The sequence below is a fragment of the Microtus oregoni genome, unplaced genomic scaffold (genome assembly GCF_018167655.1).
Source record: "Microtus oregoni isolate MIOR12 unplaced genomic scaffold, Mior012 000001F_ref0000356, whole genome shotgun sequence".
Classification (NCBI taxonomy): domain Eukaryota; kingdom Metazoa; phylum Chordata; class Mammalia; order Rodentia; family Cricetidae; genus Microtus; species Microtus oregoni.
The window spans coordinates 14,538,557-14,604,410 of record NW_024543060.1 but is presented as its reverse complement, the minus strand read 5'-3'; the positions used below and the strand labels follow the sequence as shown (position 1 = coordinate 14,604,410).

General features: G+C 47.2%; 1 protein-coding gene across 1 annotated transcript; it reads right to left on the bottom strand.

Moving 5' to 3' along the window:
• Nucleotides 1–5,878: 5,878 nt before the first annotated feature.
• On the bottom strand, nucleotides 5,879–37,214 carry Erich6b (glutamate rich 6B). Its single transcript, XM_041667863.1, has 13 exons — nucleotides 36,871–37,214; nucleotides 36,592–36,705; nucleotides 30,403–30,575; nucleotides 24,625–24,702; nucleotides 23,715–23,716; nucleotides 20,179–20,253; nucleotides 15,423–15,562; nucleotides 14,513–14,574; nucleotides 12,329–12,486; nucleotides 9,204–9,289; nucleotides 8,885–9,037; nucleotides 6,849–7,077; nucleotides 5,879–6,088 (listed from the first exon to the last, which is right to left on the bottom strand). Exons 1-13 carry the CDS (start codon nucleotides 37,212–37,214, stop codon nucleotides 5,879–5,881), a joined length of 1,824 nt encoding a protein of 607 aa, XP_041523797.1.
• Nucleotides 37,215–65,854: the final 28,640 nt, after the last annotated feature.

The window sequence follows — 65,854 nt, the reverse complement described above, 5'->3', positions numbered from 1 at the left end:
GTTTGGGGGGACTCTTTACATCAACACGCTGAGATGAGAGAGGGGGGCTTGCACAGCACACGATACTCTAGTCACCAATACAATGTATACTACAGTCCCCATTGTTTGGGGGCCCGTGGTGAGGCCGCATGTCATGGCAGGGGAGCATGGTACAGCAAAGCTGCCCTTGCAAGGCTGGGAATCAAAAAAAGAAGTCAAGGATGGGTTGGGGGGTTCCATAACCCCTTCAAGGGCCACCGTTGTATGAGACCCTCGTCCCTTATTCTCAAAGGAACAAGAAGGAACTTCCTAGCAGACTGTTTTAAAATCAAAAACCCTAGACAAGCTTCATGTTCCCAGAAAAGATAGTGCTTCCCCCCACCCCCACTCGGGAAATTCCAAAGCACAAGGACGCCCCGCCACCTGGTGGATACTGATGAAGTGTCCTGACTCAGGGACAGGGTGACCTTGCTCTGCAAACAAACAACAAGCTGACTTAATAGGCTGGGAAAGAGCAAAGACCTTGCACCCCTACCAAACCCCCCTGATGGCCCTGAAGGGCTTGTAGTTTTTACCTTTCAATAGCTAACCCCGCAGAGGGGCTCTAACTCCTCCCTACCTCGCTATGACTAGGGGGGCGAGTTTTGGTGATGAGTTCCTAGCTAGCTAGCTACCTCGTATTATGCTTACAGTAACAATAAACCTTGCTTGTTGCAGTCTGGACTTCTCTGGTTTCTGGTGGTTTCTCTGGGGGTCATAATCTGGGCACAAGTTCCACTACCTTTGGTAGCAAACAAGCCTTGAACACATGGCCACTGAGGGACATTCCAGATCCAAACTAGAGTGAGAGCGATTTTTTTGTTTTTGTTTTTTGTTTTTTTAATTGTAAAACTGCCAATTTCCCAAGTACTGTCGGCACAGATGGTTGCATTGAAATTAAGTAGTGTTGTAGTAACAATACAAACAAATTTGTATTTTCCCTTGGGGTTTAGCAACCCCAGATTTTTAAATTCTCTCCTGCTGGTACCTTATAAATAGGACATCCAGTCAACCTTTTAAAGGGGGCTGCTGGTTAATGCAGTGATTCTCAACTTTGGGGTTTCAATATCTTTGGCCAACCACTGTCCCCCAAAATATTTACATTATAGTTCATAACAGTGGCAGAATTACAGTTAGGAAGTAGCAGCAAAAATAATTTTATGGTTGGGAGTCACCACAACATGAACTGTATTAAACTGTAGTAAAGGGTGTAGCACAAATAATAAAAACCCAGAGACAGATACTGGGGTTCAACCTGACGGTCAGAAAAGCAAAGCTCTTATCTCTACCTGAGACTGAAAATGGGTGAGATCCTGTCTTCATGAATTCTCAAGACTCCACACCCCACACTTCACAGAGTTCCTGTCTCTTTCCCCTTATATTCCTCTCTCCGCCCAGCCATATCACTTGTCTCCGTCTCCCTAGTGCTGGGATTAAAGGCGTGGGATCCCAACTACTGCTGGGATCACCTTCTGTAATACAAGGGCCTGCTTGTTGGGGGTTTCTGTCTGCCCCGTTCCCCAGCTGTTTAGTCCCAGAGAAAATCACACAGAGGTCTCCATAAGTTATAAACTGATTGGCCCATTAGCTCAGGCTTTGTAGTAGCTCTTATAACTTATATAGCCCATTATTCTAGTATATGTTAGCCACATGGCTCGGTACCTTTTTCAGCAGAGCAGGTCACATCCTGCTTCTTGGGTGTCTGGACAGGACTGCGGAAAGAGCTTCCTTCTTCCCAGAATACTCCTGTTCTCATTATCCTGCTTCTATTTCCTGTCTGGTTACCCTGCCTATACTTCCTGCCTGGCTACTGGCCAATCAGCGTTTATTTAAAACATAATTGACAGAATACAGAATTGTCCCACTCCAACCTTCCTATGAGCTCTGTTTCTCTTTTAGACAGATTCAGTCTTGTGTAGCCCTGGGTGGCCTTGAACTCACCGAGATCCCTCAGACTCGGTCTCCTGGGGTCTGGGATTAAAGGTGTGTGCCACCACTCTGTGGCCTGTGTGATTGACAAGTATGGCTGCTTTGCCCTCTGATCTTCAGGCAAGCTTTATTTATTAAAACACAAATAATATACCGCTATGGGAAGGTTGGGGACCTGCAGATGTTGGTGATGGACCTACTCGGGACAGAGGGACTTTGATTTTTTTCCCCTCTGGGGTGCGTTCTGTTTTCTGTTTTGTCTTTGATTGAGACAGGGCTTCACTATGTCGCCGAGGCTGGCCTCCTGCTCAGCAGTCATCAGGCCTCGGCTTTCGTGGCGGTGGCGGTACAGGTGCATGCTATCACACATTGCTTCCGGGAACCCTTCTGCAAAGCTGAGGCCAGTAGAAACCAGTGCAGCGTTTATAAGTCACCTGACCAATGTCTCGTTTTCCCTCTAAAACAATACAAGGTAAAGAAAGAGACATTTTCCAGCTCCATAACTAACTAAAGCTCTCTACAGTCACTCGTGTGCTTCCGATACAGATCATAAAAGGCTCATAAATGAGCTCCCCTTTCCAGAGCAAACTGTTAAACTGTTAAGCATTTGGCATATAGCTTCCAGATTTTTTCTAAATATATTTTAAGACATTTTCTCTTGCCAGATTGATCCCTTTTACACAATTGAGGTTTAATTAGTGTGTTGAACCACACATTCATTTGCTGAAATGTTTTCAAATTGTACTTAAAACATTTTGCACTTGAATAGTTTAGCATCAATCTCTTAAATAAGAATATTCTTTTGTAAGTCCCGGTGTTATTATCACTCCTGAAAAACAGATTCAGTATCTAATATGTAGTCTATATGTCAACTTACTTACTGCCCCTCTGCACTCTTACAGATTTTTTCAAAATCTGTAGTTGGACATTTTACTTGGTTGTCACACCCCTCCAGCACCGTCTCCTCTTTTGTGCATGCCTGCGTGTGTGATATGCATGTATGTGTATGCACATGCTTGCATGTGTGCATGGAAGCCCAAACTTATCTCGGGAGCCTTCCTTGATCGCTCTTCATCTTAGGTGTTGAGGCAGGGTCTCCTACTTGAACCCAGGGCTCCCTGATTTGGGAATCCTCTCCCTGTCTCCTGAGTGCTGGGATTATAGTTGGGCCAGGACATCCGCTCAGTATTTCTGTGAGTGCTGGAGCTCTAAACTCTGCTTCTCATGCTTGCCTGGTAACCACTTGACCTATGGAACCATTTCCCATGCTCCTGTCTTTTTTCCTCCCTCCCTTCCTCCTTTCCTTCCTTCGACTTTTATTTTAAAGAGGCTAGCTATCTTATATAACCAACCAAAGCCTGGATTTTCCAAAGTTTTTCCAATAGTAAATTAGGTACCATACTATATGCGGTCTTCCCAAATACATGAAATGTTAGTCAAGGTGGACATGCACTTGGCCGTAACTAAACACTACCCCCCTCTCCAACACAACAGGTTGCCAGGATCTACAGCAGTAGCCTGAGCAGTGCTGACGGCTCCATACCATCACCCTCATCAGGGGACAGAGACCCTTAGGTTGTCCTGACTAGTGTGTGGGGTCCTGAGACAATGTAGAAGGAGGGATTATTTTGGGTCATGACTTCAGTCCATGCTTGCTTGGTTCCATCTCCTTGGGCCTGTGGTGGGCTGAGTGTCATGGTGGGAAAAGAATAGTGGACCCAAACTGTTTATTTCGTGCATCAAGGATGTAAGGTGAGGAGGGGCCAGGGTTCCAATATCTCTTTAGAGGACACATCCCAGTTACCCAGTTTTTTTGCACTGGGCTCCACCTCTGAAAAGTTCCTCTACCTCCCTATTGGGAGGTACTATTGGGATGCACTATTGTGCATCAGGCTGGGGACCAAGCCTTTGGTATAGTTAAGGGTGGGACGAGGGGACATACATTTAAGATCCAAAGCAGCGGTAAGTGAAAAGGGTTCTGCATGGGTGGAGCATGGACGGAGTGCCAAGAAGACCCTGAAGTGTTGGTGTTGGTGTGTAGGGGATGTTAACACAGTCCCGTGTCTGTCACAGTGCATCACCTTGCAACCGTGTCCTGTTCCTGCAGGGACATCACTCGTCAATAAGGTGCCCCCAAAAGTGTCTGTGTGGCTCCTCTGAGAGCCTTCTTTCTCTAGCCCCACGCCAGCTGCTCAGGTGATGGTCTGGGGTAGTGACGTTGGTGAAAGTGGGTGGCAGCCAGCGGGGAATCGTCAGGGGAGTGGGACACACAGGTGGCTGTCACTGCTCACACTAGAGAGTGGCTAATTGCCAGGCTGGGCCGAGAGGTGTTTGGTTTTCTTGGTTGCGGCTGGGGTTAAGGTCATTCCGGGAAGAATGGGTACCCTATGTCTATATAAAAGGCAATTTGTGGGGGGCCACCAAGCTCAGCTCCTACAAATTAGTCACCCCAAAGCTTAGGTGTCATGGAGCTTTGTTTACATTTCATAATTCCACCCTCCCTTGCCACACTGGATCGGGCCGAAGGTATCTCATGGAAGCAGGATGAACCAGAGGCCACTAGGGTCTTCAAGAGAAACCCGTGGACTGAGACATACAGAAAGCCTCTCTTGGACAAGCTGGACATCCCAGGACAGGACCATCTGGCCACTGATTTGGCGGAGGGTTTAGCTAGGTGCCGACGCATTTCCCGCTTCAGTCTAGCTACAGAGTGAATGACTTACCAGTGACCCGAAGAGCCCTAACTATCTGAGGAGTTGAACCTGTGGGTTCTGTGGGCCTGAGTTCAGCTTCTAGTTTCGGGAGCGAAGTGCAGGCTGGTATTGGGTTTCTGTCTAGGTTTTGTTTTGCTCTGATGGAGCTGGGTGGACAAGTGGCCCTCTGTGATGGGGTCAGTGTTGATGACAGCCTTCACTGGGGTCCTAGAGTGAGAGGATACTGCATCCTCAGCCTGGCGTGAATAACAGTGTTCCGCACTGCTCCCCCAATGTGCCAAAGCCAGGAGCGGCGTGGGACTTGCACAATGTCAGCGGCAACTTGATGTCTGGGACAGTCTTCCAGGGGGCCCCAGGATGGACTGGGATGGGTGTGGGTCCTGCCACGAAGTGGATGAAGGGTTGAAGTGTTCTGGGGTAACCTTGAGGTTAGGAGATACTCTCAGATGGGGAATCGTGCAAATAACCACGTAGTTACAAGGCTGACATCACTTAGTAGACAGGTAGCTTATAGGCTGTAAAGGGAGTCACTGTGCCCCTCTTGGCCTCCAAGTCTTCAAGAGAAATACCACCTGTGTCACAGAACCACATGGTCCAACCAGCTCATGGCACAGGCTTGGTCAATGGGAGTCAGAATCATGACATAAAAGACCCAGGACAGGGGATGGGGGCTGACCCTGTAAACCAAGGGAAATGCAGGCACTCGGCCTTAACTAAGAGACACCCACCGGTGGAGGGGCCAAGCTAACTAGTATCTGCAGTGATCCTGGGATGCTACCCGCATGAATGAATTCAATACTGTGCACTATGTCACAGCAGGAACCATTGCTGGGCCCATTGTACAGATGGAGAAACTAAGGAATAGAGCTGCTTGCCCAAAGACACACAGATAATGAAGGACAGAGCTCAGTAGTCTATGTCTTCATGCAAGCAAGTACTGATGGCCACAGAAGAATTTTCTGACCAGCGGGGACGGGAGCAAGGGGACAGGTGGTGACCAATGCCACTTACTGAGATGATGTGTCTCTGAGTAACGGTTAGGTGGGGGATGACCACTCAGTCTTCTCTGTGCCCAGCCACAGATTCTGTTTACCTTCTCCCCCCACCTTTTTTTTAACCCCCCCAACAAAGGAACTGGTACAGGTCCTTAACTACAAGCTTTCTCGCAAAGACGTAAACAGAATCTAGTGGAGGCCCTAGACAACTTGGTGGCTGCCCTAAAGCCAGATTCGAGATTTCCTTGCACTGAGGTTGCTGAGTGCATCCTGGACGACCTCTATTAAGTGTTCCAAGTCAGACAGGCTCAGGAAATTCAGACCCCTGCTTATTTTTCCCAGAAGGGCCTGGATCTTCCACGATGTTGGGCCGGGCTCTGTCTCCAGGACCGCCTTCTTCTTCATGGCTTGAAGCAGTTTCAGCTTTATAGACTGGGGGTACACAGAAGGCTGGGTGAGGGTCAGTGCTGCCCAGATGCCATGCCCCAACCCAGGACTTAGTCCAATGAACGTCTCTGGAGCTTTGCCTTCGAGGGCCGATCTCATTCCCCGGTCCTGCTGCCTTATTTCCCAACAGGGCTGCTGTGCACAAGTGAAGCAGTGTGTGTTGACGGCATGAGCCTGCTCCACAGGAAGCATTTGGGGTGCTGCTTTCTCTGGTGCGCAATGCTGAGGTGCTGGCATGCTATGTGAACGAGGCTGAGTGTGAGGAAGAGGAAGGTGATAGGTGGTTGCAGTAGTTTGAATGAAAATGGCCTCTGTGTCAGTTTCTGCCTCCAGCTTCGTGCCCTGCTTGAGTTCCTGCCCTGACCTCCCTCAGCGATGAGCAGTGATGTGGAAGTGTAGGTCAAACAAACCCTGTCCTCCCCGTGTGGCTTTGGTCATGGTGTTTTGTCACAGCAATAGAAACAGTAAGACAGGATTGTCATCTTGATTGGACTGAGAATCACCTTGGAGATTACTAAAGCACACTTCTGTGTGGGTGGCAGCGTCTTTAGATGGGGATTAATGCCTTGATGGATGTGGGATATGATGACATTATTGATGGGGTGATGAAGGGCAGGAGGTGCCGTCTAGCTGAAGGAGTAGGTCACCAGGAGCGCACTCTTGGGGAACGGTACATTTTCCCTCACCCTGATCCTTTCTCATGTTCCCCTTCTCTGAATTCTGGTCAGGGCTGTAAAGACTTTACCTTGAACCTGGTACCCATGTTTATGCAAATCCTCCTCCTTTTGGGGACAAAGAAGCAGAAGATGACCTTGTCCTGGCTCCTTATTTGTATATGGACATACTTGTTGAGTTTCAACGTGATGCACATCACAGGTGGTGCGTGCACGTGGAAGTTCAGGTCCCACCAGTTCCACACCTTCTGATGCCGACCTTCGGGGAAGTAGTAGCCCAGGAATTTGCTCAGGCTCAACCTGGGGGAAGGAGATGGGTCAGAAGTCATGTCTACTGCTGGATCCTGGGACCCATCCCTCCTGTATCAGGGTCCCTGGTCCCCTCTGATCCTTCCACTATCCCTTCTCTGCCTGGGTCCATAAGGTTTTGGTGAGTGTGTTGGCTAGTTTTATGTCACCTTGACACAAGCTATAGGTCATCTAAGAGGTTCCCTCAACTGAGAAAATATCTCCGTAAGATTTGATTGTAGGCAAGCCAGTAGGAAGTTTTCTTAATTAACAATTCATAGGGGAGGGCCTAGTCCCTTGCAGGTGGTGCCACCTGTGGATCGGTGGTCCTGGGTTCTATCAGAACACGGAGTGAGCAAGTCATGGGGAGCAAGCCAGTAAGCAGCACCCCTTCATGACTTCTGCATCACCTCCTGCCTTCAAGGTTCCTGCCCTGTTTCGGTTCCTGTCTTGATTTCCTTTGATGGACAGTGATGTATAAGTGAAATAAAGACTTCCAAACTTGCTTTTTAGTCATGGGGTTTCATTGCAGCAGTGGTAACCCTAACTAAGACAGAGGGATAGAGAGGTCCCAACAAGGATTGTGCAGCCAAGTCCAGGCTCTGTCTTTCAATCCAGACATGGCTTCCCATGATCCCTTGAGAGCTTTGCAGCACTGTTCTCCACCCTGTGGATCCCAGGCCCACGGTGTGGAATCTTGAGGATAGGGGTCAGCTCTCACTCCTCCCTTCGGGTGTTGGCAGACCTTGGGGTTATAGCTGCTATTTGATGCCTTTTAGACCCCCTTTTCATCAGGAAGCGTAAATGGCCTAAGATCTTGTGCCTCAATTTTATATACAACTCAGGGGAAATGACTGCCATCTTTTGGGTCCAAGTTTCTTCACCTACAGTGACCATATCCTGGATTCCTTCAAGTTACCTTCTGTCCTTAAAACTTTAGAGTTAAGAGACCCCGCTGCATGTCACCAGACAAGATTTGTGATAGTTAACTGTGTTTCTTGCCTCAAAGCCCCGAGCTTCCTGTATCCAGGACCTGACTTTGCAGACAGCATGTTCTACACATGTGACCATCAGAGGAGAGCAGATCATAAGGAAACCAACCAGGAGATGGCATTTTAAAGTCAAGGCCAGATCGATGAGAGTAGACTTTTAGAAATAAAAGGACACCTTGTTTTGATGAAAATAAGTTAACCCAAGATAATATGTTTCTCCCACATGGTAATCACTTCATCTGGAACAAGAAGCACTGAACACCCAAGAAAGGTTGAGAGGGATAATTTGAGGGGACCTTGTAACCTTGAACTGGAAAGGGAAAACTTCCACCATTACCAGAACTAGTGACTTAAGAAACAAGTTTATTCTGCGAGTTCGAGGCCTGCCTGGTCCACAGAGCTAGTTCTAGGACAGCAAGGACTGTTACACAGAGAAACCCTGTCTCAAAAAAATCAAAAAACCAAGTTTGATCTTAATGAAATATTTAGAATATGCCTTTTGACTCTGGATTCTGTATATGATGTGTGTGTCCCTAAGCCCCACTCCCAGATTCCTGAAATAGTGCACCCCAGGGCCTTCTGGGGGCAGTTCTCACAAGGTTGGGAGGTTTAGAGGTGAAGTCAGTGGCTTGTGGTCATAGAGGCCAGGATGGCTCTTTCACTCTGGGGGATGCTGTGGCATCTTCCCTGAGGGCAGGGTCTGTACTAGTTCTTCGTGACACCCCTTCTCAGGTTTCCAACGTGCACAAGTTAGGAGACAGGGAGCAGACTTCCACCATACAGCTTCCACATGGCCCAAGTGGTGGCGACTCAAGTCTCACACTTACCAGATCTCCCCGTCCTCATTGTAGAAGGTGGCATGGCCAGAGTTGGTGACTAAGCCTCGGATCTTCCTTTCTACACAGTCTTCCAGAACAATGTATGTGACCTTGGAGACTCCTTTGCAGGCGATCAGCAGAGCCAGATTCCCTGATGGGTAGCTGCGAGTTGGTTAAGGCACAAGCAGCCTCTTGGGACAAGCCCTCTCTCCCAAAGAAAGGTTAGGCACCAAAGAGGACACAGTTCTCAGTCAAAACATATATGCTAGGCCAGAATCACGAACATTTGAAGTGTCAACACGAGCATCCCTTCTTCCCCAGTGGATACTATATTTGGCCCGTGCCATTAGGAAAAAGAATATGGAAAATATTCCCACTGCGGTAGGTAATTATTTTTCCATCACCTTGGTGTACCTGGGAAGAAGAGACAAGGAAAGCAGGCAGGTGACAGCTGTCCTTCAGAGAGAGGTGGGGTCACTAGCAGGCTCAGCTTTTGCATCTTCTTGCTCTGAGCACTCATCTTCTATCTTGCTTGGAAAGGTGGCTTAGCCATCAAGAGCACTGGCTGCTCTTGCAGAGGGACCAGGTTCGAATGAAAACACACAAGGTGTTCACAACTAATTGTAGCTCTGGTTCCAGGGGATCCAACAGCCCCTTTTAACCCCCACAGGCACCAAACGTGTACCTGGCATACATACATGCAAGCAACATGTGTGAAATGAAGGTGAGGGTTAGGTCTCTCAAACCTTTGAGGAACCTCCTGAGTGTTTGGTGATCACACCATCTCTGGCACGCATCTCCCCAGTGCCCTTTCACGGTTCCTTGTAAGTGGGTAGGGACCTATCTACTCATTCCGTACTCCATTAGGCCTTCATTTTTATTTGACTGATTGCATCCCCAGGAATGCTCTGTTTCGGGTGAGGCCATCCTCTGGCACTGGAGGTCACGGCATTAGCATGTCCTTTTAAGGGAACATAGCTCAACCCGTAACATTGGTAAATTTTAGTTTTTAAAACCTTGCTCTTGAATTAGTTTTAGTAAATTATATTTTTCTAGGAAATTATCATTTTATGTAAAACTTTGCATTTATTGCCATACAAAGCTTGCTTGCTAAAAAAAAAAATCTCAACTTCCTCTGTCCTTATGTCTTCATTCTTTTTATACTTAAAAACATTTTTTTCCCTTGGATCAATCTTGCCAGAAAGCCTGCTTGCTTTACTAGGTTTGTTTTTCTCCACACCAGTTTATTTTTTATTTATTCTAGTTCTTTGTTTATGCCTTGTAAGTTTCTTTCTTATATCTGAATGCGATTTGGATTTTTACCCTTCTTCTTCATGATCCTCCCCACTTCTTCCTGAATTTTCTGAGCAGTTAAAATAATGAGGTCCAGATATTGTTTGGACCTGTTTCCCAGGAGTGAAACTATCTCATTTTTATCTTTATTTCATCTTAATATTTTCAAGGACCAATATGATTTCTTCTTTGACGTTGAAGTTATGTAAGTGTGCTTACATTTGGCAATGAATATGGCGTATCTGGTGAAACCGATGTTACTAATTAAAATACATTGGAGTACCTAGTTTATATGATGTTTGCTGAAGTTTGTTTAGTGGGCTATTGTGTGCCATGGGTCACTGCAGATATCCCATGGGTGTTTGGAAAGGCTATGTGAGTTGATTAAGCTAATTGGAGAATGTTTATTGAAGTGAGGCCCGGCGTGGGGGAGTGAAGGAGCCAAAATCTGGTGGGACTTCTAACCTTACCATGGTCTATGTAAGCTGAAGAGCCCTCTCCCCTGTTTACAGAAGTTGGGTTGGGTTGTCTGCATGTCCCTTCTGTGCGGAGGACCAGGAGTTGGAGGTTGTGGGCATGTATGGAGGTTGGAAGATACACCATGGTGGACAGTGCTGCCTTCCCACTTCCTCCCACTTCACCAAAAACAAAGCCATTAGGATCATGTGAACATCGCTAGTTGATTTTACTCTGAGTGCAAACTCATGGCATTCCATTCTGGATACCCAGCTGGAGTCTCCTGCCCAGTTCTCTTGCAGCTAAGTAGGGTTTATGTAACTCACATAAGTTACAACTCGTCCTCCTCGATGGAATTTAAATGTGGCTTCTAGCTTTGGGAATTCTGTCAAGGCAAGTAGTCACCAGAACTCTGGTATGATAAAGACTGCTGATAGAAGGGCCAAGATCTCTGAGACCCACCTCCTCAGAAAAAACACCCAAAGAGCTTCAAAATGGAATGGATGTAACATGAGCAAGAAACGTATGTCTGTTTGTTAAGCAGCTTGCTTGCAGTGTTGAATGAGTCCTGACTTCAGTGCCTCAGTAACCTGGAGAGAGTGGCTCTATGCGACCAGCAGCTACTATGGTTCAGATCTTACTCTAAAGCTTGCACACTGAAGCTGGGCTGTGGTGGTGCATGTCTTTAATCCCAGCACTCGGGAGGCAGGGGCAGGCAGATATCTATGAGTTTGAGGCCAGCCTGGTCTACAAGAGCTAGTTCCAGGACAGGATCCAAAGCTACAGAGAAGAAACCCTGTCTCGAAAAAAAAACAAAAACAAAACAAAAACAAAGAAAAGAAAGAAGGAAAGAAAGACCCCAAAAGAAAAGAAAAGAAAAAAAAAGAATAGAAAAGAAAGAAGCTTGTGCATTGAAGGTGTGGTCCCCAGCAGATGGTACTACTGGGAGGTGGTGTGGACTTCGCTGGAAGAAGCAGTTCTGGGACTCATGACCTTGGAGGTCAAATTGAGACCCTGGCCCTTTCCTTGACTTTTAGCTTCCTGCACACAGGCACTAGAAGCTTTCTCAGCCTACGCCTTCCCCTGTGGCATTACATCTCACCACAGGCCTGAAGGCACAGAGCCGAGCCACTGGGGACGGAGCTTGACAACTCATGTTTCTATTTTTTTAATCTATTTTCTTTTCCTCCTTCTTTCTCTCTTTTCCTCCTTTCTTCCTCCATCTCTTCCTTCCTTCTTTCCTTCCTTCCTTCCTTTTACCTCTCCCTCCCTCTTTTCTTCCTTTCTTTCTTTCTGTCAGGTCTTGATATATAACCCAGACTGACTTCTAACTCATGATCCTCCTGCCTCAGCCTTCTAGCTCCATTCTATGCATGTACTACACTTGATGTATCTGTTCCCTGCATAACTGATTTTTAAAGTATTGATTCTAATTTATCACCGAGAAACTGCCTATTATATTACATAGTTTATTATTAAAGGTTATTTCCTTACAATCTCATTGTCTTATAGGGAGAAGACGCTCAACAGCCTACACGGGCAGCTGGGTCTTGACATATTGAGAGCTGTTTTTTTGTTCTTGTTTGTGTACACTTTAGATATTGGCCCTGACAGCTCTCTGATGATGCACGTGCCTCACCAGACCTGGGAACAAAACAAAAAAACCTGTTCACAGTGAACACACCTATTCGTCGCCATGCTTACCTTCATCTTTGCCTGTATCCATTCTGCGTCTAGCTTTAACGTCTTCTTGATAGTAGAAACACTCCTTCTGACTTCTTCTGCCTCTGGCTTCTGGGGCTGTTGCAGAGCTGATACGAGGTACGTGATGGTAGTGGTGCTCTCCTCGTCCATCTTCTGATCTCCTGTTCAGAGAGGGCATGACTGGGGCTTACGGTCGGGTGACGGCATCAGGCACGGTGTTAGTGGGGGACGAGGAACCGAGCTATGAACCAGCTATCAAGGTGCTGCGGGCAGAGGTGGAGCAGCCAGCACGGCCTTGAGGCTGCAGGGGTGAAGCTGTGTGCTTGCTATACAACAGTGGGTGCTGCACTTCTCATGGCTGCTGGATAAATACATGGGCTGCCTCGAGGGTTCACTTTACCAAAAGAAGGAAATGTACTTTGAACATGTTATTTTGATGTGAATGTCTGTTAACGTGTTGTTTAAGATATAGGAGGAAGCTCTTCTTTTGCAGTCTGATGACTGGGACTCTGTGATTATCTTCACTTCAATTGCATCTAGTTTTAAATTATTTATTCATTTACTGAAATAGGAGCTCATGCAGCTCAGACTGGCATTGACCTCCTGATCCCCCCCCCCCCACCTCTGGAGGGCTAGAATTACAGATACAAGCTTCATTTAGTTCCCAGTTTGTGCAGTGCTAAGGTTTGAACCCAGGACCTACTTACTACACGTAAGCCCCAGTGACACATGAAAACCAAGAGTTTTGCATTTTGATGGTTTATAATTTAAGTTGTAAAGCTGTATCATATTCTCATGTGCCGCCTCCTTCCTATTTTTGTTTTTGTTCTTATTCTTCTCCTTCCTTCTCCTTTTTGTTTTGTTTTTGAGACAGGGTTTCTCCATGTGGCACTGGCTGGCCTGGAACTCACTCTACAGACAACACTGGCCTCGAACTCAGAGATCCACCCGCCCCTGCCTCCTGAGTGCTGGGATTAAAGGTGTGCACCACCACCACCTGGCTACCGCCTGACTTTTCATTGGAATGGATCGTTCTATGCAAAATAAAAACCCAAAGACCCTTGTTCTGAAATGACTAAGAATTTCAAGACAATGCCAGCAGGGCTTTATAACAAGCACACAGCTCTTCTTGAAGTGGCTCCCTGTGTGATGGTGTGTTAACTCAACCTTAGCTTGGAAATTAGAGCATTCAGAAACGTGGGGTAATGTATCAGTAAGACGGGACAATAGGGCAGGCAGAGGAAGCAAGTGGACAGCATCTCCAAGGTGCCTGGAGGTTTCCTTGTGACTGGCTAGATCAGGACCATGAAGGGGAAGCCACTCTCCCATTAAAACCATTGCTTCTCTGTGTAGGCTGCTCAGACATTTTAGGCTTCAGGTGTCCAGAGCAGCAGGGTGTAGGCACAATGGTGGCACATTACGGTGAGTCCAACCTCATTGTTTTCTTTTCAGATTAGGAGTTGTGCTGGTTGGTTCTAACTGTCAACTCGACACAACCCAGGACTACACAGGAAAGAGAGTTTTAATTAGGAATTATCTAGATCAGGTTGGCCTGTGGCAGGTCTGTGGGTCAGTCCTGGTTGTGGGAAATGTCTTAATTGTTAATTGATCTAGGCAGAAACAAGCCATTAGGGGTGGCATCATTCCCGGTGGGGGGGGGGGCGTGGCGTGGCAGTCCTGAATAGTCTTACAGTGGAGAGACCTAGCAGAGGGCAAGCAAGTATGATGGGGAAGCTCAGCCAATCACATTTGGCTAGGGTGTGGCTGCCTGGGGCAAAGGAAGAAGGAAGAAGCACCTGGGGATTAAGTGCCCTACACTGCTTCCCCCCCCCCCCCCCAAGCAGGGTTTCTCCGTAGCTTTTGGTTCCTGTCCTGGAACTAGCTCTTGTAGACCAGGCTGGCCTCGAACTCACAGAGATCCGCCTGCCTCTGCCTCCCGAGTGCTGGGATTAAAGGCGTGCGCCACCACCGCCCGGCTCCGACGCTTGTTTTGTCTTTTTCTCCACTGCGCGTGATTCTCGCTGGACCCTGGTCATGTGAGTTTCCCTTTATCCCAATTATTAAAAATTATATTCCTTGTTTTTGAGCTGGTCTGGTTAATTCTGACTACCGGTTAACCACGCCCCTTCACAAGTAAGCAAACAAAGACCAAACATGGGTGGAGGCCGGTAGAACGGTGCTTACCTTCACTGTTGTTTATAATCCACATAATTGATTCTCTGTGTTTTTCAAAATTTTTCTTCAGCCTGAAAGGAATGGAAACAATCTTCAAAAGTCAAGTTTGATCCGTGTTGGCGTATCACAGAACACGGTGCTTCGGGCCTAGAGGCTGTGGAGTCTTACATCAGGGAACGCTAGACGGAGGCCTGGGCTGTCTGATTCCCTTCTGGTCAGTGATCTCAAATATTAAGGGATGTCCAGCTGGAATCTACTCAGTTCTTTCCCCATGGCTTGAGACTTCAATTGATCTTTCAAAAATGAATCCCGTGGGGTACATGTTGGGGCCAGAGGCAGGCATAGAGGTTCGGATGCCAGGGTAGCTATGAGTTAAGTTCCTGCAGCCTGCTTTCCTTTGGCTTACATCTGGACATGGCTTGGATAAACAGCCCGTCCACAAACTGACCAGAGCCATTCAAAAGCCCTTGAAACACAAAAAACCACATACAACCATTCAGGTGGCTAGATCCAACCAAATAGAAATGACACCCACATCCATCCAAACAGACTGCAGAACAGTCCTGGTAGGACGATTTCAGTGTGTGACTTATCTTTAAAGACAGACCAGGCACCACCTTCCACATCGATCAAGGCCTTTTACCTGTGCTCGTGTCAACGTACAAATCAAAGACACTGCTTGCCTTTGTTTCTATTTTGTGCCCCTCATCCTTATGATTTCCTTCCTTGTGAACTTTGAGTCTGGCAACCAGATCTTGTGCGCGTCTGACTCCTGGGTGTTACCCATGTCCTTGTGCCTGGCTTGGGCTTGCTTCCTGACTCTGGCCTCCAGCCTGACCCTAGTTCAGGTCTCTTCCCCCTGTTTGCCACATCTGGTTTCCTGGAACCCACTGACCAGCTACCCTCATCAGTTACTTACAAGAGTCCCAGCTTCTTCCTGTTTTCACCCTCCAGCAGTTTGCTCAGGGGCACATCCTCGTCCTCCAGTTCCAGCTCGTGCTGAGACGCCAGCTCCCTGAGGATCTCTCTGAACACAGACTGATAGGTGCTGGGAAGAGACTACAAAAGGATCACCAGATGACGTAGCCCGGACGTGGAGATTGATGCTTTGTCAGCTAATAATTTTCCTGACTCTTGCGCCAGGTGACATTTTAATACATTGCTAAGAAATACCAATTGTGTGTGTAAGGTTGCCGAAGGGCTAGGAGGCTTCTCTTAAAGAAATCGTCCAGGGCCAGGATGGTGGCCACCCAAGCCTGACAGCCCTAGTCTGATTCTTGAAACCCATGTTAAGAACCAGATGTAGTGGCCTGCATCTGTAATCCCAGCATTCCTATGGTAAGAGAGTAAAATTACTCAGAAGCTTGGGATAACTATCATATAGTTTGCAGAATGATAGCAGAAAAAGCAAGACAAACTCTTTCAATAAGAGAAAGGCAAGAACCAACTCCTAAGACTTGTCCTCCAACCTCTACACACATGTTGTGGTACACATACACACACACACACACACACACACACACACACACACACACAATCACTACATCAAAATTCAAAAGGATAAAGAAATCTCCCACTACTATTAGACCCTCTTCCTGTCCGCCACCCAACCCCTGAAGAAGCGTGTTTAGTATCTGCATGCTAAGAAATCTTTTGGGAACACAGAATCATGGTTTGACTGTGGAGATGGTTATGGATCCACTTCCATGTTTGAAGCATGCAGCAGGCTTTCTGCATCCTACACGTGACCGAGCTCCCAGGGATGGCTGATTTACTCAAGGCCAAGGCTTTGCAACACCCAGTGTATGGCGTAGTGTGACATTCGAAGGGGCTTCCATTGTGGTCTTACTCTGTGTGTGTTCATAGAAGGGACCGTTCTGTCCCAGGGCTGTGCCGCTGACTGTGGCTGACCCACAGATGACTCCTCACAATGTTTCTTTCTCACACTGTTTTGGTAGGGATGAAGGTGGACTTTTTGGAGAGCAGGTAGGGACTGGGCATACCTGTGCCCAGAGCATCTCCAAGCCGAGGTTGTTATGGACGTTATTGGTCAATGTGTGATAATAGAGTGTGTACTGCTAATGTGCTAGCCTCCTACAGTGAGTGACTAACCTGATATAACTTTTCAAAGTTACATCCAATGTGGGGCCGTTACAAGAATACGGTTTGTGGTCCATGGTATTTCTAGGTTAGGGAGATGGTTTAGGACTGGCTTGCCTGGTCCACATCTCTGAATCCCTTTTCTTCACAGCCCACACCATTGCTTCAGAGAAGGTTGAGGTTAAGGCTCTTGATACTGGCATCCCTGTCTCCATGTTCCTGGTGACAGCCCTTCCTTAGGGATGGGATGACTGTTTGCCTTGCCGGTGATCTCTCAGCACACTTTATGTCCCAAGTTCTATTTACTAAGTGTCCACTGTCATCTCCCAGGTACTGGACCCAAGCGAATGGGCTCACTCATGGGTCTTGTCTTATCTAGGCTGTGCTACTCCACTCTGGCGTGTGATATCACATGGGTGAAGCTATTTATTCTCTCTGTGATGGTAAGTTTGTTTGGCACCCCAGAGGTGAGGTCTCCTATGCCCATAGACCCTCTTAGGTAAATCTCTGGTTGTTAGAATTTAAAAAAAAAAAAAAGCTTGCCCAGGAAAACTTGTAGGGACATGCACGTATCTTAGAAGTAAAAAAAAAAAAAAAACAAAAAACAAGCAATAGTAACTAGAAATGACAAGTGGATTGAGGACTTGGGATACCAGTAGGAGGACTCAAGCTCACTCTGTCTAATCCCCTCAAAAGCTTCCTTCTCCTAGACTGGCTAAACTTGCCCGTACATGCTTTCTACCGAGTTCTTGGAGAAGTCCTATTTTGCCAGGTTATATTGTTGGGAGCCACACTTTGGAAGTTGAATGCATGCAGAAAGGTCCACATGTTAAGGCTGTATGCTCCATGGTGATCATGGGACCTTTAAGATATGAGACTTAGTGAGAGGTCCTTAGACAGCTGGAGGCATACCTCCTAAAGGGGCTGCATGACCTTTGTCTTCCGCTGTGCCTTGCTTCTGGCTCAGGATATGGCAGAGGCCTGATGTTCTTGGATGTGAGCCTCTAGAACAGTGAGCCAAACTAAACCTTACTTTTTGAGTAGCCCATGGCAGGTGTTTTTTCACAGTGCTATAGAGCTGCCGAAGACCACACCTGTCAGGAGGTCTGGGGTCTGTGCCCTGGTCCTGCCTCTGAGTCACAGGCATTCAGTGATTCCACACCAAACTCTCCAACCAAGAGCTTTCTCCTTGGCTTTAGCTGGACTTTCTCTGGATGTCCTACAGGTGCTTAGCACTCACTGTGGGTCAAGTGGAAGTGTTCTCTTTAACCTGCAAGCTTGCTTTTCTCCTCTTTACTGTCCCAGTCTACTGAGTATTGCTGCATCCTCTGTCATGTTCCTAAGCAACCAGACATCATTACTATTCATCTAGACTAATTGTGAAGTTGCTTTTCTCCCTGTGCTCAGGTTCTCCATTGCAATTCACCATTGGTGTGGGACAATGGTCTGTATTCTGTCAATTATATTTTAAATAAATGCTGATTGGCCAGTAGCCAGGCAGGAAGTATAGGCGGAACAACCAGACAGAAAGTAGAGGTGGGCCAAGGAGAACAGGAGAATTCTGGGAAGAAGGAAGTCCTAGTGTGCAGTGACCCAGTCACAGAAGAAGCAAAATGTGACTGCCTCGCTGAATAAGGTACCGAGCCATGCGGTTAACATAAACAAGAATAATGGGCTTAACGACTACGGGAACAGGAAGGACAGAAAACTCAGTCAACACGCCATCTACAAACTGCAAGAGTGACTTTAAAAATGCAAAATTGACTCTCAATATTTCAGAGCATTCTGGCTGGATCTCCTAATATATATATATATATGTGTGTGTGTGTGTGTGTGTGTGTGTGTGTATGTAACAATGTATAATATATATTCAAATACATCTCAGTTATACTTTTTAAAAGATTCCTTATAAAAGTAGGAAATACCCAAATGATTTATGAAATACTTTTTGAGCATGAAAAGACCTTTTAATAAGTATAGCTAGTAGTCATAAGAGAAAATATTGATCAATGAGACTATATAAAAATGAAAAATGACCATTTTATGGGGAATACCATAAAGAATTTGAAATACAAAGACTGAAAAAAACCTTTACAACACAGATGTCAGAAAAGCACTAGGTTCTTCGATGCATTAAAAAGTTCCTACAGGGCTGGAGGGACGACTCAGTGATTAAGAGCACTGGCTAGGTCCAGAGAACCTAGGTTTGGTTCCCAGCACTCACATGGTGGCTCACAACCATCTGTAACTCCAGTCCCAGTGGATCTCACTCAGTCTGGCCTCTGTAAGCATCAGGCATGCAGACATACATGCAGACAAAACACCCATACACTTGAAATAAATTGAAGAAGTTCCTATAAACCTGGAAGGAAGAGATGCAATCAGCAGACTGGAAGGACAGCCGAGAGACACCGGCCAGGTGCGCAGAAGGGACACACGAGGCCCATGAGTGGGAAAAGCCCCCATCATCATGCAATCTAAGTGCAAAGAGAAACACGTCACCATTTTCACTCCACCAGATGGGTCCTGGAGATGACCCTCGTGGAGGGCTCTCACATCTCTTGGGAAAAGCAAAGCGGCACAAATGATTTGGATGGAAACTTGCCAGTTTTGTTTGTGTTGTTTTGGTCACAGGGCTTTATAGTGTAGTCCAGACTGATCCAAACTCATTACCTTACTTCGGTCTCCTCAGTGCTGGGGTTGCAAGTGTGGGCTATCACACACAACTGTATATATATATATATATATACACATTGTATATGTCATTATATAGTGTATATGTCTCTATATATGTATGTATATATAGTGTATATGTCATTATATATGGTGTATATGTCTATATATGTCTATATATGTATGTATATATAGTGTATATGCCAGAAAGTACCCAATGATTGATGGGGATGGGGTACCAGTTAATAAAGGTTGAAGATATGTGAAGATGGGAGGCAGCAGTGCATGCCTTTAATCCCAGCACTAAGACAGAGACAGGCAAATCTCTGTGAATTCGAGCCCAGCCTGGTCTACAAAGCAAGTTCCAGGACAGTCAGTGCTACACAGAGAAACCCTGTTTTGAAAAATAAAAAAAAAAAGGTAATGAAATACAGATTTCCAAGATATATTATCAAGGGAAAAGTGAGAAACAGAATGTAATTCTGGTCTCATAGTGGCTAGTCATGCTACTGTAATAAAGTATACTTCATATGGATTAAAATTTCCAGACATGCCCATAGAGTACACTATATAATAGCTATTTCTGGGAGGGAAGGAAGAGAGTTGAAAAAATTATTTCACAGCCTTTTTTGCCATTTCAATATTTAAAAATCATGTGCACAAAAATCCCATATTCAAAAATCTAGACTGAATCAGACTACCTAAGGCAATAAACAAGTCAGTCTGGCTGTGTTTCATGTCCTCGGTGGCAAAGCTCAGAGATGGCGAGGTGCTTGTGATGGGAGCTCCCCACTTGTCCCAAGAAATGCTCTGGAAGGCAGCAAAGTGTGGCCTGCTCTGCCTGAGCACATGACAACTGTGTCTCCTCCCAGGGAGGGCACTGTTGAGCTTTTCCTACTTACATCAAAGTTTTCCGCGTCTTGCTTGTCGAAAGGCCCATTGATTATAGCATCCCAAAAGGACCCTTGAGGGAAGGTCTCCGAGGCTTTCAGTTTGGGAAGAAATGTCGAAAGGAAGCAATTTTGGAGGGAAAACCAAACCAGAGAGAAAAGAGGGAGATAAAAAAAGAGGGAAAAGAAATAGATTTATTATCTCACCCTCGTTTGAATAAAAGAACCACAAGCATCACCAAGGATGCAAATTCATTGAATTACATAAGATACATTGCACCATGGGGGTCATAATAAAATAGGCATGGAATGAGTAATTTCATTGGCTGACTTAAGGGAGCTGCTGTGGTCCTGGTGTCTGGTAAATGTCTGATGTAGTGATGTTTGAACAACATAGATGGAGAGCAGGCAAAGGGCTAGGGGCTGGGTGGTACTATCCACCTCCTTCCGCTCAGCGGCTGCCCAGTCGTGAGACTGAAGAGGCATGTATATACATATTGAAAATCTGCAACAGCACTTGGTACCTGGTGTGGAGCACGAGAAACGTGACCGGGGAGCCAGCAGAAGAGATGGAGGGCAGGGGCTATCTGCAGAGGTCCTTGTGGTTTCTCAAGAAAGACTTAGTCTGAATGGTTTTACCACAGACGTTCCAAGAACGGTATCTATCTCCCACTGGTTCTCTCAGATTTGCTGTTTCTAGACTTGCCTATGGCTCACCGTTGCTAATCAAGACAGAAGAAGGTTCCCCCATCCAAAAAGCTGGAAAGCATCTACCAGAAATAGTGCACACTTCTGCATTTCAGGATCAACCCTAGCCTGGAGGTTTAGGAGATGGAGAAGGGTTTCAAGCCTTCAAGGTGATGGGGGCGCAAATTGAACTGTGAAACTGACATTCATAACTCTGGTCTCTTTCTCCCCTACTCCTGGGAAGGTATGGCTCCCAAGGCGTGGCATGGAGGAAGAGTCTCTAGATGGATAACCAGGTCTCCAGGGAAGTGACAGTGGCGTGTCGCCTGTTTCAGGATGATACAGGTCCTTTAAGCTGGGACATCCAGAGAGCCCAGGGAACACACTAGGAAGGCACAAGGGCCGGCTTAGTTCGTTTAATTCTGTCCCCTTGTTATGCCTTTATAGGGTCTAGAGCAAGGGTATCCCTTGCGGTCCCCACCTGTTAATTTTGGATTCAGAAGAAAATGTTCCTACTCTTTCAAACTCCTGACAGGGTGACTGACTAGGTTCCTTATGTCTGCAGACCTCAATGCATACCTGTGGTTTGATCCAGACAAACCTGTGGTGGCTGAGAATTCATTCACAGGCAGACATTTCCCGCATCACTCCTACAGGGGCATACACGCCATCCCCATTGGGGTACTAAAAACATGGCATGTTCCTACAGTAGTTTTGAAAAGCCACTTAGGAACACCCAACAAGAACCCATCAGGGTTCAAACCAGCATTCAGGAGTCCCTTGTGCAAACATCAGAGAGGGAAAGTGAGTGAGTGGACACAGTAGGAGCCCAAGAGACCACAAGGCAGGCGGCTAGGGTAAGACGCTCTGTGCTGTGATGCCACTGACTCCTGTGGCCACGGAGATGGCCTCTGAGCCTGGCCGGGGCCGACAGCTCAGCAAAACCTCATCACCAGTGACTGCTTGTTTTAACAGGCTTTATGGATGGTCCAGAGCTAACTGAAGGAGAAGTGAGTGTTTATTGCAAGGAGGAGGTGAGCTTGGCATCCCTGAATACTAAGCAGTGGTGCTCAGCGGGGCTGGGTCCACCCATGTGTCGCGTGTCGGGGGAGCACCGTCAGCAGCAGTGGCGGGGCTGCGGCTTGACTGAGCAACAGAATCTCTGTTTCTAGTTAATGGTTCCTTTGGGGGTTTCCTGTGGCCTCTGCTTCCATTCTAAGGAGATCATTATCTGTCCCGTGGAGGGCGAGGAGAGGGGTGTACCAGGCCAGGAGCAAGAGGTGGACCTGTGTCAGAAGACTTTGTCACTTGCAATGACACTCACATCCTGGCCTTTCACCTGTACCATGAGGTCAGGGAAGGCTGGTCTTTAGGGTGGCTCGGAGGCCAGGACTGACATAGCCCAAACGCGCGACAACACACAGTTCCTGATAGCATGTTTTTCCTCTCCTCTGATTAAGAACGAACTTTGATTCCTCCTTGTTTTGGGGCATCTCTGTTAAGGCTCTTCTTGGTAGAACTGCACCCTTGAATGTGTGATAAGTGGTTGAGCATCTATATTTCCCACACGGAATAGAATCAATAATTCCCATATTCCAATGACAGAAACCTCTGCTTGGCCAAAGTTTACTCACTTCCTGAACCATCTCCTTGGCCCATCCGCTGACTTCCTTCAGAAACCTAGTTGTAGCAAGTGCCCAGCTGAGTCTGTTTGGCGGGAGCTCCACACCCTGAGACCTGAGCATCTCAGTCCTGGACCTGATTTTTCACGGGTCCAGAAAAATCTACAAAGCCAGGTATTTCATCACCGTGGCTTGCTTTCCATGAGAACCCCCCTTCCCCGGATGCCTCCTTCACAGTTTCCATCCACTCACCTCTGCCTGCTTCCGGGATGTGAATCTCGCTCAAGTCTGTTTTCAATTGAACCCCATCTCTCTCTCCTATCACAAAACCCCATTGCCAAGGCCCTTGCTGCACCCCTGAGTCTTAATGCACTGGTCCCCACTGAGGCCCGTCTGGTGTGTCACTGAAGGTTTTGTTTGACAGCGGATGAAGGGAGGAAGGAGAAAATCAGCATCTAGTTCAGGGCCAGCTCTGAGCACTGGACAGCCCTGCCCCAGGGACTAATGAACACCCAGAGGAAACATAGATCTGTTTTCACCCCTCCACTCTTCTTGATGGCTTAGGTAGGTGAGGCAAGGGCTAGGCTGGATGGGCCACTGTGACACAGACCTACAAGCTGTCTGAAAGTCTGGCCACCCAGACTGTGATCCGCAGGCCATCAGAAGACGCAGAGAGCTCGTTAGAAAGCCAGCCTTCCCAGACCTAGCCATTGGGAATCTGTATTCAAACCGGACTCTCACTACTAGGGAAGAACTCTCCCGCGGAAGTCGATTTCCAACATAACTGTGTCTCACATTAACATTTGAACAGATTCCTCTGAAACAGCTGTGGCTGGGGACTAAGATGGAGAGGGGTACCTTCCACAGGTTAAATCTGGAGTTGCAGAGAGGCGGGTGGGGTGCATCATGGAGAGTTTGAACGAGTTTGTTGAACAAGCTACCAGGTGTGGGTGTTGACTAGGACACGAGTATATATTTATGATCAGACGGCCTCAACCCTTTCCCTTCAGTTTTGTCTCTAAACTGTCTTCCGGTGGGACTGGCTCTGGGTCACTGTTCAGGCTAAGTGACAAAGGGAGGCTGTGCAGGTCGGGATTTTCTCCTGTCTTTGTCTCTCACGGGAGTCCCTTTAACCCTCGTTAATAAACCCTGACAGCAGCAAAGGACTCCATATGTAGGTGTGCCGGGCCTTTCCTCCACCAAGGTGGCACTGGGTCAGTCTACGATGGGACGCAGCACATCTCAGAAAAGCTGCTTCCGTGACCTCAGGGACACAGCCTCAGCCTGGGCCCACTTTAAATGTGGGGGCTCCTCCCTGTACCAAGGCTTCTGGACACGGAGACAGACTTCTAGCCTTTTCCCACATGGTCACTCTGCCTTCCTCTGCAGATTCTTAGTTTCTGTTTACTTCTCCTTCTTCAGGAGGTTTGGGGCTTGAGTGCCAGCATGTCCCCAGATTCCCCTCCAGGACTTGACATAAGCTTCATTAGCAAGGGAACAATCACCGGGGCCACTGACCCAGCCCACAGTACTCTGCAGGAATCCCTAAATGATATGTTAAGTTGGACTCATACTATAATCTTCCTCTGTCTTACCGGCTTCAAATGTCGAAAAGAATAGAATAGGAGAAATTATTACTGCCATGTGTGGACCTTTTAATCCCCGAGGGAATCGATTTTAGAATCACCTCTTAAGCTGGGGGGGGGGGTAAGAGGAGGAGTGAGATCGCACATGCAGAGGGAAGCTCAGCCCACAGCAGTCTGGGGCCTGTAGTGGACGCTCAGTAAGCCTTGGCCCCTTCCCCTTGTCCCTAGTTTTTTTTTTTTTCTCATTAGAATTTGGAGAGGGTTTTATCCATTTCAATGTCCTGCTTTGCCATTGGATGAGCTCTGTGTGATGACCATTGTCTTCCCACCTGCCTCTAATCATAGGTACTGTTTCCTCTCCTTTCAAAACATCCATGCCCCTGCCTCGGATTCAGTGTCTTTCTTTAGTGCTGTGTTCCAGGGATGACGCCTTGGCCCGGGACCTTAAGTAAGGACTCCTGAAGGAGGAAGTGCTCTCCTCCGCAGGGGTCAGGCTACTTTTGCACTTCTTACCTTCTTGCAGCTGGTAACTTCTACAGTCACTTAGAACACCCAATCATTACCTTCCAAATCAGATTTCTTATGTGTTAGCTCGAAGGAGGAGTCTTGATCTAGTATGGTTGTTGATCTTAAAGGCGTTCCTGTGAAAAGGTGAAAGAGAGTGGTCATTCTGGTTTCAGGCTTGGTCGTCACAATGGGTCCATGTTGTACACACGGAGTCTGTACATTGGGGTTCTTGGCACCCAAGGGCTGATTGAGGGAGGGGAAGGGTGGAGGCTGCAGGGCATAGCTGCTTGACTTCTTTGGTGACTTACTTTAAGACTGCAGTAAATCGGTGGGCTCCCCTGGCCATCCCTATCATCACCACAGGGCTAGCACGGCTGGAGGCTGCGGAGGCCTCCGAGGTCTAAATCCTATTGTGGGAATCAGAGAGCCAGGCGGCTCCCAGGCTGTGGGGATGCACAGCGAGGCATTCTTGTCACCACAGCAAGGGGACCTCTGTGCTTTTCTCATGCTAAGAGCTGCACAGGAGAAACCTACTGGGAAAGAGCCACAGCCAGCACAGACCTGCTGAGCTTGCACTGCCTCTACTGTGTTCTCCATAGACCTTAAACACACCACGTCACTCCCATTTCCGCTCCCTTGGGGTTTTGTGCTATTATCTCTTCTTCCTATTCCTAAATAGGTGTGCACCCAAGTACACACACACACACACACACACACACACACACACACACACTGTCTCTCTCTTAAATATACAGCACACACACTCTTACACACACACATACGCTCCTTACCCACGCATGCACACCTAGCACACACTGTCTCTCTCTCACACACACACACACATTCTTATATACACACATTCCCTCTTACCCACATGCACACATAACACACACTCAGTCTCTCTTTCTCACACACGAACACTCACACATACACACACACTCCATCTTACCCACACATATGCACATGACACACACAATCTCTCTTACACACACTTTCTTTCTTACATACATGACACACACACGCACACACACACACTGTCTCTCTCTTAAATATATAGCACACACACTCTTACATACACACATATGCTCCTTACCCACATGCACACCTAGCACACACTGTCTCTCTCTCTCGCACACACATTCTTATACACACACACACTCCCTCTTACCCACATGCACACATAACACACACTCGGTCTCTCTTTCACACACACACACACACACACACACACACTCCATCTTACCCACACATATGCACATGACACACAATCTCTCTTACACACACTTTCTCTCTTACATACATGACACACACACGCACACACACACACACACTCCCTCTTATCCACACATGCACACATAGCACACACTCTGTCTCTCTTACACACACTCTTACACACACACTCTCTCTTATCCACATGTATGCACATAACACACACAATCTCTTACACACACTCTTACATACATAAAACACACACTCTTACACACATGTGCACATAACACACATGATTTCTCTTACACACATACACACACACACACACACTCTCACACACACTTTTTCTCTCTCACATGCACACTCACACCCTGCATTCCATTCTTGCAGCAGAAGAGGAACAGGCCCCTGAGGGAAAGAAAGCACTTTGCTGCACCATTCATGGGAGGGTTGGGTTTGCATCAGGCTCTCAGGGCTTAGATGGGAGACCCAGACATGCGCACTGCCAGCACCTACTAGTTTTTAGCATGAGCCCCAACACCCCATAAGCAAAAGTCACTTAAGCTCAGAAAGCACACCTGTCTTGGTTAGGGTTACTGTTGCTATGGTGAAATACCATGATCAAAAGCAACTTGGGGAGGAAAGGGTTTCTTTGGCTTACATAACTCGAGTCCATTAAGGGAAGCCATGACAGGAACTCAGACCTAGCAGGAACCTGGAGATAGGAGCTGATGCAGAGGCCAGGGAGGAGTGCCGCTAACTGGCTTGCTCCTCATGGTTTGCTCAGCCTGATTTCTTATATTCCCCCAAAGTGGACATGCTGTCCTAGACTGGGCCTCCAGTTACACTTGGTTATGGTAACTTTTCCTGTCCCATTTACTCACTGGGATATTATGAATGAGAGTCCTGACAGTACACAGCACCCTTCCACCCGTACCTCCCTAGCGTGTTGTTGGGGGATTTAACAGAGCAAGATTTGATATAAATTAACAGTGTGTGTTTTTCTGAACCCACTCCTGGCCTATGTTTCTGCCTGTCGAAATCTAGACTATGATTATATTATCAAATGTAGGTCACCTACAAATAGAAATATCCCTTCCACATTTGCAAAGACTGCCCTGCTAAGAGCCCCCTCGCTTTTCTGAGGGGGTCTGAGCTGCTCAACAGTTCTCTGGAGACTGCTCCGTTACTGTGTCATTGTCTCTCTTTAGCGCCCACCTCACACTGTTCTATCTTTGTCCCCAAACACGGAAAGACTTTGGGCGTTAAAGGCCTGGTGTGATTTGACTCTGCAGGATTGTTATACTTGCCAATGGCCATTTTGTCAAAAAATGACAACCAACATTAAATGATTGTCCCTGATATATACTGGTTTGTTGAGGTTATTTTACTCTCAATATCTGTCCTAAATTGGCCATGAGCTCGCATCCCAGAAAGATGGTTGAGCCATTCGTGTTCTCTCTATATTTACGGGCTATTTTGTTTAGATTGGAAGGTAACAGTGATCATTCTCTTCTGACTTTTTGAACAACTTTGGTTTCTGCTACTTCTTTTTCAGTTTGTTGTACTTTTTCTAATCTGAAGTTTATTTTCTTTCCCCGTGAAGTAAAAATGAAAGACTGGATGTAGAACTTGACTCTGCAATTCCCTCGCATAGAGGAGTGCAGCCAGGTCGGTTAGAACCTTCTTTGTGCTCTAGTTACATTAACAGAGCCCCTGGGCCTGGAGAGTGGTTCACAGCTCTTGCTACTCTTGCAGAGGACCTGGATTTGGTTTACAGCACCCATATCTGGTGGCTCACAACTGCCTGAAACTGTCGTTCTTCCGGGGGTTCAGTGCCCTCCTCTGACTTCTGTGGTCTGCTTCTGCCAGTTGCTATGTTTCTGCGTTAAGTGGAAGGTGTTTTCTTCCAAAAAAGTGGATCCTTATCTGCCCCTGTACTGTGGATCAACCTTCAGTAAAGTGTGCCATGACGTCAGGGGTCTTTCTCTCCTCACAGAGTGTCTTCCTGTGTGTCTCTCCTCCACTTTGCACTTCCCCACCGTCCTGGACCTGTGCTTCCGGTTCCTATGTGTCCTCACACCTCTGCCTTGGAGAAGCCATTGCTCTTTCACCAGCCTCTCTCTCTCTAGCATGGAGCCAGCCTGGGATGGCATCTCTGTGTCATTTGGGACATTAGTCCATGCGCAAACTCTGATAAAGCTGAGAATGGGAAGTAATTCAAAATCATTTCACAGGATGGTGTGGGAGGAGGCACAATGGGCTTGCCTCTGGAAGTTGCCTCCATGGCTTAGCCTGGTCACATGATTTTGTTTCCCTGCCCTAAGAGACTTCCCCTGGAGGGGGTAGCCTTCTTCAGCCAGCTTGGCCTTTTAGGGCATAAATGTGCTCCTGGTATTTGGCAGGGGCACCAAGCCCTGAGAGATGCTAAATCTCCCTACTGTGCCTTGTTCTTCTACTTGCTCCATCCGTTGATCCTATAATCATGGACCTGCTACGATTAGAGTCCTCCAGAAAGATTACAATCCACCAGCAGAAGGGGAAAGAAAACACCCCATGAATTTTCAGTGGTTGCTTGTCCTTCCTTGTGTTTCAGTCTCTGCTGCCAGGACTACTGTGAAAACAGAGAGGCTTCCTCTTCCTAAGGTTTGCTGGGATGAACAGACAAGAGACCAACTAACTAGAGCTGACGTCTGGTGCTTGGAGGCAACCACAGAGTTATCACTTCAGAAATGTCTAGACCCCTTTCCATGGTGGTGGGGCTGGGGTGGAGTGGAGAAGAACTGGAAATATAGACCGGTTTATAAGGGGTGGAGAAGAACTGGAAATATAGACCGGTTTATAAGGACAGTATGTGCTGTTTCAGGGTATCCCAGAGGCTTAGATAGACCTGGGACAATGTTCACTGGCTGTACATCACAGGTGATTCTGTTTGGAATGTTGAGCGAGACCGAAACGGAAGACAAGAGTGTGCCACAGAAGCCTGTTCCGTCCTGTCAACAGGTTGCAGTCCCTTTTCCTGTAGGGACTGAAAATGCAGAGGAAGCACGAGAGATAATTGCTTTCTTCTGCAGTGGGTGTGGACCTTTGCCAATCCTTGTTAACACTTAGGATCTTTCTATTTAAAACCGGGGCACCATATGTGAGTCCACAGTCCGAGGATGCGTTCATTACTCTCTTCCCAAGCAGCTGTAGAAAACTGGGTGTGCCCTTATCAGAGGCTGTGGAATGCTGATGCCATTAGTGTTTGACCCGTAGACATTTGCTAGGGAATGCCCGGCTCTTCATAAACGTTTGCTCAGCCTCTGATGGCTGTAAGGACTCCGCCTTGGGAAGAGGCATAGCTGCCAAAGATGCCCACACAGAGCAGAGGGGCATGATGCTTTCCTCCTAAATGTGGACGCAGGAGCGGTATCTGTTAAGCATGGATACTAAACCAATTGTGGGTGAAGGAGGCACAAAGGTCTTAGAGGGTCTTCCTGGTGTGTGTCCACATGGAAGGGTTGGATCTCGGGACTTTCCTTCCCACACGGTCTCTTTGTCCCCATCTCCCCCCACATTCTTTCAGGCTTAGTGTTGACACTGCTAGGCAGTTACTAAGTCCCTTTGGAGTCTCGTTTGTGCATGTTTAGATGAAAGCTCAGCATTCTCCCGCAGAGGTCACTAACTCTGCACAGTTCCAGTTTTCGGGGAGTCTGTGAGAATCCATGTGTGGACCAAATGAGTCCCTTAAGCCTGGGAAAACACGTCCAGTGTCCAGTGACTGGTGTGGGCCTGTCCTCTATGTCCCCGCCATTTCTGGAGTGGCTGCTGATTTTGTTTAGTCCCCTTTGAGCCACAGAATTTAGCAGATAGGGATTAGGCAGGGAGATGAGGTAACAGGGAAGCCAGTTTCTTGTTGTCTTGGTTACAGATGGGAAGGAACCCCGTGAGTCAGCCATGGGTCATTTACCACGGCTGGACTTTAGGATTAAAAATGGCAAGAGATGCTATTTAGCTTTTCACCCCTAGGACCCAGAAGGTAGGACCTTTGATCTCAACTGGGTAGAGAACTGAGACCATTGATGCCATCTCCCTGAAATCTCTTTTGTGTGTTTTATGATGGTTTGGTCTGCATTAGCGCTAGCCTCAACTGCGTTCCAAGACACAGTCTGAGGTGGCTTTCGTCCTGTTGACTAGTCTCCATATATTGTCTGGATGCAGTTTATTGCCTCAAAGAACCAGAGCACAACCTGTGAGGGGAACGCCTTTGTCCCTGAGGGAAATGCTGCCTGGGCGCTTACAGCAAAAGACAAGGGGCAGAGAGGAGGCAGGAGGCAATGCCTGTATCAGCTCTTTGCAGATACTTCCTAGGGGATCTGGGATGTGTAGTGGTGGGCGATAGGATTGCCAGGGGGGTTTCACTTTTTACACAAATATGTCTGGCTTGGCATCTTATCATGTAGAACTGTGTCATGTTATAAGGACAGAGGAGAGCACTCAAGCCTCAGTCACCCACACGCGCGTGCGCACGCATGCATGCACACACACGCACACATACGCGCCTGTGCACTTCAAAGCCATCCCTTCCATCTCAGGCCTTGGAATCTGGCCCTGGGGTCCTGGTAGGGTGTAGCCTCCCTTACCCATCTTGCTCTCGTAGTAGGGCCATTCCGTCTGACTGCTCTGGTCTCTTAGAGAGACACCAGCTCCCAAAAAACTGTAGTAAGAAGACGTGGTGAACTTCAGGTCATGGTCAGAGCCGGAAGGAGTGGCAGATAGGAGACTGCTTTCTTGAACGTTATGGGGAACTGGGCTCCTGTCAAAGGGGAGCAAAATGGTTACTTAATTTCCATTCAGAAGTCAGGTTAGGATCCCAGGTGTATAGCCCCATGGGGTTGGGAAGACAGTGGCTACTCTTCGTCTCCTATAGACTTCTCCAGTTTCCGGTGGCAGAGTATAGAAGATGAGGAGGTCCCGGCTTATGGATCACAGAGAATAGACCTGTGTGCCCTTCCATGTAGCCAGCTGCTGTTTCACTGAAACCTGAAAGGATCTATGGATGCCTTCACTGACAACAGAATATTCTAGAACATTCCCCATCAATCCTGGTTCTGAGCTCTGCCTATTGTCTTTAGAGTCTCCCCCTGCCTCACGGTTGCTTTAGGGGTGTGGAACCCACAGAAATACATGTCACAATGTGTCGAGAGACTAGGCTAGCCTGCCACGGTTTTCCAGGGGTTTAAAATCAAGCATGGAGGTGTGTCCCGTAGGTGCCTCACTACTGTCTGAAGTGCTGGAGAGGTAGATGGCCGGGTGTTGGAATGAGCTGTGGGCAATTCTAATGTGCTATGTCCTTTATCAGGAATATCTGGATTTTCCCTGGGTTCAGACTGAAGTTCAAAGGGAGTGCCCACACGGAAATTATTTAATATCACTGTCCTAGCTAGCCCAAAGAGACAGGTCCAATAAATATTGAGGTGGTGACTATGTCTGGTAAGAAATTGTAGGGTATTTCTCTGAGGGACTCAGTCCAAATGACATATAGACATCTAAGCACACCCCCTTCCCCCGCACAGGCATCTCTGGTTGTCAGAGTTCTCTGTAGGGCCCCAGGGAATTGAACATGTTCTCAATGGAATACGGATAAAGATGGGATGGGTCTGTGATCTTGGAATCTAGATGACCTGGGGTCATGACTCATGCTCTCGGCCTGTGAAGTGTCTTCCTAGTGGCCCACAAGGATCAGAATGAAGAAGACCCTTCATACTTGCCAAACTGGTCCTGTGTGTGAAGTACTTCACCTGGGCCAATGCTCCCAGGTGAAGACCCAACTGCCAGGAGACAAAACAGCTGCTCTGTAGTGCCTGGCTGGCTGGAGCTGTGAGACAGATTTGACAGGCAGTCCGTCTGTCCCCTTTGCAGCCAATCCTCAAAACAAATGAGGGAGAGGTGTCTTTGACAAGCCATGCCTTGTGGGTGTGTTTGTATATGGCCTGTGGTGTGTGTGTATGTGTGAGTGTGTGTGTGTGTATGTGTGTGTGTGTGTGTGTGTGTGTGTGCGTGCGTGGTGTCTTAGAAGACCCACCCTGCCTGGGCCCTAGAGGTGTGGAATATAGACCAGAGGAGTCAGTGCAGAACAGAACTGGGGGGCTGCCTTGTCAGAATCAGCCCGCTACTCTGAGCTATAACTTGTGGTAAATCAGGGATATCCCAACTTCTCACCACCCCCCAAAAGGGCTTGTGAGTTTTCATAATCTCATGTCCATTCAGCTCATCAGTGGAGAAGGGGACCACCCATTCCGGCCTCTGCAAGTACACTCATCGGGGGGATTATAGGATACACGACAAAAGACAAGGATAGCATGCTGGGACACTTGGGTAGAGCTGGGCACACAGGAGAACGTGCTTATTCCGCAGACGTTTCTGTTTTCATCATCTAGGGCGTGCCGGCCTCTGTCGCAGTGTTTCCGTCACTATTCAAGCAAGCCTTGGGAATATGCTCAAGCTGATTCTTCCTCTGTATAGCTCGCAACTTCTCCTTGGCCGTCTGCTCTTCTATCCAGGGACAGCATTGCCTATCAGCTCTTTGCTGACTGCCTCTAGTAACCACCTGTCCCTGATGTAGACTTTGATCCAAACTCAGAAGGCCCTGCCCTTTTATTGCTGGACATCCTGGGCATTCAGATGCTCGACCTTGGAACCCTCCCCTGTGAGCCCTGTGGTGACTTCCAGGAGCTCCTTACTCAATGTCCTTCCTCAGGGACCTGCTCCCTAAGGCCTTCTCCACTCCTCTCCATCTTTGAAAAGGTGTTTTTCACCTGGCTTATGCAAAAGATTATTACCTTGCTTTAAGACTGGCCTGGTCTGCTGCACCAACTGCCTTGAGTTCTATGGGGTGGGGGAAGAACAGAAAGGAATTATTGATCCTGACACAGCATTTTTTTCTTTACATTAAACATATCTTGTTAAATCTCTAACGGTGAGGACGAGAGGACTGGGTTACAGAAATGTTCTGCTTCTGTCTCATTCTCCCTCTTCATGATTCTCTTTAAAAATGAGGATGTTTAAACTGGAGAGAACTCAAGCAGACAAGGATCCAGATTTGCTCTGCTAATCTAAGGTACTCACAGTGCCCCTCTGCCACAGGATGAAGGGACGGCCCTGCAACGAAGGTGCCAGATGGAACAAGGGGTGAATATTTAAGATTAGGAAGATTTCTTTCTTTCTTTCTTTCTTTCTTTCTTTCTTTCTTTCTTTTTTTTTTTTGGATCCAGGATCTCTCTCTACATAGCCCTGGCTGTTCTGGAGCTCACTGTGTAGACCAGGCCCAAACTCACAGAGATCCACCCACACGCCTCTTCCTCCAGGATGCTGGGATTCAAGGAATGCATCAGAACTTTAACCATTGGGGTCACTTAATAGTCTGATTGTCTTTAACCATATGACACCAAGAGTTTCAAGTACAGTCATCATTAACTCAAGTGAAGAATTGCTAGAGCCCGGCATGGTGTCCCAGGGCATTGATGACAGTTACGAGCCCCTGAGGAGATGTCTCCCAAGTCCTTTGGCCCTGCCTCATGATCTCTTGTCTTTTGCTTTATCTATTTCACAAAGCAGGAAAATGTGGCCCTGGAAGATCTGTTACACATAAGTCAATGGCTAGGGAATAGCATATAATATGATTATGGCTACCTTTCACATTGTCTCAGAATACTGTGTGTCTGATGCATCCTGTAAGGGAGTCTACTGTTGTTGCTCAAGAGAAGAAACCAAGACAAGAGATTAGGGGACTTGTCCAAGTTCATGTAACTCGTAAGTGGGACAGGGCTGTCATCCAGGCCTAAGAAGTCAAGCCACTAAGAAAGAAAGACCTTCTTGATGGCAGTCAGCCACTCATAAACAAATGGCAGTAGTAATTCATCTTTACCACCTGATTCTGGGGCAGGAATTACTAGCTGATAATAGCTCTCGTTCCTGCTGAGCCTAGATAGGGCCCCTCAATCCCCTCAAAGTTAGTGACCCACCTCTGACTCCTAGTAACTGATCAGAATGAGCAATGGTAGTTCAGATGTTCTTTCTAAGGTTCTTTTTTTTTAATAAATACCAATTAATTTATTAAAAATAAGTATGTGTGTGTGCAAGTATGTATGTGTGTGTCTTTATAAAATAAATATCTGACTGGCTGATTCAATTGTCTGCTATGGGTCAGGATGGCATTCTTGTTCAATTCCGTGTCCCACAATAGTTATATCTTAAAGATATTTGAAGAATATTCTACATTAAAAACCTTGATATATAGTTTTTTTAAAAAAACTAAGAATTCTCTTTTCAACCCCCTCCTAACTTGTTTGCATAATCTAGAGTGGTATCAGGGTTTGTCTAGCTCAAGGAGCTCTTCCCCGTGCCGGTAAAGCCATTCTAACATTCCCCTGCAGGGGTTTCAGTGTTTTTCCAATTTTTGCTAGCAGGTTATTTATTTTCAGAGCCTGTGCTTTATGCACAGTTCTATTCGCTCGACAGCATTGTGTTTGTCCTGCTCCAGTGGGTAATATATTTACAAAGATCCAGCACACAGAGGGGACATGCTAAGAATGCTTGATCCACGCCGTGCAGAAGAAAGGCACGAGTTGCTATTTTTCAGTATTAACATTACACTTGTCATTTGGACAGCAGGGATATTCGATCCCCAGAGGAAGCCTGATGGTAGAGGCACACAGAAGGATGTCCCAGCTGCAGAGCAGTTATTTCTGCAATGCATCAGCTCAACTTCTGTGAGGGTAGTTGGAATCCATGATGTTATGTCTGATGGGAGGCAGGAGGATGTAAAGATGAAAGCTGAAGGTAACAAAGCTGGATCCAGAAAAATAGCTTCGTTCTCAATTTAGATCCACATCAAGATGATGTAGATGGCCTGGGTTTAACATTTCTGTACCTGACTAGATCTTATGAAGTCACAACATCATGGGAAGAGGCCACATGGGTCTCTGTGCCAGGACACATTAGCCAGAGCTGGCAAATAGCACAGTGGTCACTGCTGCCAGAATAGAACCTGACTCAAGGCGATGCTGCCCACTGCAGGAGCAGTGCTGTAGAAAAGCATCAGTCCTTGGCTGAGAGCCATCACTCAGTAGCATTGGAAGGTTATTCCGTCTAGGGGGCTGAGCAGGTGACCTGGGAAGCAAAGTCTGGTGGCCTAGTGTTAGATTGTAGGTCTGTGTTCTGGGAACCGCTCACTATGCAGCTGAGGATGACCTTAAATTTCTAACTATGCTGCCCTAGTTCTCAAGGGCTGTGATTACAGGCGTGCTCCACAGCATCCAGTTTAGGTGGTGCAGGGGATCAAATCTAAGGCTCATGGGTGCTAGGCAAGCACTCTACCAAATGAACTACTTCCCAGTCTCAAACGGCTGTCTAGAAAAGTAACAATAATTGAGGGGTGATAGACCTGTAACCCCAGGACTCAGATGGTCTAGGCATCAGGATGCCCTGAAGTCGAGGCCAACCTCAGTTACATAGTGAATGTCATACTCACTAGGGGTACAGAGGCAGATCCTGTCAACAAAACAAAACGAGACAGAAGGTAACACTAAAGTTGGAAGCAATGAATGATTAATAATAGGGACTGAATAGCAATATTGTGGTTTAGCTGGGATGGATGTGGATGGACAAGTGGGGGCCATGGGGAGAGCGTGGTTAATGGGCACACATGGACAAGAGGAATGACTTCGAATGTCCTCTAGAGGAGTAGAACTACAGATGACAACAATTAGGTGGATATTTCAGAGACAGCAGACGATTTTGAACATTCCCACCATAAGGAAGAGACACGTATAAAGGGCAGATTTCTCAGGTCCCTCATCGGATAGTTACACACTGGCATTGTAATGCCACGCTCAGTAACGTGTGCAATTGCTATGTCAGTTAAAATAAAAATATTAGAAAGAAAAATTAATGCATTCAAATTTTCAAATTATAAAATTATATTTACGAAACATATTTGTAATCACAAGGTCCAAATACCTAAATAAGTGTACCTTGAAAGCAAGTATTTCGAGAGCATGATCCTTTTCCAAAAGGCAAGACCTATCAACCTGGTAACCAATACAGGATAGGATCTTACTAGCAAATTATGTACGCACAATTAGTCTGCATATTACACGTGCATGTGTATGTAAGCCTAAGGAACGTAGAGCTGAGTATGAGAAATGGTCATCATCTTTGGTGGTAAATTTTGCAACAGCATTGTCCTTTTTTAATGAGGATGGATGAAGTTTTATCACAGGTGTTTTAGAAGTCATACACAATATAAGAAAAAGAAGCAAGTTCATAAGGATAACTCTCAAGGCTGCCCTTCAGACTCCACCCACGTGCGAACTATGTACACATGCGTGTGTGCATGTTGTTGTTGTTATAGTGAATAGACTGAACTCTGCTCAGTTGGCAGAATGTTTTTCAGAACATGTACACAGATGAAGTGGTGGTACAGGCTGTAACCCCAGCACTTGGGAGGTCGAGGCAGGAGGGTCATCCTGGGCTACAGGGTGAATTTGAGGTCATTTGGGAATAAATGAAGCCCTGTTTCAACAGACAAAGGAGCAAAAGAAGGGATGGACAAACAAGTCAGGCAGGTGCTTCATACTGTTGAAGTCTCCCTGATGCTCTCTAGGTAGGGGCCGGGCTGCAGACATTCTGAGCAGTTTGGTCTTGAGGGCATCCTCTCTGTCAGCACCACGGACAGAGCAGGAGTGCCTGGGGCTTTTCAGTCTCTCCCACTTGCTGTTTCTGCCTGAGTACCTAGGGAGCCAGGACTATCCTCTTCCCATCTGGCTCACAGCCAGATGCTCAGATAAAACTGCTCTCCCCCTTTCAGATGCTTCTCTAGACACCCTTCCTGCAGATACTCTCCCCCTTCCAGAAGCTTCCCTAGAAACTCTTCCCTGCAGATACTCACCCACTTCCAGAAGCTTCTCTAGACACACTCCCCTGCAGATACTCTCCCCTTCCAGATGCTTCTCTAGACACTCTTATCTGCAGATACTCTTCCCCTTCCAGATGCTTCTCTAGACACTCTTCCCTGCAGATACTCACCCTTTGCCATATGTTTCTGAAACTGTTTTTCTTTTAAATACGTTTTCTCCTCCACAAATGCTCCTTTAAACAGAAAAGCTTCTCTCTGTAGAAATGTTTTCTCATCCAGATAATCCTCCTCCTCCAGGTAATCGCTCTCCTCCAGAAATTCCTCCTCCTCCACAAACTCCTCATCCTCCAGAGACTCTTCGCTATCCATATACTCCTCCGACACATACTCCAGACTACCCAGAGATTCCTCCAGTGAACTCTCATCTTCCTGTTCTTCGCTATCCTCTCCATCCGAGGAAGCTGCCACTGTGTAATGTTTAGGAGCCACAGTAGGGCTAGAACCCGAGGGCTCTGATGATGAAGTATCATCAGACATGATGGAGAAGCCTAAGCAGATGAGTAGATGAGTCCTTTAAGTAGCAGGTAATGTCACAACGTCACTTTACCAACCTGGGAGCCAAGAAAGGAATAAAACCCCATTAGTAAGTACAAGCCCACCGAATAGGATAGAAATCCATTTTGTCCACTCAATTCCTTCAGTAGTCTCTGGAGGCCCTTTGTGTGTGCAGATAAGTGAGTGGTGGCACGAAGGGCTGCCTCTTCCCCAAAAAGAAGGACCGGAGGCTTCGCCCTCAGTAGCTGGTAGGGGATATACACAGCACACTGTGAAGTAGGTAGGCTGGCCAGTGAAGGCATGGCTGGGGACTGCTGATGTGACTGCCAGAGAACTTCTGCATTTATTTGCTGAGAAATACTCATTGCCACAATAAACAGAGGTGCACCATCCAGGCCCCTGCTCAAAGATGAACTGTTCTAGCGTGTGCCTTTAATCCCAGCACTTGGGAGGCTGAGGCAGGTGGATCTCTGTGAGCTCGAGGCCAGCCTGGTCTACAGAGTGAGTAGTTCCAGGGTAGGCTTCAAAGCTGCACAGAGAAACCATGTCTCAAAAAACAAAACAAAACAAACAAACAAAAGATGAACTTTTCCCAGCTATGCAATCAGCTCCCATTTGCCAGGGCCTTCAGTATCTGCCTGTGACTTTTGCCTGGAGCTGGGCTCCTTTAGAGACAGCTAGCTTGTGACTAAGGAAGCCCAGCCAGCTTCAGGTGGGATGTCCAGGTGACAGTCACCCTATAGTTCTCCAGTAGCTTGGTCCAAGTTCCCAAGTTTGCCCTACAAGCACTATCTAGCCCCCTTCTTTCTAGGAGGTCAAGGCCAAGAAAGACTTTGCCTCTTCTAGTCTGTTCCCAAGCTGTGGTAGGCAGCTTCATGACATTCTGGAAGAAAACTGAAATTAGAAATTAATAAAGAGAAAGGAGGTGTGATAGTTAATACTGAATGCCAGCTTGAGAGGATGTAGCATCACCCAGCAGACAAAGCTTCTCCAGGCTTTCCTGGGAGGGTTTAATCTAGATTAGATGAATTGAGCTGGGCAGGTTTACCCTGAAAGTAGGCAGCTTCATTCCCAAGGCTAGTGTCCCGTTTTGACTACATGAAAAGGAGAAAGAATAAGCATTCCTCTCCCTCTGCTTCCTGGCTATGTTTGCAATGTGACCCTCCGCCTCAAGCTCCTGCAGAGTGGTGACTACCTTAACTGTCATCATAGAACCTTCACTCAGTTCTGATGGAAGCAGATGCAGAGATCCACATCCAAGCTCCAGCTTGAGCTACAGGAGTCCAGTCGAAGAGAGGGAGGAGGGATTATATGAGCAATAGGGAGTCAAGGTCATGATGGGCAGACCCACAGAGTCAGTTCACCCAAACTCGTGGGAGCTTACAGACTCTAGACCGACAGCTGGGGATCCTGCATGGAATCGAACCGGGTCCTCTGCATGTGGATGACAGTCTGTAGCCTGGGTTGTTTCTGGGACCCCTGGCAGGAGGATGAGGATCTATCCCTAGTGTGTGAGCTGGCTTTTTGAAACCCATTCCATATGGTGAGATGCCTTGCTCAGCCTTGATGCAGGGGAGGGGGTATTGGTCCTGCCTCAACTGAATGAGCCAGGTCTTTCGATTCCCCATGGGAGGCCTTACCCCTTTTGAGGAATGGATGAGGGTGAGACGAGGGGAGGTGGGTGGGAGGGGGAGGAAGGGAGAAAAGGGAAACTGTGGTTGGTATGTAAAAAAAAAGAAAAAGAATTTTGTGGCTGAGTATGGTGGTACTGGGGAGGCAGAGGCAGGTGGATCTCTGTGAGTTTGAGGCCAGCCTGGTCTACAGAGTGAGTTCTAGGAAGCCAAGGCTATGTTGAGAGAACCTGTTTCAAAAAACAAAACAATGAGGGGGGGAGGAATGGGAGGGAGGAAAGAGGGGAAACTGAGGTTGGGATGTAAAATAAATAAATGGAATAAAAAAATATAAAAATAAAACAAAACAAAACCAAAAATCAACCAGCATACAAAAGAATTTTGTATGAGCTAGTTGATTATCCAATTCCAAATGGTCAGCCCTGAAAACATGCGTACAAAGAACCTTAAACAGACTAGGTATGGAAGAGAGCAAAGAAAGGATATGTGAGAGTTTGGAGGGAGGAAAGGGAAGGGGGAAATGATGTAATTATATTATAATCTCAAAAATTAAGCCAGGCGTAGTGGTGCACACCTTTAGTTTTAGCACTAGAAGCAGAAGGAGAAGATCTCTGAGTTTGAGGCTAGCCTGGTCTACAGAAGCAGCACAGAGCATCAAGGGATACACAGGGAAACCCTGTCTCACAAAAATTAAAAACATGTAAAGTAACATATGAAAGCACAAACATCTTCCAAATAGGGAAAAAAAGAGAATTTTGTGGTAGAGTGTGCTGCGTGAGTTTTCCCGGGGAGGTGAGACAAACATGCATTTACCCCCGATGGACACAGCCAGCAAAAAGAGAGAGACTCTTCTTTTCTAGTCCAGCGTGGGGAGCCACTGTGTTTATTGGGGATTATTATAGCATCATGGGCCGGGCGTAAATCACAGGAGAGTGAGTGACTCCGAGGAACTACATCACTGGAAAGCCCATTCCAGGCTGGGTGCTGATGCAGAAGCTACATCCCGGGCTCTGGGCATCTTCAGTTGCTGGGGGCTCCTTTCCCTGCGCAATATCTGACTACTCATGTACGAAGCACGATTAATAAAAACTCAGAGAGAGAAATCGGGGTTCAACCTGAAGATTCAAAAAAGCAAAACAGTCAGCCACTGGCTCTTACCTCAACCCCATTCTGAAATGGCGGTCCTGCCTCCAGGAATCTCAGAATGAGATTGTGTCTGACAGCTGTCTCCTCCCATTTTATAATCCTCTTTAGTTCTGGGATTAAAGGCATGCACTGCCCGGTTTCTATGGCAACTAGTGTGGCTACTGGGATTAAAGGTGTGTTTTACGATTACCTGGTCTGTAAGGCTGACCAGTGGGGCTGTTTTACTCTCAGATCTTCAGGCCAGCTTTATTTATTAAAATATAATTGAAATGCCACTACACATGTAACCTTGAGCCCTTGGGAGCCTCTTAAGTTTTGTTTGCTTCTTGAGTCTTCAAAACTTTCTCTTCAAGAGGGAAGATTTTAAGTCCAAGGAAATAGTTATACAACAGATGGTCTCAAAAGACAGAACTACCAGGAGCAAGTTCAATCCATAAAGAGTCGGAGGACCCGAATTCCACTCCAGAGAGAAGATGAGTGTGGTGATGTCCACTTATAACCCCAGACCTGAGTCTCCCTGGGCAGTGGGCACAACCCAAGAGGATGTCCTAGGCAGGAGAGAGATCCTAGTTCCAAAAATAAGGTGTATGTAACCTGAAGAATAACACCTGAGGATGACCTCTGCCCCCACCCCCCAGTAACACATTTAGTTTAGATCTAACTGACTTTTATTTGGGATTCATGGATGTGGGCAGCTTCTATCCTAGAAAGACCCCTCCACTCCACTGTCCCACCTCCAACTGCTTCCTACTGCCCCCACCGCCCGCCTGCAGTAGAACAAGGAAACAGACAATGGGGAGACGTGCCAAGAACAGTGAATCAACACTTTGGGTTCCTTTTCTATTGTAAGAGTGAAGCAGAAGGGTTTTTCTTATTATATCGACTCCATCCATTAGAATTCTCTATTTGCAGGAAAGAACAGCCACGTTAGGGATCTACTTCCTTGAAATTTAACTTCTAGCTGGACCCTAGTTGGGCAGGTCTGTAATCTCAGCTACTTGGGAGGCTGAGGCTGGGCAGTCACAAGTTCAAGGCCGCTGTGAGTTACATAGTGAGTTCAGGACCAGCCTGAACAACTTAATGAGACTCTGTCTCAAAATAAGAAGTAAAAAATTAGCCTATGGATGTCAGTCAATGACAAAGTGCTTGGCTAGCATGGATGACATAGGGCTCTAGGTTTAGCACCCAACAGTGGGGACAAAATTCTGTTCAAGTATGTCGCATTTAGCATGAAAACTGATCATGGCTGGTCTGGTCTGCCAAGGCGAGAACAGAAGCTTAGTGTACAGTTGCCTTATTCTTATTTATCTGAAGGTGTTTAGGGAACTGTTCCTATTAAACCAGCTCCACAGCAAGAGGATTCTTGTGGCCTGGGTCTAACCAGAGTCGATGGAAGATTCTGGGAGCTGGGCCTGAAGCTGACTTGCTTTGAGCCGTTTTCTGGTGCTGATGTCTTCATGTGGGTGTTTTGGAGGAAGGTAGGGATGAATAACATATGTGATGGTGTGATAGAGGCGGCTACCATGCGGAAAAGGGTGGATGTCAAGAAATGCCTGACCTAAACCTGCATCTACATACAACTCTCCCTGTTCTATGAAGCTTTATTGAACTTGAAACTTAAGCGTACCGCCTAGGATTGCTGTCAGCATCTACATCCTAGCTCCTTGTGCCTCCAGCTTCGGATGGTGAGAGCAATCAGAAATAAAAGAATCTTTAGCTGATCAAACTTCAGCTGGGCTCTGGGACTTTCTTTTAGGTTCATCCACATTATAAAATTTAACTGTTGCAAGAACTCTGCTAAGAGGTTAGCAACAATCCCCATTCTTGAGATCTCATCATCACCAATATCAGATCAGGGTCCTCACCCTCCACCATTCTCCAGGCCATATTGGATTCTCAGCAAGAATCCTGTCACATCCATTTTACTATAAACCCCCTTGCACCTGGTATCTAACTTTTCATGCATCCTATTTCATCCTGATGTTACACTCCCTAGTCCTCCCCAGATGATGTAACACTCCCTGATCCTCCCCAGATGATGTAACACTCCCTGGTCCTCCCCAGATGATGTTACACTCCCTGGTCCTCCCCTGATGATGCTGCATTCCCTGGTCCTCCCTTGATGATATTACACTCCCTGGTCCTCCCCTGATGATATTACACTCCCTGGTCTTCCCCTGATGATATTACACTCCCTGGTCTTCCCCTGATGATATTACACTCCCTGGTCCTCCCCTGATGATATTACACTCCCTGGTCCTCCCCAGATGATGTTACACTCCCTGGTCCTCCCCGATGATGTTACACCCCTTGGTCCTCCCCTGATGATGTTACACTCCCTGGTCCTCCCCCCGATGATGTAACACTCCCTGGTCCTCCCCCGATGATGTTACACTCCCTGGTCCTCTCCAGATGATATTACACTCCCTGGTCCTCTCCAGATGATGTTACACTCCCTGGTCCTCCCCAGATGATGTTACACCCCTTGGTCCTCCCCTGATGATGTTACACTCCCTGGTCCTCTCCAGATGATGTTACACTCCCTGGTCCTCCCCAGATGATGTAACACTCCCTGGTCCTCCCCCGATGATGTTACACTCCCTGGTCCTCTCCAGATGATATTACACTCCCTGGTCCTCTCCAGATGATGTTACACTCCCTGGTCCTCCCCAGATGATGTTACACCCCTTGGTCCTCCCCTGATGATATTACACTCCCTGGTCCTCCCCTGATGATATTACACTCCCTGGTCCTCCCCAGATGATGTTACACCCCTTGGTCCTCCCCTGATAATGTTACACTCCCTGGTCCTCCCCTGATGATATTACACTCCCTGGTCCTCCCCAGATGATGTTACACTCCCTGGTCCTCCCCGATGATGTTACACCCCTTGGTCCTCCCCTGATGATGTTACACTCCCTGGTCCTCCCCCCGATGATGTAACACTTCCTGGTCCTCCCCCGATGATGTTACACTCCCTGGTCCTCCCCCGATGATGTAACACTCCCTGGTCCTCCCCCGATGATGTTACACTCCCTGGTCCTCTCCAGATGATATTACACTCCCTGGTCCTCTCCAGATGATGTTACACTCCCTGGTCTTCCCCTGGTCCACAACAGTGGATTTCCCTTACCCTTTGTTACTTGGAACTGAACCCAGGTCCCTTACTCTTACTGCAATTTTTCTATGTAATATCCATATTTGCCATTTTAGTGCCTGATCCTGTGGGGGTTTGTATTTTGACAACAGGGCTGTCCAGCCTGATGGGTGAAGAGCACACATCCATAGGCTCATCAGATGCTCATCTTTGAGATTTCTTCTTAGCTGCTCAAGGAATTGAAATCAGTCAGGCTCCTGTACCGGCCAGATTGCATTTATCTGCAGCATACTGTCACTCAGGGGTACAAATCTTTTCTTCCCATTCTCCCCCAACCCCCAAGCCTTGAAGAAAAGGGAGGGGAGAGAGAAGGGATCCAGCCAGCTGCATTCTAATTTTAAAGGCCAGGGAGAAAATTATTCTCAACACCTCATTTCAGTTATCTTACAAATGTGCAATAAAAGCCAACAGCAGAACAAAATCATAACGGCAGTCTGGTGCTTGGTGGATGAAGCAACCTGTGGCTCTGACTTGCCGGATAGACTGCAGGTTAACTCCCGTGCTACAGCAGGACCCTACGATACAATACATATGATACCGTACAATACAGCACAACAGAGATTCTATAATGGGTGGTTGTAGTTTATTGATCGCTAGACCAGCTTCCCGAGAAGTCGACCTTCACCTGGTCCAGTTAGCAGAGTCTGTTCAGTTTAAGTCATGGTTTTCTGGAAGTCAGAGTGATCATTTACAGTTTCAGGACTGAGAAGGGGCTGAGAGATCTGGCTTCTCTTGGACGCAGGAGTCCACCTTTCCCACGTGAAGTAGATGCTGGATGGAGGTAAGTTCTTTGAAGAGACGGCTCGTCCAGTCTCCGTCTTCACTGTTGCTTGTGTTTATGGAGTGAGCAGGGAGACTGAGCATTGCCTGAGTCCTGCCATGTGCCTGGCAAGAGCCCCCTGTTTTCATGTCTCTACCCACATTGAGAAAACAAAAGAGGACGTGCGGAGATTCGATTCCTAAGAGTCTGCTTGAGTTCTGGCTTTAAGGTTCTGGTCCCTGTAGAGAAGTGGACCTTGCCCCCAACATCCTACTCTGGTCTCTGCACATGTGCATGTGAGCACACACCCCAGGCTGTGTGACACTACTCTTGAAGAAATGAAAGCAAATATCTCTCATCCCAAATGGTGAACCAACGACAGACCAAATGGCGAATACCACCAAAATAGCTTGTGAGGTGAGCATTCGAGTTTTAGTGAGGCTACCTACAGGAGCAGAAATGCCTCAAAGACAGCTGCAGCTCAGTGCATGACTTGCAGGCAGCTTTGTAGGTTGGGGATCATTTCTTCTAGACAAATCAGCTGCAGGCAGTTTGGCTTTGAAAACAGGGTTTCTCTGTGTCAAAAGCCCTGGCTATCCCGAAACTTGCTCTGTAGGCTAGGCTGGCCTCGAACTCACAGAGATCTGCCTGCCTCTGCCTCCCTGAGTGCGGGGATTAAAGGTGTGCAACACAACTACTCAGCTCTTTTCCAGATTTAATGTTTTGTCATGGAGGCTGTTGCTATACAACACCTTCACAGATACTCACTGCAGTTTATTTTGTACATGTAATAGGATTGAAAGTGTGAATGAATGAATGAATGAATGAGCAAAGAGGGTATTAGTCACGTGCTAGGGGCTTTGCTTGACTTACTTCCTGCTTGTGTGCACGTTGTCAAGGTGAATGCTCCCGCCTAAGAGCTTACGCATTGCATAGTAAACAAACGGATGATGGATTTCCCCTTGGTAAGGTTTAGCTTTAGATCTCATGTTTTATTACAAAGTGAACATTCTTAGTTGAAATAAATGAAGAAGACCTAAGTAGCTATGACAGGCAGGACGACAGAATGGAGTACTACTCCCTCGGCAGAGGGCTGGTTCAATACTGAATGAGAGGAAGAATAGTCTGTTTTCTGCTGGAATGATCCGAGAGGCCTCCACGTCTGACTGTGGTTTTGTGGGTTCAGGGCCTATAGGGATCCCCCCGTGAGCGGACGAATGTGCAGCGCTTGAGCTGTTCTTTGTATTTGTCACCGGGGCCGCAGCTCCATGACTTGCCAGAATGTCTCATGCTTTGGAAACCAAGTGAAGACAAAAATATTTGAAGTTGTGTGGAAACAAAGTCTGGGGAGCAAGGGAAAGGGGCAAGGAAAACAGGCTGCTTCCTAAGCGTGAACAGGTTTCTTTCATACAACTCAGGTGGCCTTGGATTGAAGGGGACAGTAAGATGGACAAGGGCGTGATGTCCCCTTCCATGTCTCCTCTGGTCTACCTTCCTGACCATCGGATCTGAGGATTCTGGGGAAGCAGTGTGAGGATTTCCTTTGGTTGATGGTCTTGGGTGTCTTGGTACCAAGATTCAATTCCTTGTCATCACAATACTGTGCCCGAACTCTCCCGGTCCTCCTGGCTGTTACCCTAGATCTCTACCTGACTACCCTCATCGCCTCCCAGCACCTTCTTCCTGAAGCTGCCCTGTCTACCCTCCCCTGTCCTGCTGCACAGCTCTGATCCTTGCTACCCGCTCCACTTTCTTTTTTTCTCAGAGCGAGTATTTTCTGTCCAGAATGTGAGTTCCTGAGGGCAAGGACCCAAGTGCTCCTGTCCAACACGGGTCAAGTGATGCTAATTCTCAGATATGTGGAATGTGTGCATGGTGATCCCAACTTGTCAAGCCCTCTCACTCAGCAGGTAGTGTGGGCACCAGGCCTTCCCACCATTCTGCCTGGTCTCTGGGTGTGCAATGCTGTGCCACTCAGCTCTTTGAATCTCTTTTCCTGGACTCCCTGAAGCACCCACTCCAAGGCTCACTGAGACTTCCATGCCTTCAAGGTTTCCCTTCTCCAGTGATTAGAGAGAGGTCATCAAATTTCTTATTCTCCATAACCCTGTTGTCTGTTGCCTCTCCCAGGACTCTATACTGGAATGTTCTAGAATTGTGTCCAGCATCAATATTAAACTGACCAGCTCAAATGTGCCTTCTATTCTCTTTTTATGAAAAAAAGAGAGAATTTTTTCTTGTTTCTGGGTTTGAGTTCAATCCCATTCCCCTCCATGATGTGGCTGTGTATCATGTGTTGATCGGCTAGACGCTTCCACATGCCCTACCGTCTTTATGTACCATGGCTACTTGCAATGCCAGCACTGTCACCTCCCCTCAAGCATCTAAGGATCAGGGAAGTCAAATGACTCCACCAAGGTTAAACAAGTAACAAGTGGCCACACTGGGGGAGGACCCAGGTCTACTGTGGCTGAGCAGTGTTGCCAATCATCATGGGGACAGAGGATATATCCTCTGGGGAAGGATACTTCTTAGGAATGCTTGCTAGGGTTTCTTTTTCCCTTGGCTTTAGTTATCACATGTCTGATTTCACATGCCCTAGCTTAACAACCATCCACCTTGATAAAGTTCAAGAGGGTGAGAGCAGGGGAGGCAGGAATAGTAGCTCCCTGTCTTTTAACTGAACACAAACTATATTTCTATAACAGAACAAGGTATCTACTTTATTGTTCTTCTTCACTTAAAAATTTACATCCATCTGATAATGAGGAAGGAAGAAAAAAAGCCCAGGCTTTCAGAAGTTGGGTTGACTTGCATAGACCATAGCTGCGAAGGGACACATTTGGGATTCTGTTCTAGCTGTGTCCAATCCCGAGGTCTGGATAAAGCCTTCAGTTTATGAGTAGATGAGCTCAAGCTCTTAGGGACAGTAGTGTTGCTAAGCCCTCTATATTGAAACAGTAGGGGAGAGGGAAGCTCATAAGACTCAGGAAGCTCACTAAATTTACAAGTCCCAGGATGCTCGGAAAGTTACAAGACTCAGGAAGGACTCTCCTTAAGGCTATACAAGCAACACCTGGTCTCTGAAGACGACTCTTTAGGAGATCCACCTGCAAGGTGGGATGAAGCTTTTATGAATCATCATCCACACTGGGTTGTCTTTCCCAGTGACAGAGCTGCCTTTTAGTCACCGTGATGCTGCAAGTAAGTCCTCATCCATCCTTCTGTGAGTAATCTCAATAAATCCATTGGTTCACGGATGCTTGGGTGGAACAGTTTCCTGATCTGACACCAATACCCTATCTAGAATAGTGGATGTTTATTTGTGCCTCCCCAGGAAAAGTCACACAACAGCGGTTCCTTCACTTATCTAGAGGCTTTCATGGCAATTGTGTGAAAGAACAGACAAATAATGTAGACAGAGTTCCTACTTGCTAAAACGAAACTCATCTGCATAAAACATATCTTCAGTTAGAGGTTTGCTAGACTAATTTTCGAGAGTCCCTTAGAAAGTCTTCTAATTAACCTTTGCAGACATTCCAAGGTATTAGCAACAAATCAGGGGCATTAGTTATGTTGCAACAGGTGGCACACTCAACTTGAGACTTCTTTCTTTTATTTGGGGGTAGGATTGGATTTTGGGTGTGCACCCCGTCCACACCACCAGAGTGCTGAGATGCCAAAGCTGAAACAAGGGCCAGCAGACATATGGCTCCTTATAAGTGATAACCAGGGTTGGAAAGAGAAATTACACATCCTGGCTGGGCTCCAAGCCAAATGTGTAATTTTGAACATATTCCCTGCTTTTGCCACACTTGACTCTACACTTTTTCCTCCTTCATGATATCATAGATTAGCCATGCGTCTAAGACTAGCTCCTGTGGCCTGAAGCCCCTGTGGCCAGCTGTGCTGTGAAATTCAAATACAGCAGACACATGGGAAATGTGCAGCAGCCCTAGAAAGGTCCAGGGTAGGACTCCTGAGTGGGTCTTATTTGTATTTCTGCAGCAATCCTGCAAAATCTTTACAATAAGTAGGATCAAAAAAGAACTTTACATGGTCCCGTGTAGTTCAGGTAGGAATTTGCTTTCAGGTGAGCTACAGTGGGTCAAGGTCACATGGTCACTTAATTTACTGCCAATCCCCCCAAAAGATCCAGTTTTCAGAACTTTGTGGATGTCAGAATTTGCATCAAGGATTTTAATTCCATATGAACATTTCTGTGGCTGTCTTGCTGGTGGTAACATCTAACAAGATGTATCTAACACCAAGTTCTTGATGGGGAATGCATTTAAATGTTTATCTGATGTGGGAGTGATTTCTTATTAATAAAGAAACTGCCTAGACCCATTTGATAGGCCAACTCTTAGGTAGGCGGAGTAAACAGAACGGAATGCTGGGAGAAAGAAGCTGAGTCAGGGAGTCGCCATGATTCTCCCACTCCAGACAGACGCAGGTTAAGATCATTCCTGGTAAGCCAGCTCATGGGCTACACAGATTAATAGAAATGGGTTAGATCAATATGTAAAAGCTAGCCAATAAGAAACTGAAACTAATGGGTCAGGCAGTGTTTAAAAGAATACAGTTTCCGTGTAATTATTTTGGGTAAAGCTAGCCGGGTAGCGGGACACAGCCCGCCGCTCCTTATTTCAACATTTATCCATAGGGAAATAAAATTCACCTAACGGAGAAACAATTTTGGACATTGCCGTTTCTGGGATCCAGTGTGGCTAACACAGAGGACAATGATAAGTATTCAAGACCATGGCGGTGGAGTCTGTGGTTGCTGGACCGACACAAGGCAGTTATGTCCCCGGCCCGGTACTCACAATGCTGGGAAGAGAGCTGCATCCAAGCCAGGAGACTCCGCAGAGACAGCAACTGAAAGAAAACAGCCTCTGGTTACTTATCCAGGAAACTGGGCAGAGAACCTTGTGCTTATTAGTAATACTGGGTAATAGATAATTTTTTCTCTACTACTATTGGGTATTGTTTTAGTAGTGCATATCACTGTCTTAAATTTCCACGGTGCTTTGAATGAGACTAGCCCCATAGGTTCATGTGTTTTAATGCTTGGTCCCCAGTTGGTGGAACGGGTTAGGGCGGATTAGGAGGCACGGCCTTGCTGGAGAAAGTATGTCACTGGAGGTGTCTGTGAGATTTCAGAAGACTGTGCCATTCCCAGCCAGCTCTCTGCGTCCTTCTTGCTGCTAGGGATGTGAGTTCTCAGCTGTCTCTACCGCCATGGACTTTGCCATCATGGACTCTAACGCTCTGGACCCCTGCTCCAGTGAGAGAGTTTCTTTTCTAAGTTGCCTTGGTCATAGTATCTCATTGCAGCAATAGAAAACGAACAAAGGCGATTCCCTTGGTCAGTAGCTGCCCTTGAATGTCCAACAAGCAACGCAAACTCGGGCAGCTCTCTTGTACACACATCCCTGTCACTGTCCCTTGCTCCAAGTGGTAGAATCAATGCCCAGACATTGCGGAGAATTCACGAGAATGCCACCGCATAATTTAAGGTTCTTAGAGAAGCAGAATAGTCAACATTTGCCAGCCGTCGTGGGAGCTAGTGGTGTTAGGTAAATACCATTTTTTTTTTCCGTGATGACATATTTTTGCAAAGATGGATTTTGGTGGTTGCTGAGGTGAAAAAGCAAGCACCATGGGAAAATGGATCAGTATGGAAGGCTGGCAGGATTACTCAATGGTTAGAGCCCTTACTGCTCTTTCAGAGGACACAAAGTCAGTTTCCAACACCCACACTGGGCAGCTCATGGCCACCTGTCACTCCAGCTCCAGGGGATCTGGTGCCCTTTTCTGGCCTCTTTGGGCACCTACACACACATAGAAAACACCCCTCCCCAAATAAGTGCACATCAACAGAAATAAAAATAAACCTTAAAATTTTTAGTATGGCCAGAGTGGTGAATGCCTTTAATATCGTTGTTTGGGCTGCAGGGAGAGGTGGATTTCTGTTGGCCTGAGGCCAGCTGGTCTCACAAGATTCCTTGGGGATAAATACTTTGTATGTTTGTGCATGGTCATGTGTGTCGTGTGTGGGTGTGTTTACATATATGGGTGTGTGTGTAGAGGCTAGAGGATGATCCTAGGTGCTATTATTCAGGTGCTGTCTGTTCCCCTTGCTTTTGAGATGGAGCCTCTAAATTAGGCTAGGTGTCCATTGAACCCCGTGGACTTGCCTGTGTCTACCTCTCCCAACCCTGGGACTATAAGTACATGCCATGACGACCAGATTTTCTATTTTTTTTCAATGTGGGTTCTGAGTTTGCCTTGCAAGCATGTTACCAACTGAGCCGACCCCCGGATATAGCTGCTCAAGAAACAGAACCTCAGAGATTTCCGTTGGTGAGAGGTAGTTGTGAAAATTTCACTGAGATGGAAATAATAATGGATATAATTCACTGTGTGCGCAGATGGGGAAATACAAATAATCCTTGATTGTACTCTGCCACTCTCCCAAGCCACCTAGTATGTCCTGCTCATCTTATTTCCTCTGAAATACTCAGGATCCACCACCACCTCCACCACCCACCACCACCACCCATCACCACCTCCACCACCACCACCTCCACCATCACCTCCACCACCCACCTCCACCTCCACCACCACCACTATCACCCCCACCTCCACCACCACCTCCACCATCACCTCCACCACCCATCACCACCTCCACCACCACCACCATCACCTCCACCACCCACCTCCACCTCCACCACCACCACTATCACCCCCACCTCCACCACCACCTCCACCATCACCTCCACCACCCACCTCCACCTCCACCACCACCACTATCACCCCCACCTCCACCACCCATCACCACCTCCACCACCACCACCCACCACCACCACCCGCCACCACCACCCATCACCCACATGATCGTCCACATGATCCAGCACACTTTTCTACACTGGCCTCTCTGCTTCAGCTCCTGTACTCCACAAATCAGATACGGACTTTAAAAACAAAAGTTAGGTCGTGTTGCTCCTCGCTCCACGTCTCCCCCATGTCTTCAACTTCCAAGGTTGGCCAAGGTTGGTCTTGATCCTTAGTGCCTGCTTTCCTGGAAGCCCTTTCCCCTCTGTGCAATCTGTTTCCACCTCAGGTCTCTGCTCTTCCTCCACTGCCTGGAAACGTTTTTAACTCCTTAAAGATCTGCACATGCTTGGCTCAGCAGCTGATCCGAAGCTGGGTCATCTCCTCCTAGTTCCCGCGCGTCTCATCATGTTTTATTTTCTTCAAGATGTGCATACGCCACTCTTGAAAGTGTTATGTTTATGGACCCACGTGGTCCGGAATAAAAGCCTTGCTTTCTTGGTTGCCATTGCCACTTGCCACCACTTAAACAGGGCCTGGAACAAGGTAGGAGGTGACAAGAACTTGTCTGAAAGAACAAGAGAGGATTTATTTCGATGGTCGTTGTTTGGGTCACTTGCTGGGTAGAGGGGGAGAACCCTGGTGCACCTGGCAGGAGGGAGCCAATGATTTCAACTCAGCTGACGGATACACATTCACATTTAGAAACAGAAGGTCATTCGGTCAAGGTCAGAGTTCGATATATTTATATCTAGCAAGGCTCGGCAACTAGTTACCATGTATGAACCCATGCTCCTAACAATACTCGTATTTCGCCTTGAACAGTTACATTAAATTGCCCAGTCACTGAAGTGGCTTTATTTTATTGTTATTCTTCATGCCAGGCAAGCTTTCTTTGCCGTTTCTTTCCCCTCCCTCATTCATTCATTCATTCATTCATTTTTTAAAAAGGGACCGAGACAAAGACTTAAAAGGACCCTTTTATACCTATGGCATTAAACCAAAACAAGACAGCCGCTGTCCAGCCTCAGCTTGGTGATGCGCCTTTTCAATCGCGAATCCAGGAAGGGCGCATGGCAGAGAGGCGATAGGCACAGGTGCAGAATTATTCAGCATCTCTGGGCAACAGCAGTGGGGATTAAACAGAGCTTCCTTTAATAAGATTAATTCCGAAATATGAAGCGCAGTTTGGCATAGCGCCAAAGATACAAGGCATTTGTATCTATATAAGATTAAAGGAGCTTTCGCACAAAGCAATTTCCTTTTTCAACATCAAAGAGCTGCTCGGGAGAGGCTGCTTGACGGAGGCATGCAGCAGCCAGCACGGTGGTGTGAACGGCTTTATGGAAAGGCAGCTTGCTCTGCTAGCATGTCCTTCACTCGCCGGGACATGTAGGGGCATTGTTCCCCGGATCACAAGGATTACAGAATAAGGGAAGCCATGGGTCAGGAATCAAGCCCGCACACACCCCCAGACAGGTGGCTCCCTGGTGATAAACACTGCATTTCCAGAGACGGAGGCTCAGGACCTTGTGAGGTAGTCCTAACAAACAATAAATAATGACCCCCGATGCTGGAAATAACCGTGACAGCAAAGATCACAGCCACCATCTAGGTGTCAGACGCTGCACTTAGCGAATAACAAACAGCATGGCCTTCTACCTCTGGCCATCCCCCTGGGCTTGCAGCCAGCGGCCTTGGGTCCACTCCACAGCCACACAGCAGGCACGTTCTGCACTGAGCTGCAGATACCTGGAGTAGGCTTTATTCTCTTCCTCTGTCCCCTTTGCCTTCCTGAGCTATATTCACATTTGCCTTTTGATCCCAACACAGGTATTTCCAGGAATTGGCCTCACACTGCAGCTTACTGGGTTTGCTCCCCATCCAAGCTGCTCAAAAACCTGTAAGTTGGGAGTGTATCACTCAGGCCCTACATAACTCGCTCCTGAAGATGAGAAGCTGCCAGGTTCCCTCCCAGCCTTTTCACCTGCCTTATATCCCTCTTTCTTTCTACAGACCTTTCTATGCAGGTGTTTTATATGCCGGACACTGTGTTGTGTTCTGGGACTCTACAATCACCAAAGGCACACCTGCAGGTGAACACCAAGAAAGTCACTTGCTTATTCAAATTATTATGTTTTTTAAATATAAGTTAAAATGACAGCAAAGTACAATTATGAAACAAATGAAAAAAAAAAAAGAATTCTACCATGAATTGAAGCCATAATATTTGCAAAAGGAGACACTGGGGAACCAGTGGACAGTCAACCCCAGCTCTGGCTTCTGTGTCACATACCTGCAGTCCCAGCACTCTGGAGGTTAGGACCAGAAGGTCACCCTTGGTTACACAGGGAGTTTGAGACCAGCCTGGGATGCATGAGGCCCTGTTTTAAGAAGCTGTTCTCCTCTGAGCTCCAAGCAGAAGAGCTTATGCATGCCGAACAGCTCAGGGCGGGGCCAGAGTCTGAAGCTCTAGGAGCTGGAAATGTGAAGAACAGAGAATGAACGACCTTGGTGGACCCATCATTCCGTGTCCTTGCTCACTGAGGGACACCCTCTTGGCAGTGAGCCCTTTCTGAAGAAATAAATACCTGCAGCCATGAAGACAAGGAGTTCTGTAAGCTACTTGGTTCTGGGCCAGGTGCCTTCCTTCCCTGGGATCTGTTCTTGAGCTTCTTAGAAAAAGCTGACTGTAAACGGGGGTAGGATGGGGTGGGGTGGTGCATGCCTTAATCCCAGCACCCAGGAGGCAGAGGCAGGCAGATCTCTGTGAGTTCAAGACCAGTCTGGTCTACAAGAGTTAGTTCCAGGACAAAGCTACACAGAAACCCTGTCTTGAAAAAAAAAAAAAAGCTGACTGCACAGACTGGTTTGATGGGGGTTGCTAACCCCTCCCTGTTGTAGACATTAGATAATGAGGTCTGGGTGAAGGATATGGATATTGTGACCAGGATTATGGTTACAGACTGCCTTTCTCTGGGACAATGGGTGCCCAGCCATGGGTGAATGTTGGCCACACACCTAGCTGAGCTCTGAAAACATTACAAAAAGTTGTGAACCAGCAAAAGCTGAAACTTGCCACTGACTATAACAACATAGGACAAAAGATCTATGGATTTGGGGTTGAGGACAGGCTCTGGACTCGAGGTGTACCACCCAGCATCTTCCTTTTCTAAAAGGCCAAGGCAGCTGTACAGAAGGCCATAGATCCTGAGTTTCACATTGGAGGTCAGAGTGTGTATAAGTCAGGGTTCGGCAGAGAAGAAGTAGAAGGTATATGTGGGGTCTGCGTTCAAAGGCTGAGGATCTGGGAGTCTGGTGTCCACTGGAGACAGCAGCAGAAAATGCATCTACTGGGCAAGTTGGGTGGAAGCAGAGCTGGCTTCGCCTGCTTCAGCTCCGTGTTCTATGGACCTCCAGCCTACTGGGTGCTGGCACCCACGTTCAAGGCAGATTTTTCCTGTTTACTTCACTGGTTTACATGCAGATCTTCCATGGAACATCCTCACAGACAAACACAGAAGGGCACTTGGCTATCTCTAGTTATTTTTCAATCCAGGAAAGTTGACAACAGAAATTAAATCCCTACAAGAGGGATAGTGTAGAAAATCAGAATGAAATTAGCCTCCCATTTTTGGTGGGGCAGGAAGAACACAGGCAAGGTGTTTCTGGACGGTCTGAGCTCCTGAGAGTAAGTGAGTCAAATACTCCAACTGAGACTGGGTTGATCCACACTGTCAGCTGGGGTCTAGGAAGAGTGAAGGATTTTCTGCTCAGGGCCCTCTTGATGAACATATTAGGAGAGATGGGAGGTAGGGCTTCTCCAGGACTCAGTGCAGAGGAAGCCTTGAGCTTGGATGGATTAATTGTGGGATGCCTTTCAATGGAGTTGGGAACATCAAACAGGCCACTTAATTAAAAACCCCTCCTGCCTCTTGCCTGTCAGGCTTGATGTGCCCAGAAGGGGATGACTTAGTTACTTTCCTCATTGCTGTGACAAAATATTTGATAGATATAACTTAAGGGAAGATTTATAGTGGCTCATGGCTTCAGAGGGATCAGTCCGTCATGGTGAAGAAGGCATGACAGAGAGTCCCGCAGCAGTAGGATTCCTTGGCAGGAAGCAGAGAACACGCACTGGGCCCAGAGGCAATGAAAACCTATGTTAGTGATCCTATGTCCCAAAGGTTCCCCAAGCTCCCCAAACAGTGCCGCCAACTGGGACCCAAGTGTTCAAACACATGAGTAGGTGGGGGGCATTTAACCCTTAAACCACAACACAGGCTCTGTTATTAATGTTGCACAATTTGGTACTATATTAGTCAGGGCTCTCTAGAGTCATGGAACTTTCAGAATGAATCAATCTCTCTCTCTCTCTCTCTCCCCCTCTCTCTCTGTCTCATGTGTATGTATGTATTTATGTATGTATGGGAATTTATTGGAATGATTTCCAGGCTGCAATCCACCAATGGCTAGCTATGAATGGAAAAATCCAAGAACTTAGGAGCTGCTCAGTCCTACCGGGCTGGGAGTCCCAGCTGGTCTGCTGGGGTCTTGAAGAAGGGCTGGATGGGCTGATGGAGGTGAGGGCGAGCAGGCAAAGAACACTCTTCTGTCTTCCATCATCCTTATCTGGTATTCCAACAGAAGGTGTAGACCAGACTAAAGGTGTGCTTTCCAGCCTCAAGGTCTGGATTGAAGGTGTGTGTTATCCAGCCTCAAGATCTGCATCAAAGAACTACTATTGTCTTCCGGCCTCAGGATCAGGAGCACAGGTGTGCCCTCCATATCCGGATTAGAGTTCATTCCAGATAAAGTCAAGTTGACGTCCAGGAATAGCCAACACGGGTACTAAGAGTTAGTCTGGCTGGTATGCAGTAGTAAAGGCCAGGCATTCGGACGGGTCATGCTGGAAACTAGGTCAAGTGACACCACTACTCCAGAGCTAGAGCAAGGGCCAGGTTGCATGATTCTTCCTGCACTCACAGCAAAGGCAAGGCCTGCTCTCCCAGGCTCTTGCATTCAGGTTCTCGTGGAAAGAGTGTCTCTCTCTCTCACCGTACTTCTGCACGCCTTGTGTTTGTTGTCATATATGCTTCACTTGTAGGAGACTATTTCACCACAGTGCCTGGCCTACTGTGGGCTATCAACAGAGCTTCAGACACTGAACTGAGGAGCTGCAGAGGGAGACGTACAGGAGACGGACTACAAATGGTTTGGATGTTTCATCCACTTAACTTCCCCAGTGGGGAAAAAACCAAGGAATGAGTGATGGGCTCAGATGGTAAAAGGGAGCTAATGAAGACGTGGAGGACGTGGAGTGGACCACAGACCCCTTGGGGATCACTGAGCTTCTGGCAGCAGGTGTTCATAAATCCTGGCTAGAGCAGAGGAAGAAATCTTACTTCTGTAATGGACTGCGGAGTCCTACAGCGTTCTGAGAAAACCAGGAAGTCTACTACTGCCTTCTTTCTGGGGCTGTGTATAAGTCCTTTTATTTAGTGGTTTTTGTTTTGTTTTGTTTTGTTTTGACCCTGGGTAGAAGATAGCAGTTGTCCCTTTTGAGGGGAGCAACTGATGGCCCACTTTTGTGAGTTTTGTGATCCATACATTGGTCTAGATTCACATTCCATGCCAGAGACAAACATTAGAATCCCAAACTTCCCCTGAACCCTTGTGGACCAATCACTGCAGTTTTTAGAAAAGACACCCAGTGCCCTGTTGAGACTATATCTCCTAGGAATCTCTCTCTATTAATAAATAAGATTTCAAATGTATTGGAATTTGGTTTTGAAGGAGGTAACTTTGAGCCTGCACTTGGTACAGAACACTTGTCAAAAGCCAACCTTGGGCACAGCTCCCTCTCCCTGCTCCCCTAGTCTGGGTATGGGGACTGTTTTCCTCTCACCTGACAGAAGTGAGAACTGGGGTGTGGTGGGTGGAAGGAAACTGAGTGACCTGCCTAGGGTCACAGTTTAGGTTTGTCAAGTCTGGAGTTTCAGATTGAGGAGCCCCCCCCCCTCCCCGGGCCTGGGTTTCTGGGTGATCAGTCCTCCTTTATTCCTCGAGCAGTAGAGCATTGCTTGACCTTCGTAAAGGGGAGGGATGGGGTCAAGGCAGGGAACAGAAAAGTCAAAGCAACACAGGACCAGAGAAAAAATAGAGCAACAAAGAGGTCTGGGTACTTGGCGCCTCTTCAATTGCTGTCCCTGGACTCTGATCCACTCTAGATTCTCCTCTGAGCTTTTGCCTCTCCAAGGCCCAAAGGCTGGAGGAGCCCAGGGCCAGAGCTCTTACCCAAGCCTGGATCCTGCCGCACGCGAGCCAGCTGCACCCTTCCGATCTCGAGTTTGGATCGTTTTTCTCTGTTACCATGGGGACGGAACACGCATCGCCACTGCTTCTCCGCTGTTTCAGGCGTTCTACACTTCGGACCTTCTTCGGACCTTCAGGACACTCTGCTTGCCATTCCCAGATGAGGAAGAGGGTGGTGGGAGGGCGTGTGATTGCTGAGGTGAAAAGATGGCACGACATCCTGCGTGGAGCTGGATCCCAGGATCAACACCTTTGAGCATTTAGGTGTCACCTCTGCTCCTTTGCCCCCTTGAGTGCCATTCCTGGGCCAAGAGTTGCCGCGAGGGAACAAAGCCTACATGCGTGGGACACCAACAGTGAAATTCACAGACACTGAGTCCCTGAGTGGACTGGCTGGTGTAGGGTGAGCTGGGAGGAGCGGGGAGGTGAGACTGCAGTCTGTTTTTGGGCTGTGGCTGGTATTTGCACAGAAGTTTCAAAAGAAAGAGAGTTGGGTGCTTGAAGTGTGATAATTTGGAGTGGTTTCCCGTCCTAAATAAATAATTGTGTTTGGACTTTGCAGTTGCAATTCTTTGTTTCTCTCTTTGTTTGAAGGAGAGTCTGCCAAACCGTACAAGCGGCAGGTAATCTGTAAAGTAAAGAATTGTGAGACTGTGTGCTTACAGCGTGTTCCTGGCTCCTAAGATCTCTTGGTGGCCTGGGACAGACTCCTCGGAAGAGCTGGGAACCACAGAACAGAGAATCTGCTGTGGACATAGACCCACGTGGACATCAACAAACGGAAAGTGGTCAAGCGGCCACTTCTACCCCTCTACGCCAGGATATGGAAAATGGAAGAAAAACAGAAGGGGAAAATTCCAACCAGGATCTTGAGGTTTGGGGATCAGAGCTGAAGCCAGGAGACAAAAGGATGCTATCTCTGTATTAAGAGTTCTTGGGATCGTCCCCTCTCTCCTTGTTTTATTGGGAAGGAGACTGGAGAACCGATGGGTTGTCTTGGGCATCTATACTTGTCAGTTATTCTCAAAGGCAGTGCCAACAGCTGGCCTGGGAGAATGACAGTAGGCCCGTGTCATCGCTTGCTCTTACACAAATTTAAGCAAGAAGTGTGCTTGGTGTGCACACACAGCTTCAAGAAAAGTCTCCAAGTCTGTGACTTCAAACAGTGCCCTCAACTCTTACGTCAGGGTCCATATCAGGGCTCACTGACAGCCTGTCATAGCTCGCCAAAGTCTTCCAAAAGATGGCACCCATAGGTTTTGGTTTTTAGTGTTTTATACTGACGAGGTCATTCCTTTGCGAAGATTCTTTTTAAACACCTACTATATATCTTTATTGTATCAGGAGGTGTTGAGGGTACAGATTGAGCAAGACAAACTAAGTTCCCGATTTTAAGTTATTTCAAAAGTCCTGTATTTTTACAGTTCTAGGACACATAGCAGAAGAGTTTTGTTGCTGATTGGTTCTTTTGATAGTTCTGCTACTTCTGACAGTGGCGTACTCCTCACACTCTCTAGACTGGTAGGCACGGGCCGACTCTTATTTATGTCTGGAGGAGGGGATTAACTTACACCTGCCAGATACGTCACGGCCCGAGGCTCAAGTCTCAACTGCTGTGATTCTGAATTATTGCTGACGCTAACTCGCCATCTGGCCGTTCAGCTTGGGTTCGTCTGTCATTTGAGGCTTTCATGGCTCTTTTTCAAAAGAATTACTGTTTTTAACCATATGTGTACATGTGTGCCAGCATGCGTTCGTGTGTATTACATGCGTGCAGGTACCTTGAGAAGGTCAGAATGCATTGGCAGTGACAGGTGGTGGGGACTACGGATGTGGGGTCTAGGAACTGCACTAGGGTCAGCCGCAACACCAGCAAGCCCTCTTAGCCACCAAATCATTTCTCTAGTCCCTTCGTGGCTCTTTGTAATAAAAAGAAAAAGAGGGAGGAGGTCTTTGAAGTGTCCTAGTGACTACTTAGCCTTCAATTAAGAATGAATTGGTTCTTTGCTCTAGGTGGAAATTTATGGGTCCCTTCCTTTTGTAGTGATCACCAGCCTGCTAATGTAGAAAAGCAATGTAGTGCCCACTCTTGCCAAAGGGGAAGCCTGGCATCATAGCGGAGGAGGGGCGGAGGGGCAGGCAGAGGTCCTTATGAGCTGTCTGCCCCTCTGGGTTCAGTAACCCATCCTCTTAGGTTCCTGAATGAAGCATCTTTTCAAACATTCCTATACCACATGGCTGCTTCCAGTCACACCTCTGCTCCGCTCTCACGGAAGACAATGCTCTTTGCTTTCTTTACGGGCTGAGAGGAGAATGGTGATCATTAGATTTTTGTCATTTTGACCTAAGGATCTACCCACTAAAGACGCTGTTGGCCTTTCTGTGGCTGTCCACTTGACGTGGCCTTTCTACCTGGGTGTCCAGAAGGAATGTGTTCCATGAGGCCCCTCCCCCAAGTTATCCTTTCTCTGGTTTCTGCCATCTGGTAAAGCGCAGCTGCACTGCTCAGACCAGCACCTAGAGACACCTTGGGTGCGCTCCACACACAGTGTGCTCCCAAAGGTAGGTAGTTCCTCAACCCAAGCACGCATCCAGAAGCCAGACATTTTTCTTAAAACTTCCTTTCTTCCCTGGAAAATTTTATGAGGCTCTTAATTGGCCTTCCAATTCTCTCCATCTATAGCAAACACAGAGTAACTCTTTAATGTCAGGTCATACTAACCATGGCTGCTCTTTTCCTTGGAAAGATAAAACTCAAGGTCCCTGTGCCTGTTCCTCGCCTATAACCTAGTCCCTGTTCTGTGACTTCAGAAGGCTTAGCCTTAGATCCCAGGCACTCAAGCTGGGTACTATTTGCTGACTCCCCCGCCCCCCGCCCCCAGTTAGGGCAGCCTGGAAGCTGACCTCATTTCTCTGGCTGTCTGGCCTCCTGCCTGCTCTTTTGATTCCTCTATGCCCCATTCTTGGCTTGTCACCTCTCGCTGGCACCGATGCCACCGGCAATGCCCCGTCTCATGTGCGAACCTCTTTACTTGTTTGTGCCTGGGAGACTCCTTCCAAGTCATTCCCGTGGCTCCTCCCTCTTCCTCTTCACAAGTTCCCTTAAGTATCACCTAAAACTGCACGCCCTCTCCGAGCTCATAGCACGTATCACTGTATGACACATTCTATGTTTTATTTGTGTCTGTCTCACCTGACTGGACCCAAGGTCCAAGGACAGGGACATTTGTTGTGTCTGCTCTTTTGTGCCCGGGCTTGTAGGCTCAGTAGGCACTCAATATGTATTTACTGAGTTCATGATTAAGTTCTCCTGCCTCAGCCACTGAGTGCCGGGATTACAAGCACTGGCCGTCTTGGCTGACTTCTGGAAACTTTAAAGCTTCCAATAAATATTTGCCAGGTAACTGCATGCTGAACCACTTCAATCTCGTTTGGAAGTAAGTGCGATATGAGGAATAAATTATTAAGGACCTGTAGGGTGATGGCAGTGTAATGGGCTAGAAGAGGCAGCAGGTGATTAGCAGAGGGGAAGCCGGAGAGGAAGGAGGCTCTGTGTGTGGTCCACAGATAGGGTAATTCTATTTGTCATCCAGACTGGGGCCCTTGTGTCCGAAAGAGGGAAGATAAGGATGAATATGTGCAGACAAAGGCGCACACCGGCATCACCTACAGAAAGCTGGGAAAGCAATCGCTTTAGCAATAGCCAGCATGTGCCACTGGGGGTGAAAATACAGGCCCTTTGCCACACAGATATTAGCTCTCCCAATTAAGAAATTGTATTCAAACGTAGGAACTTAGAATGAAAGTTTAAAAAGGCATTAATCGGACTCTGATTCAGAAGAGCTCTTCCAGTTAAGATGGATCCCAGCGGTGCTTGGGACAGCTCTCAGCTTTACAAGGGTTAAAAATGCAGACTGACTTTTGTTCTTCTTTCAGAGTTGACTTCAATCAGCACTGTTTTCAGACCCAAAGAGAGGGAGCTCTGAATAGCGGCAGATAAAGACAAAGGCAGAATACCAAAGAGAGTTATTTCTGGGACTCACAGCTATTTTTGTTTCTCTTTTCTGTTTGTTTTTGACAAGGTTTCACACAGAACAGGGTAGCCTTGAACACTTCATGTAGCCCCCAAATGGCCTTGAACTCCTGTTCTTCCTGCTGCCACCTTCCAAGTGCCAGGTTTCCAGGAGGGTACCACCGTGCATGGTTTATACAGCGCTGGGACCGGATGATTCCAGGTAGGCACTTTCCCAACTCAGCTACAGCCCCACCGCCATCCCCATCCTGTGGCACTCAGGCTGGGTCAGCCCATCCTTGGAACTGACCTCGCTTCTCTTCCTGTTGTCTGTTCCCTGTCTGCCCCTTTCCTGAAGCCGAATTTCTGTCCTCCCAAGCCATCACCCCACAAGTCTCTCATTCAGAGGCTGGTCCTTAGGTTGCTGCTGGCAACAAGAGAGCCTGGAGCCTAATGGAGAATCCGGAGATACCATCTATTACTTTCTCGCCACTGCCTGTCACTTAGCCACACAGCCAGATGAGCACGGAAGGATAAGGCTTTTCACAAAGCTTCGCTGCTGACTTTCTTTTGCCACTTCTTGCTCCAGGTGACTGTAAATGGACCCTGCGGAATCTATTTTAACATCTTTCAGAGACGATGGTTTTGAAGGAGCTCTTAGCGATTGCTAGGTGTGTTTTTGTCTTCGTACACAGAAGGCTCCAGTTTCATCTTCATTTAAGGAAGGGGTGCAGGACAGGTTTTAACCCTTGGCAGCAGCTTCCTTTCACTGGCCTTTGTGCCTTGGACCCCGCCTACTTTATTTATTATCTATTAATGAATTTACTGTGTGCATGTACAAATGTATTTGTGTGTATATCCATGTGGTGTTCAGAGGACATCCCCTGGTGTTGTGTTTCAGGAGGGTTGTCCATATTTTGAGACAAGGACCCTTGCTGGCCCTGGGTTCACCATTTAGGCTAGACTGGCTGGTCAGCAAGGTCCAGGGATCCACCTCTGCCTCCCAAGGGCTGGGGTTACCAAGCTTGTGCTGCCTCTCCCAGCACCTCTCATGTGGGCTCTGGGGTTCTTGTTCTGGTCCTCACTCTGGCAAGGCAAGCCCTTATTGAGTGGGCTACATTTTCAGCCCCCGTTGCTTCTTGCTTCTGATTCTCCTCTATATTTCTCTGTTTTCCTTCTGAGGGCAGTTGGCTTTGATGATCAGATCTCATTTGACAAGACCTTCTAAAGGCGAGGAAATGTTTTGAGAAGCTTGCTTTCTGTTTTATATTTTGAATGTCTGTTTTTATTACTCTTTTGGTGGCTCTTCAATCAAAGAATATAAGAGCCTCTTTGATTTGGGAAGGCTCTTGCATATATCTTGGGGTCTGGACCCCAAATTGGCCATAAGGAATTGTCCTGTAGGCAGGAGTGCAGGGATGTTTTCCTGATCCAAATAGGAACAGAAGAGCAATCAAGTCTGTGTGCTGCTAACTTGCCTCTTCCATACAGAGTGCTTGACCACATCTGAAGATGTAAAGGAAAAAGTAAGCACTGAAGAATAGGAAAAGAAGCCAGGGAAATCCACTGTGGAGCAAGAGGAGGAGAGAAAGAGAGAGAGAGAGAGAAAGACAGAGAGAGAAAGAGAGAGAGAGAGAGAGAGAGAGAGAGAGAGCGCTGTGGGCTATCTCTAACTCTTTGGTGGCCATACCTAATTCTGCTACATGTCATGGCTGAGATGTAGTTTGTATTTTGACTGAATATTTTAGGCAGAGCAACTTGACTTGTAGTTGAGACACAAGTTATATCTACATTTGCAAAGAATCAATCATCATAACGACCCTTAGGGTCTGTGGGGGACAGGACCTCAACCAAATTCCTCACTTGGGGGTCACTGATGGCATCCCTTCAATAGGACGGATTGATGTCGCCCTAAGAACATTTTCTCTGGACACTGACTCATGGCACAGGAGGTCCCCGTTCTCTAGCAAGCTCGGTCGCTTTCCCAGGATCTTCTCTCACCTCCCTGGATGGACGTCAGATTTGCTGGGGACAATCCTGAGCTGCCCCACCTCCAGGCGACAGTTGATGGAAGATTCTTCTCACAGTTCCTCTTGGATCGTTTTCAAAACTCTCCCTGGGCGCTTTTGGAAGAAACTCCATCTTTTTGTGGTACCTGTTCATTGCAGGGCTTCTGGTGTCCCCCACACACGGGGACTTGGAGTGACGGCTTCTTATTGTCGGCCTCAGTAGGGCAACCAGTTTGAGAACCTTTGTGTTTCACTGCTGGAGACTGAACCTAGGGCCTTGTGCATGTTAGGCAAGTACTCCATCATTGAGCTATGTAACACCCAGCCCTGAGTATTTTTAAACACCCCTGGAAAAGCAGAGCAAACGTAAGTTTTTTTTCCAGTGCAAAGCAAAGTTCTGCCCTAATGCAAAGTCAGTGCGAGTTTGCAGTTATCTCAGGCTGCCCTTGGACGTGAGATTTCAAGCAGAGGAAAGCTGAGCTCTGTAAACAAGAGGGCATTTATACTGCAGAGGGCCAGAAGGATCTGAGTGCTGCTCTCGACGCAGGGCTGAGTGTAAAGCTCCCTGGAACCTGAGATGTGCCATTTGCCCACACACTCACGTAGCTCTCCTGTGTAGACAAGGGACCTCGATATAAGAGCCTTTGAATTGTTATACTGAGACATAAGCGGTTTCCATAACCTCTCCAAGGGGATGATGAACTCATCAAAGGAAGAAAAGTTGTCTGGCTTCTGGAGAGCTGGCCTGCAATGGGGGGCTTGTTCCTCGGTGATTTATAGTCACTTTTTAATGCAGCTGGGATTGGGAGCGAAGGTCAGAGTGGGCATTTTAGCAGATGTATGAGAGTGGATTTTAGATATAAATTATGCAACACTGGAAGTTCGTTACAGATACGAATTGAGCGCCTCCTTGGTGGCGTTTAGGGAGTTGTGACTGATTTGTGGTTGGCTTATGTAGGAGAATAGGTCGCCCCTCTGTTATGAAAGTATTTTTCACATTAGGACGACCGTAATTAATTAAGGGTTCACATAGCAGGGTCATGAAAGGGAGTGCTTGGTGAAACGACCCTCTCTAAGTGTGTGCCTGCCTGTGAGGCCGCGACAGATTTCTTTCAGAGTTCACACAGGAGTTATTAGAGCTTCTCTGAGTTCTTCATGCAACACTTTTACTGTTCCATTAAAGCCGTAGCTTGCTTGAGGGGTAGCTGGGAAGCTTATCTTCCCCGAGACAAAGCAAAGGCTTATGTTTAGTTTCGGTTTCAGACTCCTGGTCATTGATTTTGGGGTTAGAACTGATTTAACTTCTCTATTTCAAACTTATAATGTCTCTCAGCAGCTCAGCTTTTGCCAGGCAAGCTAACTAGACAAAGGAAGATGTGAACCGGAATAGCAGTCGGGAGCAATGTTCTTCCGGGCCTACTAATCTGTTGGGGTACTTTCTGTGGTAGCATGGGCACCCTGACCCAAAACTCTGGCCTGAATTTTGTTGTTGTTGTTTTTTCCTGAAGGAGCAGAAGCCCTGGGAGCCAATATAATTGTTTTCATATGAGGCTTTTAATGCTAAACATCAATCCTAAGAACACTGACCCCCTTGGGAAAACGAAGACTTCATTTTGAAGCTGCCAATCCTGTTGGCAAGATGGCAGCTTGAGCCTGTGGAAGAGCGGGAAGCCACCACTGAAGACTCTGTGGCTTGCTTGGGAAGCAGGGATAGAGACACAACAGTAGATAAACGGTGCTGTCCTTAACACTTGAGGTACATTTTTGTCACTTGAATTTCATGGGCAAACGTGGCCTGTAGATGTTTGTTTGTTTTCTTACTCTTTACTCTTTTGGTTCTTTTGCTCTTTCTTCTCTCTTGTTTTTTTCTCCTTGTTCTCTTACTACTTTTTTTTTCCTCCCAGATTTCTCCTCCTATTTATTCTCTTTGCCTGCCAGTCCCACCTATCCTTGCTCCTGCCTGGCTATTGGCTGTTCAGCTCTTTATTATTAGACCACCAGGTGTTTTAGACAGGCAAAGTAGCACAGCTTCACGGAGTTAAACAAATGTAACATAAAAGAACGTAACACATCTTTGCATCATTAAACAAATACTCCACAGCATAAACAAATGTAACACACCTTAAAATAACATCGTACAACTGTGGCTAGCAACCTCGCATTCAACAGAAGTGTGGGGACATTGAGTGCAATGCCTTGGAGAATTCACTGGTAGACGCATGACCAAGAACAACACTGACATTCTGTGGAGTGTCAAGCTGGGAAGGCCTCCAGAGCAGGCCGGTGCAAACTGTCTCTCGTACAGGCTGGCTGGGATGAGAGGCAGGACAAAAATACATGTTACCCTTGGAGGCTCATCTGCTAGGGATCCAAACAGAATGCTTTTGCTCTGCAATCCCACCTAATCTTCCCTCAAATGTTAAGGGAATTACTGATTTGAACTGAGAGAGCCTAGTGCCACTCTCTAAATTATGCTGGCCTTGCCCATTCTGTGTGGTTTCCCCGAGAAAATGGCATTGCCTTTTTGCTGTTCTTATAAGAATGTCTTAGCTCAGGTAGGGAGGGTTTATATCTAAACCACTTTAGGCTTAACTTCCTGGTCCTCTTGTCCCCAGAGACTCACACAGGCAGAGTGCTTTTTGTTCTTAGGAACAATGGTTCCAAAGGCTGCATTCCAGTGGTGGGAATGAGGGGGAGGGCATGGGTGATCTGATCATTTTCCTAGGTTCTCTTTAGTTATCTATCTATCTAT

Coding starts and splice junctions, on each gene's coding strand:
- Erich6b (XM_041667863.1), bottom strand. CDS start 37,214: ATGTCTGATGATACTTCATCATCAGAGCCCTCGGGTTCTAGCCCTACT. Junction 36,706..36,870: donor ACGTATTTAAAAGAAAAACA/GTTTCAGAAACA, acceptor GAAGTGGGTGAG/TATCTGCAGGGAAGAGTTTC. Junction 9,038..9,203: donor AATGGCACGGGCCAAATATA/GTATCCACTGGG, acceptor ACCAACTCGCAG/CTACCCATCAGGGAATCTGG.